General features: G+C 39.2%; 1 pseudogene; it reads left to right on the top strand.

The window, feature by feature from the left end:
• The first annotated feature begins 17,010 nt into the window (after positions 1–17,010).
• LOC148023403 (putative pectinesterase 53) lies at positions 17,011–69,698 on the top strand (annotated as a pseudogene).
• Positions 69,699–72,089: the final 2,391 nt, after the last annotated feature.

Below are 72,089 nucleotides of genomic sequence, written 5' to 3'. Positions count from 1 at the left end.
CGTGTTCCCCAACAAACACATTGTAAGTTATAAGTTGAATAACGTATATAATTCTTTTCCATTTATACAAGTTCTAACAAACGGTTCGTCATTGTAGATAATATCTTTCCGTCAACAAGTATTGAATGGCAACCTGTGGAAAGCCTAAGTGGGACTTTCCATGCCATTCATAAGGTATTGGCAGACATTATTTATGCCAATCAAACTGTGTCTTTTTTTAGTGGATGCAAGGTTTTTATATATTATGCACAGTATGTGGTTCCCTCTAAAGCGGATAGGTATGGGAATATCGAAGATTTGCCATTGCCAAATCTTTCATCTCTAAACTGGGAGATTCCTGAAAAGGTAACGGTGCAGAGTTTCAAATTCAAAATATCTCAGGATATTAAAAAGTCCATGATAGCTGGAAGGATCTCAAGAAGAATACGTTTATCATGGTTTGTACCCCTCCATATCTTCATGGCTTGCTTCAAAACAGTAAATTTACAAAGAACGAAGGTATCCTGGCTAAGTAGAAACTTTTCGGAAGAGGATTTGGACAACACTATAGGGACGCATTGGAAATCTAGAGAGTGCAACCATAAGGGTGATATCTTGATGTGCAGTGCATGCCCTCAATCCTTGGCTTTGGCTTACAGTATCCCTCGCCAAACTCTTGCTTTGGGCTTTGATTATAGGAGATACAAACTAAGATTGGGTATTTGGGTTCCCTTGGATTCCGATACAGATTACACACCATATAAACTTGCGGTGCACGTTTTGCCGCATGAAGAAGTAAAGAAGGTGAATGTTACTTCCAATTCGAGTCTGAAAGATGTAAGGGATACCTTGGAATTGCTAGACAATACATCCCCTAGATATAAGTTCAAAGTGAATGGTGTAACAATTGGTAAAAGAGCCGAGCGCTCTTTCTTTTCTACGAGTTGTTTGTCTCCCACAATTGTGAGTTTTGAGCCTTGAGAATGAAAACTTGGCAGGAATTTATCTTAATAGACTGTCCTTAAGATATTTTTTAATGGGAACTCATAAGCTATCATAAAGCAAGTTGCCTTTCAAATGTGTATAAATAAAATATACATTACATTCAATTTATAAGTGAAAATTTTCATTACACAATGAGGTACAAAAATTTCATATAAATATACAAAGCCAAAATAATAAGGCTCGTGTATGCTTATGTTTGCTATTTTGATTCTTTATCGATTTCTTCTAAGATATTTTTTCTCACAGGGCCTTTCTTTGATTGTTGAAAAAAATTCACCTTTACAGGTAGTCTCTTTTCTTGGGGCTCAAGAGGGGATGGATCAAATTTCAGAGGAGAGAGCATTGGCATTCCTTTTTTCTTAGACTCTACAGCAGTGGTCCCATTGCCTTTGCCCTTGCCCTGCCTTTACCATTGCCATTGTCCTTACCCTTTCCCTTGCCCTTTCCCTTGCTTGTGCCCTTGGCCATTGAAGTTTTGGGAGGAAGAGGGGAGTCAGGATCATATGGTGTGATTGCCTTGTCCAGAATCAGCTCAATGCATCTCTCCCTTATCCACCAAACATATGATTCAGGATAGTCTCTACACTGTAAGAATAAATGTTATAAGTTAGTGAAAAGAAATCATGATAATGATTACACAAACATCAAATGAAATTAACTTACATTCACTCCTTCTATTTGTAACAACTTTGAGTCCACTGCTCTGCAAATGTTTGAGATAACTCTCCATCCACAAGAATGCGCATCGCTTTGCAATGGAACTTCTTGTAGAAGAAAAGTATAAGGCCTTTGAGGATCAGTAAGATCCTCGTATGTTGTATCCAAAAATGTAGAAACGAGTCTACCAACACTGCAAAAGGAAGCTTTGTAAGTTCAAAATATTTTTTATAAATAAAATCAAAGTAAGTAATTTTCTTTCAACATACATTCGTGCTTGACCATGAACACCGCTGAGAGAATTCATAAAGATAATTTCTCTTGAAAGACAATTAATGTAGATGAGACTCCAATGCCCTCTACAAATTCATAAAAGAGGTGAGTAGAAGGGTGCAAGCAAATGAATATAAAATTTCCTCTACAGAAAAAGAAAAATACCTTTCTACATAAGGGAAAAAGATGTGGTAATTTGTCACACTATCGAAGCTATGAAAAAACGGTGAAATATTAGAACTAGATTTTGCAAATAGTTCCACAGAGAGAAGTGGATCAACAATATATATGGTTCTTCGGATATCGAGAGTGAGAGAGGAGACCAATGCCCTGCAGTCAATAGAAAAAGCTATTCAATACAAATTTCATCCAAAATATACTTGAACCTATAAGACTTAACTTACGCAAAAAAAAAAAAGCCTTACCTTATGCAACAAAAAACCACGGAGTCAGATAGTTGGACATCCCTTTTTTCCAACATGGGCTTGTCCTCGGGAGATATACTAAGATATTCCTCCTCAGGTTCCACAGAAACATTAACAAGAATCTGCCCATACACTTTGCACATCCTCTCGCTGTTGACGGGAGCAAGTGATGCGGCTTTCCTCTTGTAAACATCGTCTTCAATTCCAAACATCTCCTGATTTTTTTCACTCAAGAAAGACTCTTGCTGGGTGGCACCCCTTGTAGAGTAAAGGTGAGTAACATCCTCAACATTTAGCTTTTTCTCTTTCTTGGACAATTTTGGGGGAATGTCAAGGATTTCAAGGGCTTTTTGATCGTTGGAAGGCAAGGGCCTCAGCACTTTGTCAAACCTATACCTGACTCTGCTGATGATACTGAAATCTTTATTCATAAGGGTGATTTCATGAGCATGGGCGGCAGCAATGTAAGCATCGTTCATGAAATCAATAACAAAATCTTCTGCAGCCTCTTGTAGGGCAAGAATGGCTGAGAGTTGCCACTTCTTATTTAGACCAGAGATAGCTGCCACTTGAGACAATCTATCAGAGATCTCTTTAACGACCCTTATAAAAGCAGCTTTTGGAATGGCATGCTGTGTAGCTCTCTGGGCTTTCCTGATCTCACTGAAACATCTCTGCATATAAAAGAACCTAGACTTCCTCTTTCTCTTTTGTGGCTTGGGAGGTTTAGTGGCTTCAACAAATGTAGGCTCAGGTGCAATTGTGGGGGATGAATCTTTCACAGGGCAAGCCTCACCCTTTGCTTCCTCAACTTTAGGAGAAGAAACATTCATGGAAGATGTTAGGCCAACACCTGGTGTAGGGGAGATTTCTGTGGTAAAATGCTCTGGGGCCTGTGATGGCCCAGCTTCAGGAAACTTGGAAGAGGGCTCCTCCTCAGATTCATCAAATTTTAACTTTCTTCTACCCCCACTGTCCTTCCCATCCAGATACACTCTTCTTGCAGTTTGCTTTGTCCTTGCCATCCACAAAAGCAAAAACAAATAACTGAAATAGCAAAAAACTATAAACCCAACAGGCTAATTGGCGCGAAAAGGGACCAAATTAGCAATTCTGATACGGCGCGATATGAACAAAACGATGAGAATGGAACAGCGCCCTCACTCCGTATTGGAGATTACAAGAGGAAAGATGCCGAAATGGCGCGATAGGAGGAATGCGTAGACGGAGGAACCACTCCCTCGCTCTGTATTGGAGACGACAATGCTGATACGGTGCGATATGGAGGAAACGAAGACAACGTGTGGACGCCCTCACTCCGTATTGGCAATGACACAAGGGGGAGGTTACGAAACTTGCTCCGTATTGGCAATGACACAAGGGGGAGACCACAATGCTGATACGGCGCGATATGGAGGAAACGAAGACAGCTTATGGACGCCCTCGCTCCGTATTGGCTGATATGACGCGAGGGGGAGGTTACGAAAGCCTGGAACGATCGTATTCGCTCCGTATTGGCACACCTCGTTTTGACCAGCGAAGCAAGGACTCAGCCAAAAGACCACCGATACAACGCGAGAGATTAGAAACGGAGAAGACGCAAGACTTGTATCGCACCGTATCGACAAGCAAGGCGGGAGAGCTCGAGAAATGAAAAGTGTACACGTAGGAAAAATAACCCCTTATATATCCACGTCAATCATGACGCGTGTCGGACATGTGTCCGACGCTAATTGTGCCACATGTCTGCATATATGGTCCGTATGCTACATGTCAACCAACGACCGGTCCATGTGTTTGCCACGTGGTTATCGCCACGTGTTGGCCAACGGCTACTGCCACGTGTCGAAGAAAAATGGATAGTGCCAGGTGGCATAATTCCACACCTACATAAGGGTGTGTCCCTAATCCGTACGACTTTTTTCGGTTTTTTCGGGACCTCTGTCTCTTATCCTAATACGGCGCGAGAGCGACTATTTGCCTTCTTTGCTTTCCTCTCTTCGCATTGTTTTGGAGGTTCTGCAAAGTCTTCTTTCAGCTTTCCTCCCAAGCTCATAGTGCCTAAGGTCGTGTGACCACCGTTGTGGCTCTCTCGCTTCTTGCTGGAATCACCGATACAGCGCGAGGGGGCATATCCATCTGAATCATTTCTCTCTTATCGCGCCGTATCGGCAGAAGCTGTGAACATGTCTGAACCCATAGAATTCCTAGGATCCAAGGTTCCTCCAGGAACTGGTAAAAGGAGAAGGCTTTCAAAAGGCTCAAGGGCATCAACATGTGATGAGCCTGTGCATTCTTTTTCTTCTCCATCGTCTGCCACCAGTGTGAGAATGCCAAGTACATCTCCAAGGAAGTGAACGTCGGTAATGAGAGGTCAAGGAGTATCAGAGCTCACTGATATCACTCCATCAGAGAGGCTACTTGATTTTATCCTTCAGAATGGAATGGATCTCTCATTCTATGGAGTTGTGAAAAATGTGTTTAATCCTAATTGGACCTTGACAAAGTTCTGAAATCTTGTGAAAAATATATTTTGGAGGACTTTTTGGAGTTTGAAAATCTTGCAGGTCCTTCTATTGAAGTTGGCACAATTGAATATGTCCATGTTCCCATTGGGTCAACAGGAAATGAAAAGTCAGTATTTACTAAAAAGTGTGGTGCCCACTCTCTGGAGAGGTTTTATTCAAGAGACATATTTTGCTCCACTCATTCCAAAAACTGCAAGATGATGAGAAAATCTGCTGCTTTTATTGTTTTCACCCTTGTCAAATACCCTGTGAAAGCTGAGGAGCAACAGTTGGAAGGAGCAAAGTCTGCCAGCTTTTGCATGTTAGATGATCTGGTAGATGAAAAGGAAACAGAGGAGGTTGTAGATACATATTTTGAGGCTTCTATTGCTGAGAATTTGGATATTGCTCACTTCAAAGCTGAGACTATCATTGAGGAGAGCCAAGGAGATACAAATCCTCAACCTGATGAGAGTTCTCACCATATTGTTCCTTCTCTACCATCTATACCTTTCAAGGACAAGGAGTACATTTTACTGTCAGATATTCAAAAACTTTTTAATCTCAGGGAAGATTATTGTCTAGCAATTATTGCAGAGGCTTCTGATGCTACAAATGGGATAATTGACATAGAAAATGAATCAAAGGAAGAGATTCTCAAACTTGATAAAGAAACTCTAGACGATAAGTTTATTGATGCTGGTGAGGCCCTCTCTCTTTATTTTGAAAAGGCCAAAGAAGCTGAGAAAGAGTTGAGTATTACTGATGAGGACTTCAATCGCATTCAAAGAAAACTCGGGATTTCCAATTTTGGAAGAGAGGAGTTTGAATATGTTAAAGAATTGACTAACACCAATGAGACAGCATCATCAATTAACTTATGGAATCCATTTAAATTGGAGTACGATGAAAATCAAGTGGTAAGATAATTTTGAATTTGCTTTTACACATTGGTAGGTTTACATTTCATGCTCATTCAGTATGGGTTTTATTTGCAGTTGGAGATTGCTGATACAGATTACTTCTTGGGGTGTGGCAAAGGATCGAGAGCTGCTAGTAACACATTCAAAGACATTGCACTCGGCCACTACTTGGCTAGGATTGACCCTGATTCCTTTTTTGTACTTCATAGTAGCTTCTTAGAGGATGCAGCATGGCCCATACTTTGTATTAAAGCTCTTACAAGGCTTCTAGGTTTCTCAGGATTACAATATAATGCCCACAAAGTAATATTATTGGAAAATACTACAGCAATTAGGATTTTTGGCTACGGTCCAGGTTACTCTGCTTCTAGAGCAGGATACTTTTTGGCATTTTCATCCTACGCCTTAGCTGCAAACCGAAGTGATGTAAAATCTATAGCTGGCTACAAGAGAAAAAAATTTCTACGTTATAGAGGAAAGATTCCTGAGGGGGAAGAGAATGTGAGAGTTTTGGAAAACTAGCTTTGTATATATTCTTTCTTATATATAAAAGTGTGATTGCTCATGTGTCATTGCCGTCTTTTATCTGCATTCTTTGAAGTTGTCGTCGAAAAAACCAGTTGAATAGCTCCTCCAAAGCATTGCTTTTTGTAACTCCTTCCCCATGCCTTGTGCTTCGAAAATAACTTGTGTGTGCTTGATAGTGGGATTTTTCCATGCCTTGGTTACTATAAGTTGCTAAGGGGCCATGCTCCTCCACAAAGAAAGTTCCATGAATATGAAGAATATGCTGCAATACAAAGTAACACTAATTTTATACCAATTGAAAAACCTATCAAAATAATCCCATATTAAATAATTATTACTTTACCAGATAAAAAGTGATATCTTTTTCTCCCCATGCCTCTTTTATCGCCTGAACAAGCTTTGTGATTGATCTTTTGAACTCTTCCGCATATGTATATGTTGTCTTATGTTGCGTGAGGAGTTTCAGAAAAACATCAAGGTGTATCCAGATCTCCATTCTAAGAAACGCAAGCCTCAGCGTGCTTGCAGCATTTGTTGTGATCTCACATAGCTCTCTCCAACACTCTCCCAAGCCACATTTACCTGCCTTCCTGAATGGTTTCCTAAGAATCGTCTAGCTTTTGAGCCTCCCATAGAGACATCGGCCAAGATATCTCTTGTTTTTCCTGAAAGTATTGGATCCTTTCTCAAGTGAACTTGGCCCCCATGAAATCCCATTTTCGATAGCAATGCCTCGCATTTATCAATACACTCATCTGATAAAGATAATGGCTTAATGGAATATGCGTAGTCAAGATGCAACCTGAGAAGCTTATCGATTATTCTAATCTCTGCATGCAAAGTAAAAATATGAACATTCTTAAGAGAGATGGAAAGAATGGGATCCCAGATGTCTTCTATGTTTTTAAATTTACTCAAATCTATAGAGTCTCTATTTGGGGCTCTTCTTACTGGTTGCAAACTACTCCAATCTTTGGATCCAATACTTTCCATGCAATAAATGCAAGGATATTTTGCATTTGCACCATTACATATTCCAAGCATACATTTGATAGTTTTCAAATCAACACTCATATGCCATTCCACATTAAATTTACCAACCCCATCAACTACCAACATTTCGGCTTCACTTTGAGACTTAATGATATTTGGAATACCTGTATGGTTGAACAACCATTTCAACATTTGATGATTTTAAATTGGTACTTGGGCTGCACCAATCCACCAAATCTCCATCTCGGATTGGATCTTATTCAATGGAGCTTGGCCCTCACCATTGCCATGGTCCAATGCCATGTTCATGAGGCAAATGCTAATTCTTTCCATCTTCTGTCCCTTTTGAATCTGTGCTTCATCCAACTTCAAGGCAAACTTTAGAACACCATAACTTTCTTCTACTGTGATTTTATACATGTGAACCATTGCAATTTGCACTTTTTTTAGATCAACCCATATATTGTTAAACTCATTGTAATAAAAAATTGCCTGTTTTTTTTGTTTTTCATAGGACATAGACCTTTCGATGTGAATGTAATCTCCAAAAACATGTGGAATCTTGCGATTCATGGAAATTCTTGCAGTCGAAACTGCAAGGGCTCGAGGCAATCCAAATATAGTTACCCTATTGCGTTTAAGATTTTTAAACCATAATCTAGAGATAGCACGATAACGTTTTCGACTTATACCCACAGTATCACATGTCTCTACGATTTCATTTGCTTTCACTATGTCTTTTAAATCCTTCACTAACTCTCTGAGAGTTGGACCTCTCAAATCCACATTTTCTGGTGACTTAAGAATCCTCAAAATATCTTTCTTATTCATGGTTTCCTTCAAAAGTTTGATTCTTTCCTCGTTCTCTCGGATATTTATGCCTAGTATGTAAGCGACATATTTCTTTGTAAGATTTAGTCTCCTTTTCTTTGCTCTCTCACACAAGCTGGTTATATTTTTTAATGGTCTCTTCCTCTCTCTAAATCCTACTAGAGTTTCTCTCAAGCGTGTTAGCTTATCCTGCAATGACTTGTTAACATTTTTTAAAATATCAATCTGACTTGTCAACTCCAAAATATTTGTTTGTATAGTTTCTAGTGCTTTTTTCATTTCGTGCATTTGAGCTATATATGTGTAAGATGTAGAGTATAACCTCATACAGTAGCCAAGCATTCCATTGTAACCTTCTCCAACATATCATATATAGTCATGGACATTCAAAAAAGGAGGTGGTTTACCTGTAGAAGGATCCCTGGGATAGATATTTCCATCCACCCACAAATCTATATGCTTCATTCCTTGTGTTCGCAACCTGTTGGCTTCAATCTCATCTATCAATACTCGATAATGTATACTTCTCCAAGATGTGTAAGTCGGATCTAGCTGAATAGATAGCTTGTATTTACGTGTGCTTGTGCCTGTGTTATTTGAAGTAGTATTGCTAGACATTCTAGCAAATGAACCGAGCAAGAATCTCATAGTGATAGGAAGTAAGTGCAACAAAAGGAATGTTAAAAGAGAATAGTGTGTAGAAAGAAAACGCGGGAGCAAACAAATGCGAAGTTTGTACGAAAATCTCAAAAATACAAAATCTCTTGAGTTCCAAGACAATAAACGGCCGAAAAGGTGACCCCTGACCTGGATTAAAAGATGAGGGCAATTAATGGCCGACCTCTTCAATGAACCAAATATTCTCTCATTAATCACATCTAGACAACCAAATTTAGAGGTTTTATTCTTCCTAAACCTCAACTAATTAGCAACTTAATCACTTTCTTACAAGTGCCATTTTTGAAGCGTTTTTGGCCCTAATGAGGGATAGAGGTTATAAGTATCTTCCCATTAACAACTCAACTCATGGAGAGAACTTTTTCATAGTGCTTTATGAGGTGAAATGGAAAGAAAAAAATATGATAGCAATCATAAATGATAAACTTTATGCAATTTGTAGTGCAAACATGTCATCGGAAAGCTAACCATTTGTGAATAATGTGAATGTTTTAATAAGTCATGATGCGAATAATATCCACATTTTTAACTCATGATTTTCCTTTCCAAATAGGAAAAAAGAAATTCTATTTTCATGGGTAGTCATGAAGGCAAAAGATCCTTCAATGTCACATATGGCAAACCCTAAGGAATTCCAAGTGTATATATAGGTGTATTGATACCAGCTTCTTGGGGAGTCCTTATTACTTATCGGATCATTACACATGGATGGCATTGTTTTGTTAGATGGGTTTGAGGCATTTTCTAAAATACAAAGGCACCTCCATGCACTAAGACATTCTCACATTTTCTTGTGGACGTAAAGAATGTTGCCGACTCAGAGAATATGACAAAGTTGACATAATCTAGCAAAGCTTTAGTGTACATATAAATCCATTTTTTTGAAAGTTCTAGAGTAAAATCTTTAAATATTTGGTGCATGTTCATTCAATTCAAATAGTTGTTTGATATTGTAGATAATTGAGAGGCCTCTTGATAAATGGAAGTATTGTGGCCCTCCCTCCTCTCTTGGTTGAGTGGCTTGATCTTCATAATAACAATTGTATGTTTTATAAGATGGTGATAGAATGGGGGCTTATACCATCGGTGTATCAAGAGTGCGCATGATGGTTGAAGTACCGATTGAATTATACATCCAAGAAAGAGATTGATCTTTGGGAAAGTGAGTTATTTACCGTATTGAATAGAGGTGTTGTAGTCATGCATTAGCAAACATATTGCTTCTCTAATAAATAATTTAAATCAAAGATAGGTCAACACATTGTGCCTCAAGACACAACGAGGTCAATTGATGTAGTTGAGGCTCCCAATGCACAAAAGGTGCTCATCATGAAAAAGGACCTTTAAAGAGGTGGATGCAAAACCAAGATCAAATGGAGCAAAATGAGCTCCATATTATTGAAAGTAAGTGTGTTTCCTTACAAGTATTCCATATTATTTATATAAGTGCATTGGCCCATAGTGGGTACTTAAATATTACATTGTCTTACAGATGGCTACTAGCAACATTCACCAATGGAGCTAGATTATACGTTGGATATTTTTGCAAGGTGTGGAGGGCTAGGAAAAGCATGCACAAAATTGCATTGCACTGTATGTGTCTAGAAGGACTTTATTGTATGTGTCCAAAGGGGAACTTTAATGCATACAATGAGTGCTTGGTATATGTGGCATGCCAACCATCCTTGGATCATAGCATCGATGTGAGTAGTGCCATGAATAGATAATGACAATCAGAAGACAAGAATAGAATAGGAGCACTATTTGCCATCTTCAATAAGACCCCCCAAGTATAAAACACATTGCGGATCATTGCACATGGCTATTAGAGCTGTCTGCTAATGGGCCTATTCAAAAAGATACAACCATCAATGCACATGACAATTGTGAAAACATTGTGACCCTTTCGAACACACTAGGATCAGTTTTCAAGGTCATGTGAATTGTCCAAAGGTGCAAACTCATCCAGAAGTAGTTGCACTTTCAACGAACTGACTCTTGCTCCTACTCCACTATGTCCGCCCACCCCTAAATAGGAACTAGAACAAGAGCAGGGGACGTATTGGAGTAGGAGCAAGGGCTAATGCACACAACATGACAATTTTATATTGTAAGTAGTGTCAACATGGTTTAACAGTGAAAACTTTTGTGTGGTATCTTTTTGACACACCCATCTAAAAAAGTTTACTAGAGAGAACAATTGCAACTTCCAACCTTGGTAAATAAATACTTAAATCCTCATGTAACCAGATACAAATGTTATGATAGAATAGAATAGACCCCATATACAAGATACATTGCAAATCATTGTGCATTGTGGTTAAAGCTACCCACCAATCACATTAATGTTTTAAAAAAGGTACAACCATCAATGCATATGAGAATTGGGAAAACATTGCAACCCTTTACAACACATTGTGATTAGTCTTCCATCTCACTTGAATCGCCTAGAGCAAGCTCATTTGAAGCAGTTGCACATCAAGGATAAATGTTGCTTGTGTGCACTGACTTCTACTCTTGCTTCACTACACCCTCTTGATTATAAATAGGAGCGAGGGCACATGGTGGAGAAGAAGAACGGGCCAAATTCATCTAGCATTTGTCCCTGATGTGCAAGTGCTCCAAATGAAACATAGAAAGGTAGTACGTGTACCCTTTGGACTGTACCGAAAAATATGTTATGTATGGGCTATGCGGTGAATCCTTTCACGTATGTTTTCTAAGGCTTTTCAAAGTGTGGTGGATCCTCTTCCAAACAAAAGTTTGGAAGTCTAAGGAGCTTGCAAATCCTGATTTAGATTTCTGTCAAGGAAAGCTAGCCACTCGGCGAATCTTAGCCCTGCAAGGTCAGGAGTACCCTCCTCCGAAAATCTGAAAAACATGAACGGGGAAGGGACGTGGACTTTCTGAAATATTGGACGAATGCGTAGGATGATTGATTCGTCATTTCCCTGCTCGAGAGCCTCAATCTCTTAGACATTCGCGGGGCTGCAGTATCCGAACCCTAAAGATGCGTTTCACATTAACATCGTTACAAGAGCACGAAAACATTCAAACCTCTCTCACGTCACGCTAATTCCACCAGCATCACTCGCGTGTACAACCGTACTCAAAGTGTCACACGGCATTCCTTCACTACGGCTCTCATGCAGGATTGGAATTTCTCCCACAAGATGACACTCGCAAGTCGCAATTCAGGTTGAATTCTGTACACACAAGTTGTAATTCAGGATGAACCACATCATCGAGAGAACGTCTTAACTGAGGTTGCCTCCGAAGGGGGCGCTGGCGCTTTTTAGTGTTTTTTGGCCTCTTCCTCTCCATTTTCAAGGAAAGAGCGCGTCACTGCTAATGAAAGTGCAATTAGCTGCTGACCTTTCAAGTTTTAGGCTAGCTCGGTTCAAAGCGGCCAAGGCGCCATGATCCTTATCCACAGCAGCACATTATAATAAACGTTGACTGACTATCGACGTTGTAACTTGTCTCTCTGATCACACGCGCGCGAGAAACACTCTCCAGTATGGAAAGCCGTTTGACTGATGTCCGTAGGCCATCGGAATTAATAAATTAACGCGTGCCCATCCATTACATACAATTGGAGCCAAGGCCGGAAGTCCAACCGACGATCGTCATTGATGAGTGCGACTATGCATTAAAATAATACCATTACATACAATTGGAGCCAAGGCCGGAAGTCCAACCAACGATCGTCATTGATGAGTGCGACTATGCATTAAAATAATACCATTTTGAATATGGCGGTCTCGCTCCTTAGAACTTCCGATACAAACAAAAATGCCAAAATTGACTTGTAGAAACCTCTTGCAAGCTCCCAATATAGAGTTGGCCCACTAAAGCTGGTCACACACCTCCATTGCCCGCCCAATCTCTGCACCCAGTTGTTTGGTGGGCACAGGAAAAGTTGACTTGGGCAGCGGTCCGACCTACCTACATGCTGCGCAGCAGACGTTTTTCATTGTCAACAAGTGTCTGTCCATCTTCCGTCCACAATCGTTTACGCACTGGCCAACACCTACACACCAGACACTTCCCAAATCGCATGTGAATGAAGGGACGCTACGGATGTTGATCATCATTCTCATAATTATTATTATTAGAATACTTGATTAAATACTTGAAAACGACTAATAAAACTTTTTAAAAAGTGACTAGTAAAACTAGAAGCATTATAAAACTTTTTTTTAAAACTGACTAATAAAATTAGTAATGAAAAAGAGAGCAGGGGAGTTGAACCCCTTCACCATGTTGTTGAGGCATGGCTCTACCGAGCTCTCTGTGGAAAGGTAGAAAGAGGGAAAAAGTTTTAGCACACCACCCCTCTTTCCACCTACGCTGCAGATACTACAGATGTTTACTTACCGTTGTCTTCGTCGTCGTCAATCTCCTCCACACAGTCAGAATCACCAAAGACTGTTCTCACATTTGCATTCTCCCTCTCTAAAAAACATGGCTCGAGCAATGTTGTCTCTTCGAGATGCCCCCCCCTCCCCCGGCGGATGCCTCGTCTCCTGTGTTGGCTCTGCTGCTCAAGCTCTTCATATTGCTTGCGTGGTACCTGTGTTAGTTAGCGTGGCAACCTCTGCTAATCCATTCCTCAAACTATTTTGTTGGTCCATCTCTTGACGAGGTGCATTACTTTTTCTCACAAGTTCCGCTGTCGCTTCACATATCCATGTATCATCAAAACTATCTTCGTGCACAATGCATATATTATGTAGAACAAGGCATGCTGCCACCATTTTATAAAAGCATGTTACATCTCTTCAACAATATAGGAAATCACACTTTAAGGATGTCAAATGCCCTTTCAACTGGCATACGAGTACTTGATTGTATGTAATTCCAAAAAATAACGTTCCAGAGATAGCCCATCCTTATTACCCTTGAAAGGAGGAAGCATCCAAAAGCATGCAAGATAAGCACAATCGCCTAGTAGACGGTATTGTCCTGGAGCTTTGTTTGTGCATCCTTTTCCTAGGTTTGAACCTCGGGGAAGTTACTATATGTATATCCTTATCTACATCATGTGCATTCAAGGCCTATTTATAAATATCCTTATCTGTGAATTTCTCTTGAATAAAACATAACCATTTTCTATTCAATTTGTAAATAATCTCTTTATATAAGACCCTTCTATATATAAAAAATGTATAAAAATAGTATTTTAAAAACACCTTATTTTGAATCCACGTGATGCACACATATATTTATGAGTAACTTGCTCGAGGTCAGAACGTTGAAAAACATTCCAATCATACATAGAACCTACCCAGTCAACATCATAGTCCCAAACAACACAATTGGCTGCCACTCTTATTTGTAGAATAATTGAGTGGAAGCTTTTTCTATTAAAATAATCTTCATGGTTTTCTCTTGGGGAAATGATGGGTATATGAGTACCATCCACTATAGCAACAACATACGGTATACCTCAAAGGGCCTGAAATGCATATGTATTTTTTGCATTTGTTGTGATGTTGGCCACTTTATGTGCATACCATGCAATCCAGATGCAGCCAATGCATTGCAAAAGTCCACAACAGCCAACTATGTAAATGAAGTTGAGACTCAATAAAAATCAGCTATAAGTCCCAAATTCGAGCTGCTCGCTAGGCATTGCAGAGCCATATAGGCCCACTTCTCGACATATATTGCTCTTCTATAGCTCGTGTTCTTGCATCGCATTTGTGGTGCTAACTTCGCGACGAGATATATCAAATCTACTCCTGCTAACTCGTACCCTACTTTTAAACATTTAGTTCGAATAACTCCCTAGAAGCCCCTGCTCCATAAAAGTTTATAGTCTTGGATAGGCCTAGCATGACCATCGATTGTGCTTTCGCTGACCTATCCTAGCTCAACGTGCAACGTAACCTCGAGCCATGCACTCCATCAAAGTATGCAATTGCATACTGTTATCATCTGCGTCATCCAAATCCCTTAACAATAGCTGAAACATTGCCATAACAGCAACTACAACATTGATGACACACGTTATCAAAAGACTTTCGTCGTCCATTCACCTATCAAAAGATTTGATGAAACTTTATGAGACAATTGAAGAGAGATGTATAGGTAGACTTAAAAACATTTTTTAAAAAAAAATTCCAAATTCATCTATAGATGAAACCATCATTCCTTTTTAAGACTTTGATTATATCTAACAGACCAGATACAAAGGAGGCAACGAATTGATGCATATTGCATATTGCATTATTGCAAATTGCATATTGGCTCATTTGAAACACAAATTGATGAAACTCCTCCATGTGAGTGCTCTCTTGAGAATCCATCAAGCTTCACCTTACGCATGAAAATCAATCCATCATTTACAATACGTGAATGGACAAACAAGATTATTGTTCTTTACATAATTGATCCATTATTATTATTTATGTAATAATAATTATGACAGCTCAAATAGACAAGTCCCTACAAATAGGCACCACATTCGCATTGGTATTACGCTAATCAAGAGAGCTCAAACATACTAAAATTTGAAGCCATGCATAAACCATTTGTATACGCATGACCCTACTCTATGAGAGTAACTTTTGATCAACTGCAAATTCCGTATATCACCACTACCACATCATCCGAGAGGAGCCTCATCTCATGACTGATATCAGAGGGTCCCGAACAAGTGGACACATGAAGCCCTAAGATAAGCCCATCCGTACCTAGCACCAAAAACGAGCAACTAGTGCATGATGGAGAAAAATCATCAAACCAGTAAGTGCTTCACATTTTGATGGAAAGAGCCCATTTTCCACTATTTGGATGTCTTCTTGGACATATGTGTGTTTGGAGTCGGACGAACGTAAAATTGCACGCTTGCCCTCCTTTTCTTTTCGAAGCAAAGATGCGAGGAAAATTGTGGAGTCCTCAGAACGGAGGTAACGAGAGCCTCATCACACCAGGGCCAACAAGGGGGGGAGGGGGGGGTATGAGGAAGTGTTTTTGCAAACAACATTTCTTTGTGGTCACACCTGCTCCCTGAACACAAGGGTTTTAACAACAATGACAAAATCAACCCCATCAATATGGTGTCAAAGTGTCGTTGTCACAATTGATTGAGGTTCAAAGTCAAAGTGTCGTCACGATTGATTGGATATTGAGCCCCACAGACCCTCCATGGATGAATCACCTGCATTAACCCTCTTTGCAGCGAGATCGTGCTACTTCTTGTCAACCGTGTATGTACTAGGGCCAATTGAGGGGTATGAAGAAAACCCCACTACCCTTGTTCTTTATGGGCGCAATCAAGGAATAGTGGGGGGAATGGGATCTCGCTACCCCTGTTCACCCTAGACACGAATTACAAGCCCTAAGAGAACTCAAAGGTTTGAGCACCTCCATGGACGAATCACTTGCATTAACCCTCTTTGCGGTGAGATCGTGCTACTTCTTGTCAACGGTGTATGTACTAAGGCCAATTGAGGGGTATGAAGAAAACCCCACTACTCCTGTTCTTGATGGTCGCGATCGAGGAATAGTGGGGGGAATGGGGTCTCGCTACCCCTGTTCGCCCTAGACACGAACAAGCTCTAAGAGAACTCAAAGGTTTGAGCACCTTTTTCAATCGATTTACTTGAGCCCCTTGCTGCGCTAGAAATCTTGTCTCATGAGTTGTGGGTGAGGCGAGAAACTCAAGGGATCGAGTTGATTGTGGGCTCCAGCCTCCCCCACAACTCGTTGCATGACTGACTGGGAGCATGAGCCGTCCCCCCAGTCGGCATTTCGGGCTGGCATTGGAGATTCAAACCTACGACTCCAAGTCTGTTGAAGCTATCCATAATTTGTTATGACGTCATGAGTTGAGTGCATTCAAGAGGCTGGCTATCTAGTAGGATGGTCATTGGTGTAGGGAGCCTCGAGAGTCGAGAGCCCAAGTTTGAAAAGGAACTGTGCGAGATCTTATTCCTCTCAGCTCTGGTCAAATTATACGGGCTGATGATTGCTCGAGTCAGAAGTGTGTCGTGTGTACTATAAAAGGGCATGGATATGACAAGTGCCGCATCTGCAAGTACTGAGATTAAGCCCACTACACAGTGTCACAGACACACGCACCCACTCTCTCTCTCTCTCTCTCATATTGTTGTACGTATACTACGCACTACGCACACTCTCTCGAGTTTCTCACTCATATTTCTAAATTCTAATATTATGCGTAATCTCGTGCACAGTATGATGGTCTCCGTCCTCATCATTTTGGCGCTCGGCGCGTACTGTTCTCCACTGGTCCGCGGTATAAGTGGGAGCAGGCGCAGCTTACTTGCAGCCCACCCGCTCGCCAATCAAAACTTGACATTTGGCGAGCGCCAAGCCGAGTTCACCGCCTGGGTTGGTTACGTGGCCTTCAAGCACCGCAGCGCCAGCACTACTACCACTTCTTCTTCTACTACGTCGGTCGATAAGATTCAGGATGCCACGTCATCGTCGGCAGGAGGAGCAGTTCTGACGGTGGGCAAGAGCGGCCAGTACGGCACCGTCCAGGCTGCCGTGGACGCACTGCCCAATCACAACAGCCAGCGTGTCACCATCCGCATCGCAGCGGGCACCTACACGTGAGAGCCCCAACTCTTAACGCTCCCCTTAATCCTTCTGGCAATATTATTCACTACCATTAGGTTGTCGCTTCGCATTTTCACCAGCAGCCTGGATTCGTATGGGCCATCACCCAGCTCGCCATGATAAAAAGATTAGATTTTCATTATCCCCAGGGACGTTGAGCCACACGCATATGGGGGCTACGAAGTTTGGAGACTCTATATTAGCCCAATTATAAGTAATTTGTGCTCCGCGATCATTAGCCGGATAACCTGCAGTACCTTGGCACTCTTGGTGTCATAGTGCTTTACTGTTTTAATCCCAAGGCTATCGATTTACACAAGGAACTTTCAATCGATCCCCATATAGGAAAAAAAAAGAATTCCCCATGGAATTCCCTAGTTGAAAATACATATAAGTGGGGAAAGTAAAAACTAGGGAAAATGAGATATTTCCTAGTGAGAATAAGTAGGGAATCACATAAGACCTTTTCTATGTAGGAAATATTTTCTACATAGGAAATATTTCATACATAGGAAAATATAGAATTTTCTATGTAGGGAATAATTCCTATATAAGAAATATTCCATGTGATTCCCTAGATACTCTCACTAGGAAATCTCTCATTTTTTCTATTTTTTACATTCCCTACTTATATGTACTTTCAACTAGGGAATCCATGGAATTCTCTTTTTTCCTTATCAATTTATCTACTTTGCCCTTACTCTTAGACATGCTAATGTCAAACAAGAAATTACACAATAAATTTTTAACTAGAAATTTATATAGAGAATGTCATCATTTCTAAGTAAGGATCAATAACATACATCTAATGATCAAAATAGATTAAACAAATTAAGACATCAACATCTACTTCTAGCAACCAAATGAAAAATGAAAATACTTTTAAAGGAGCATAGAACTAAAAACTAATTAAGCAACATGTGTTTTGAATGTTTTATCCCTTAAATCTCCAATATGTTCCAAAGTAATAAATGTTTGAGTAATTCCTCAAATCTCCAATATGTTGAAAAGCAATAAATTCTTAACTCAAAGTAGAAGTTATGCTAAAACTTCCACATCATCTAGACTAAGCACATTGCTATTTTTGTTTAATACAACTTTGCCATTTCCTAGTAGCCAATAAACAATCTCCTTAATCATATCGTCACTTGTTGGTTTCTTTGTATCCTTAATCAAGACTCGAAAGCTAGCTTCAATCTTTTTGAGATTCATGTATGTACTCTTTAAAGAAAAGTACATATCATTAATTGTAAGCACACCAAGATACTTCAAAAGTATGGTTTCCATGTTCTCTTTTGTCATATTAACCTGCATTGAATAACAAAAAGAGAATAAGTAACTTATTATACTATGTATAAATAATTAAATGACACGAATTATGATATGAAAAGCTATAAATTTAACTACATGACTATTATATATATATATATATATATAAACTATAAAGCTACCCTTTAAGCATCATTTGAAATGTTAATCTCAAAGCTACAAATTCAACTACATGACTACAATTATATATATCTAATTAAAATATAAATTAACAATAAAGTTACCCTTTGAGTATCATTTGAAATGTTAATCTCAATGCCTTGGTTTGGGAGATCTTTAAATTTCTAATTCAAATAAAATAAAAAGATTAGATTATGCTTTTCATGTATGACATAAATAAAAATATAAACATTTACATCTAGCACCTTTGGTTCTTTTTCGTTGATACTGGTATCTCGTTTCATGTTCCTTTGTTGCAAAATATCCTTCATATTTTCACTTGGCTAGTCAACACGTAAAATAAATAGTTATATAATAAATCATATCTTTAGTTATTCACTAAACTATGACGCTATTGTTCTCTCACAAACATATATCAAATACCTTCCTCTTTCTTTGATTTTTTCGAGATGTTTCATTAATGTCATCATCTGGATTAGCCTACATTCAAAACTAAAATTAGTAATCACATTAAAAACATTTATATAGAAAAAAAAGTTACATACCTTATCATTGCTTGAACTATGGATACTTTGTTCTAGAGTTTCTTGTCGTTTAGTTGAGTACATTATTTTGTCTAAACCATGTGACAATAACTTTGAAAAGCTGGCACAATTTTCCATATCAAGTGTCTCGTCTTCATTTTCAACATCCTACATTTTAAGCATGTAAAGGATAAGATACTGTTAAGAACATGAATCATATGATTAATCTTAAATTTAATATAAAGCAAAGAACCTCATCGGATGTATAACATTGAAATTCTTCAAAGCTCTTTTCTTCCTCCACGAACATATTCATCTATGAAAAATGAAAGTTAATGTATAAGTATCTGTATAAGAGACATTCTCAAAGAAAGTTATTAGATATGAGCTCAAAAGCATTACCTGCAAGGATAAATCTGTTTGCTTGTATTGTTGTCCTTCAAAGGAGCTACTTTTTTCAAGAGGCTACATCAACAAAATAAGATCATGTGTATACATCAAATGTCTCCAAAATATATGGAATCGAGTACAAAAATGATAAACATATAAGATTATAAGATACCTTTTTCAAACCTTGTTCATTCGCAATATCATCCATGCTAGGAATGTATACATCAAGTTGATTAGAATCAATAGTAGCAACATATGGTTCACTTTGCCATCAATAGACACCCCTAAATGAGTATGGGAGAAAAAGAGCCAACCCTACACTTATGATATCAAACTTATAAATCATATCATCTTACCATTGATGATGTTATGTCATTTGATACATTTTGAAGCTTATCTATATCATCCACTCCAAGAGATGTGGATAATTCTCTCTATATGTCATAAGATTAATAGTTCAATAACTAAGAATCTACACCTCAAATATTAGGAAAGCCAATTAAAAAAAGTAACAATCAACTTACCTTCTTTAAAAAATCTTTTTTCTTCAAATACTTTCTTTCATCTTGCTTTGTACCCTTCCACCAGTCATATATGTCATTCTCTCTCCATATGTACTCACATCCAGTAAACTTCAATGGTAAAATCTCATGGTGATTCTCTGATATAATTTTCATGATATAATTTTTATCCGCATTTTTATAGCGTAGATCATCTGGATTTAAGGATTCAAACCACCTACGTACTCGATGATAATTTTCGAGCATGATAGTGTGTTGACTTTTAAAGTATTCAGCCAAGAGCTTTTTTCCATAAAGTCTACCCTCTTCTCTAAATTTCAACATGGGTGGCCGATAGATATCATCATATGATGGTATGAGTATCACTCCTATTGATACTCAAGTGATCAAATATCATTAGTTAGTATAACCATTTCAAAAAATGACTCATTATCAACATAAGAAAGATGATAATACCTGATTCTTGGCTTGAAGAAGTGTTAAGGCAAGCAATCTCAATGTCTTCCTTTCTTACATTGTCTCTTGTGTCATCTTTAGTAACTTGTTTACCTATATATACATAGAGTTAACCAAAGCTCACGATAATACAAGGTTATGAAAATTTTCAATAACACAAAAGAAAGTAATTAGATATTGTGTTACTATTTGGGTCACCAAATTTGTACAAGTTTTTGATCCTTAAAGTTGGTACCTGCATCTTGACTTGAAGAAACATTATCGCAAGTAACCTCCTTATCTCCCTTTCTTACATTACCTCTTTTCCCACCTTTTGTTGTTCTTTCATCTATGTTTATATATATACACACAATTACTCAAAGTTTAAAGATATGAATAACTATGAACATTTTATATTTGGCAAAGAGACTAATTAAAGCTTGTTAATCTCAAAATGAATCACCTAATAAAGCAAGATGCAATATATGTACAAATTTAAATTTTCAAAGTTTAGTAGAAATAAAGACATATACCTGTATCGTGATTTGAAGAGACATTAGGGCCAATGACCTCCTTAGCTTTCATTGTTCCATTATCTCTTGTACCTGCATTTGTAATTTTGTTACCTTTATGTACACATAATAAACCAAAGTTTAGAAACATAAGAGACTTATATTTTTTAAAAAGAAGTACTATATCAAACTAAATCACTTAATTCCTTAGCACTTGGATTGGAACACATAAAATAGTAATAAAATTAGGTATAAATTTAGTTATTAGAATTAGTTACCTTTCACTTCTTCCACAACTCAATCCACAAGCCCAAGCAGTTTGGGATCCTCACTCATCATTTTTTTCAAAAGAGCCATCATCTCTAGATTAGAAGTCGACATGGCAAACCTACATAGGCATGGTGATGCCAGGAGGCATATTCCACGGTGGATTCCGTGAGGTTTTACGGTGGATTCCGTAAACTTAGATGACCGGGGCTCATACACAAAGAGGATTCTTTGTGCGAGAAGTTGATGGGGACGCCTATCCTTTTCGGGCGTTTCATTAATTTAGTGTGTACATGGGTGATTCCATAGCGGGTGATTCCGCAAAATGCATATTAAATTAATAAACGTTTATGAGTTTAGAGTGCGCACTCGTAATAAATTAAGGTTAGGATTTATTTCTAACCAGTTGATTTATTTATGAAGCTGAAGACTGCTAGGTATTCACTTTTGTCGGTTTAATTGTGTTATTTTACTAACGATTGTGAATGCTTCAGTTGATGTGTAGAGATAGCAGCAGTGGCGGAGGAAAGCATTGGAGTCTAGCGGGCTTTCGACCTTTCGACTATATTTTGATAGGCGCCACGCCTATATTTTGATTATGTCTATAGAGACATCGACTATTTATTATTATTTTGTATGCGCTTATGCGCCTGGATATGTTATTTTTATTTGGACATTGAGATTGGGCGTGCCAGACTCTTTGGGCACCGTCCATTAGCTTTATTTTCCTATTTTTGGTAGAAAGCAAACTCAAAAGCTAAAAGCTTGTCATATTTTTGTAATTGGGCTATTTTTGAGCAAAAAGATTGGAAATATATATTAAATACATGCTTTGTGAAGCGCTCACACAAGGCATGGGGGAGATTCAACCCAATTTGTCTCTTGTCTCATGTCGTGCTTGTTTTTACATTGGTTTTTGTGCTAAAAAGTAGAGTGCTTTGTTCTTGGGGACCTTTGGGAATTCACTACGTGAGCTACCTGCGTCCGATCTGCGCACCAGTGGTATCAGAGCGGAGCAGAGATCAAGGGCTTCCAATCGCTACTAATCTCGGGCGAAGGCGGAGCTCCAAGAACAAACGGCCTCTACAGTCAATCTCGTCGCAAACCGTCGATACAGGCAGACTTCTGGCGATCAAGAACCCCTGTTTCCACTCTCAGATCGCGAAGGACCACTCTCTGTCGGCGGAGGACCACTCCCTCAACTCCATGAACAAGTCGTGATGAAACTGTGAGAAAAACTCTTAATCCTATTAATCAAAAGCTTAATCATAAAGCTTAAGGGTATTAGAGAAGCTTGATTAGCTTCAAATCAACAAATCGATGCATCCTGGGAGGTCCGAAAATCACGCGGAAAAAAAAAACGGCCCCCCCCCTCTTCACGAAAAAAAACGGCGGACTGTAGCTTCTTACTTAAGCTTATTAAGCTTTAAGCTTAACTAATTAAGCTTAAATCCTACTATACTCTGCAAGTCAGTGAAGGCCAATAAGTCTGCAAACTCCGGGTCACGCACTCCAGAAGACAAGTTTCGCAAGTCAACACTAATCAAGTACTGCAAGTCCTGCAAATCAGCTAAGTTCAGCAAGTCAACAACCCTGCAAGTCTGTTAAGTCTGCAACTCTGCAAGTCAGACTAAATCAGAACTGACTAACGCTCGAAACTCCTAGAAGACTTGTTTGTTTGCAAAAACTCAGAACTGGAAAGTTGTTCGCAGCAAGCTGTTTTACCTATCTACAAGTTCGTTGAAGTACTTTCAGCAAACGGAGACAGAAATATTTCAGAATTTCTGAAAATTGAAGAAGAAAATACCCAAAATACATAGCCTTGTAACCCCAAATTTGAGCTACGCTCATCCCGCTAACTGATTTTGAGTGAGAAAGGTTTGTTGAGTTTTACAGGATGACTACCCCACTTATGGATGATCCTATGGCTGAAGACGACCTACCCGAGGCTACCATGGAGCAAAAGCTGGATCTTATCATGTTGCAATTGGACGAAGAGCGAAGAGCTAGGCAAGCCTTGCAAGCGCAATTGACAAAGCTACAAGGAGCGTCCACTGATAAAGAAGAACCTCAAGCTGAAGATCTGATTCGCCGTACCATTGATGCCACTCTTGAAGCACAAACCATTCGCAAGAAATCCAAGATAAGTAAACGAAGTTTCAAGTTTCGCACTTTCAATGGCATAAGAGAAGGAAAGACTGTTTTATCATTCATTAGCCAGTTTGATGACTATTTCCATGAGGAAACTTATCCTGAGAAAGATAAAATCAAGTGTGTTACTAATCATCTGATAGATAGAGCATCACTTTGGTGGACTGTAGTCCGCAAGAGTATAGAATGTCCTGCTACATGGGAAGATTTCAAGAAGAAGTTCATGCAAAATTTCCTTCCACCGCAATTTCATGAGAAGGCTATCAAGCAATGGGATTTACTTCAACAACGCGATCGTGAGCCTATTCCACAGTATACAGAGCGTTTTTGGAATGCACTCCTACAGCTACGCATGCTTGAAGACGTACCAGAGACGACACATAAGCGGAAGTACATGTCTGGACTTCTTGGACATTACTACGCTGAGGTGAATATGTTCAAGCCTGCTACCCTTGAAGACGCCATCTCCTTAGCTCACGACACTGAAGATAAGTTACGTGGAAGAGATCGACGACCACAGCCATTCCAAGCAAACGGTAATTATGGATCTAAACAATTCAATTCAAATTTCAGAAGGTTTAATCCAGGTCGTTTTTCATCACCATCTTTCCGCAAGAATTGGCCTAAACCACCTGCATTACCATCCACTGTCAATCCAAATCCTAAGCCTATCCAACAAGCAAATCCAAATATACCCAGACTCCCAGCCATTGCAAATAATGTGACCAAAGCCAAGCCTATCGTATGCTATAAGTGTCACCAGCCAGGCCATCTCGCAGCAAATTGTCATTCAAAGAAGCCATCAGCACATATCAACTACCTTGGAGCTATGGACGAAGACGAGCATGAGGATATGCCGGATTTCACTGAAGAAGAAGATGATCCTACTACTACTTCCGACACTTTACCAGGTATGCCTACTTTACATTCATTGTTGACTATGAAATGTATGGTGCATGGAAAAGAAAGAATTATATTGCATGATGACGGTAGTACGCATGACTTTATTTCAGCAAAATTGGTAAAGGAATTGAAATTGCATACTGTACCTACGCACTATCGCATAAAAGCTGCATTTTTAGGTACTAGGTACAATGGCACACAAGAAGTTCAAGATTTAGAAATTCAAATTGGTCCATATATTGAAAGAAGAAACTTCTTAGTTGTCCCATTACAATCTAGTGACATTATTCTAGGAATGCCATGGAGACACCAACATAATCCCAATATAGATTATTCCACACACACAATGAATATAAATTTTCAAGGAAAATCTATTACATTATTTGGTATGCATGCATCTCATATGTTTCCACTGCTTTCGCATACTCAAGCAAAACGTGCACTACGCAAGAATACTAAATCATATCTCATTTGGGTGAATGAATTGCACGCAAAAGAAACTCATATGCACCCTAGGCATAAGGAATTTCTTGCATATTTTAAGGATTGTTTTGCAGAAGACCTACCACCAGGTTTACCTCCATCACGACCAGAAGACCATAAGATTGACCTAATACCTGGCACACAACCACCTTGCAAAGCCCCATATAGGCACAATCAAATAGAGCAAAAAGAAATCCAGACTCAAGTAGAAGAATTACTAAATAGAGGTTTAATTCGACCTAGCAGTTCTCCATTCGGTGCACCTGTGCTCTTAGTCAAGAAAAAGAATAATACTTATCGGATGTGTATTGACTACCGAGCATTAAACAAGATCACTGTAAAGAATAGGTATCCTATACCTAGAGTTGATGACCTTATGGACAAACTGCAAGGATATTCTATATTTAGTAAAATTGACCTTAAATCTGGATATCATCAGGTGAGGTTAGATAGATCTGACATATTTAAGACTGCATTCAGGACACAGTTTGGCCATTACGAATTCTTAGTTATGCCATTCGGATTAACTAATGCACCTGCCACTTTCAGTAGAATGATGAACCGTATTTTTCTAAAATATCAGTATTGTGTGATTGTTTTCTTTGATGATATTTTAGTGTTCAGTCAAAGTGAAAAAGAGCATTATGAGCATTTATCATTAGTTTTTCAATTACTGAAAGAAAATCAATTGTTTGCAAATCCTGACAAGAGTGAATTCTTTAAGACAGAAATAGAATATCTAGGTCATATTGTATCAGAAGAAGGAATAAAAGTTGATCCTAAGAAAATTGATGCAATATTGCATTGGTCTATTCCTAAAAATGTACATGAATTACGCTCATTCCTTGGTCTTGCTAGTTTCTATAGGAAGTTTGTACGTAATTTCTCATTACTTGCTTTACCACTGACCAAACTTCTTAAGAAAGGCATTGTTTATCAATGGACTGAAAACCAGCAGAAATCCTTTGATTTACTTAAACGTGCATTGACCAATGCCCCTGTCCTACAATTGCCTGACTTTAACAGACCATTCTTTTTAGTTGTGACTGATGCTAGCGGATCAGGAATAGGAGCCGTGTTAATGCAAGATAACCATCCAATAGCATATTCTAGTTCTAAGCTGAAACCCTCTGAGCTTAAATATTCCACCTATGACAAGGAACTCTTAGCAGTTGTTCAAGCATTGAAACAATGGAAGCATTATTTAATGGGTTCAGAATTCATGATAAAGACTGACCAGCAAAGCATTAGACATCTACTTAGCCAACCCCAAATTTCTGACCGCCATATCAAATGGGCTTCATTCATTCAAAGTTTCCATCCTATCATTCAATACCAACCTGGAAAAGAAAATGTAGTTGCCGATGCATTAAGTAGAAGACCTGCAATTCATAACATTTCTATCATATCTTTTGATTCTTTGATTGCTATGAAAGACACATATCACCAGGATATTACTTTTCATTCTGATTGGCAAAAATTAGTTCAAAATAATTTCATTCCTGTTGATTCATTGTCATATAATGATGGATTCATGTTCTTTGAAAAGAGACTATGTGTTACTATTCCATTCCGATCTTTTGTTTTAAATGAAATTCATTGTCCCCCATATCAAGGTCATAGAGGTATCATTTCTACATTACGCATGTTAACTGAAGATTTTTATTGGCCGCATATGGATGCAGATGTGTCTAATTTTGTTTCTGAATGTCTGATTTGTCAAAGAATAAAGAGACATCATGGTAAACAGTATGGGTTATTAATGCCTTTATCTATTCCATCTAAACCTTGGGAACATATATCTATGGATTTCATTACTGGATTACCAAATACTAAATCTAATCATGACATGATTTGGACAATTGTAGATAGATTTAGTAAGCAAGCATATTTCATTGCATGTAAGAAAACTTTAACAACATCACAAGCAGCACAATTATTTTTGAAAACTGTTTTTACTAACCATGGATTGCCGAAAGTGATTATTTCAGATAGAGATTCTAGATTTTGTAATAATTTCTGGATTACACTGTTTTCAAATCTAGGCACAAAGATTGATTTCTCATCTGCATTTCATCCAGAAACAAATGGACAAACAGAAGCCACAAATAGCACTATTTTAGATCTTTTACGTGCATACACTATCTCTAAACCTCAGACATGGGATACTCATTTACATTTATTACAATTTGCATATAATAATACACCTCACACATCTACAAAGAAAGCACCTTTTGAAGTTATTTATGGACATAGATTATCTACACCTGTTGCATCTTTGTCTAATAGAATACAAAGTGCCGATGATATTGCTGTTATGCATAACACTATTTTTGATGAGGTAAAGGATATGATTGCTAAAGCCCAACAATCATATACCAAACAAGCCAACAAGAAAAGACAAGCCATGAATTTCAAAGTTGATGATTATGTTTGGCTTAGAATAGAAAAGCGTAGACTGCAAAGTGTAGATAGACATCCAGTTGTCAAATTAGCCCCTAGATTCTACGGACCATTTAGAATCATTCATAAAATTAATGACAATGCATTCAAGTTAGAACTGCCATCACATTGGAAAATTCATAATACATTTCATATTAGTTTATTGAGACCATTTAGAGGACAATTACCTATCCACCCTGTCTATGAAAACCCACCTTTATTAGAAGAAGAGACTGAAATCCTTGAACTAGAAGCCATTATAGACACTGATTACATGACCACTAGAACTGGCCGAAGGTACTCTAGATATCTCGTGAAATTTAAGAATCATCCTGTAGAAGAAGCACAATGGATGCACGCTAGAGACCTAAATGCTTTCCCCACTCTGTTAGCTCCACATTGAGCTAATAGCAATTGAGGTCAATTGCTATCCCACCCCGGGGGTATGATGCCAGGAGGCATATTCCACGGTGGATGCCGTGAGGTTTTACGGTGGACTCCGTAAACTTAGATGACCGGGGCTCATACACAAAGAGGATTCTTTGTGCGAGAAGTTGATGGGGACGCCTATCCTTTTCGGGCGTTTCATTAATTTAGTGTGTACATGGGTGATTCCATAGCGGGTGATTCCGCAAAATGCATATTAAATTAATAAACGTTTATGAGTTTAGAGTGCGCACTCGTAATAAATTAAGGTTAGGATTTATTTCTAACCAGTTGATTTATTTATGAAGCTGAAGACTGCTAGGTATTCACTTTTGTCGGTTTAATTGTGTTATTTTACTAATGATTGTGAATGCTTCAGTTGATGTGTAGAGATAGCAGCAGTGGCGGAGGAAAGCATTGGAGTCTAGCGGGTTTTTGACCTTTCGATTATATTTTGATAGGCGCCACGCCTATATTTTGATTATGTCTATAGAGACATCGACTATTTATTATTATTTTGTATGCGCTTATGCGCCTGGATATGTTATTTTTATTTGGACATTGAGATTGGGCGTGCCAGACTCTTTGGGCACCGTCCATTAGCTTTATTTTCCTATTTTTGGTAGAAAGCAAACTCAAAAGCTAAAAGCTTGTCATATTTTTGTAATTGGGCTATTTTTGAGCAAAAAGATTGGAAATATATATTAAATACATGCTTTGTGAAGCGCTCACACAAGGCATGGGGGAGATTCAACCCAATTTGTCTCTTGTCTCATGTCGTGCTTGTTTTTACATTGGTTTTTGTGCTAAAAAGTAGAGTGCTTTGTTCTTGGGGACCTTTGGGAATTCACTACGTGAGCTACCTGCGTCCGATCTGCGCACCACATGGTAACAATAAGAAAGTTTTTGCAATGTATGTTTGAAAATATATATCACATTAAGCAATACAAAACAAAAGACTTCAATAAACATACTGTCATAATGTTTGAAAATGTAAATTACATTAAGCAATACAAAACAAAAGACTTCAATAAACATACCGTCATAACATTGTTGCCTCATGCTCATGTGAACGCCACATAGTAGGTACAATCTTTCTTTTGTTGTCAATTGCAATTGCTTTTGTTTTGAGTACTTGCCATTGCTTTTTCGTGGATACACATAGCCACCAATCCTTCCAATCTTGATCCTCTGACAACACCTAAATATATGCCATTTATTGCACCAATTTTTTGGCAAAACTGTATACAATTTACACCTTATTACTAAATTTTTACATGAATTTAATGCAGATGCGGTGTTCGTTGTTGTTGTTTTTGGAAGCCGTGTCCTTGCAGTCTGACCAGGGAATGTAGGTACAAAATTTAATCTTTTGGCCTATCTACAATCACAGGAAACTCTTATATCTCATTTGCGAGGCATAGGCTTTGGAGACCTAGAATTAGAGACTGTAGGACTTTGCAAAATGGAATCCTTTGAGTTTATGCAATCCACATCCTTAGAGCCACTAGAAATCATGTCATTCATGGAAGATTATGCAGTTCTCTTTGAGCTTAATGAGCCTAGGTTACAACAAAGGAGAATTGTGTTAAAGTCCTCAATAGAAACTTGAGATGGCACTAACGGTACAATAGCATTACAGAAAGATGATCCATCATTGTGGATTTCCACTCATAAGATGTCTGACCATCCCCTTAGCTTGCAAGGTATGAATAACGGCAAGAGAACCTAGAAGAACTAGAGAAAACTCACTAAAACTCAAAGTGTGCCAACTGTATGAAGCATAGTAGTAGCACTAGCTAGCAATATCGACCAAGCCACTTAGTATTTACAAAGGGCCTTTTTGGAATGGATATATCCAGAGACGTAGCTGCAGTTGCACATGAAGTACACTGGGCAGCAAGGTCATAGGATTCAAACATTGATTTGCAGAGGCCATTTGGTTCTTTAGGCAACATGAGTTTACATCCCATGGCAAAGGGGATCAAGTCAATAAATTTCTTCCAAAGCTTCAAACTCAGGCCATTGTATTTGTAAGCCATGCATGAGGGATTACCAAATGGCGTGGAAAGCAATTGCACAACCACAACTATCATGTACCACAACCTTTTGCAAGTTAAAATGCACAAAGGAGATCTCATTTTACTTGAAGAGTTAAATGCATTGGACTATTCATATGGGTGTGGTAGTTATGCGTGGGAAAGGGGGGATGCGAACTACCGTGAGGAGGGAAGAGGTGCCATCATCTGCATGAGAGAGAGATGGGAAAACGGAAGCATGGCCTGTTGGTGGAGGCAAGCGATACGAAGGTAGGGGGATGTGCCATTTTGGAGAGAGCTGTGCTTGATCGACTAACTCACTGACTGAATGAATGACTCTGATTCAGTGTGCGCAAGGCGAACTCAGAGTTCGCCGTATTCTCTGTTGCAACTAATGACAACTTGCTTTGCCTTTGGCACGAGAGAGAGAGACAGACAGACAGAGAGAGAGAGAGAGAGAGAGAACGAAGGGTGCCATCGCCATTTTCTGTCAACTGTTGCCACGCCGTGCTGTTGTAGTCTGGACTCCCGTGCACCGCCACCTACCTTCTGTTTCTCGCCATAACCATCGCCTTCATCATCCGATCTTGAATGTGGTCATCTCTTATCAGTATAATGCCACCCAGATTGTTCTGAGCAATCAGTATTTCAGCCAAGAATCCCATTTTTTCCTCCGCCTAATCAAAGCGCCAAGAAGAGGATGAGGAACTACGAATCATAGACCCAAGGAGAGAGATAAGAGGGCATGTGAATCTCTAGGAGAGACAGAGAAGATCGACGTCATATCATTGGTCTCATACAATCATCCTTTCATCAATGCCATGCTTCGAAATTGACCTGCAGTACAAATGGATTCCTGCTGGGTCACATCTATGCAAGAATCCATGGATATCTCCCCTTGTATAAAGGGGCCATCATCTTGGAGTAAGATGACATCAACCCGAGCATTCCGATGGCCTTCCCATTAGTTAATCATCACATGTAGATCATAGAAATCTTCTTTTAAACCTGACTCAAGAGGGTGTGAGTGAGACAAGAAGGAATTACAAAGAAAGAGGCTCCGTGAAGATTTGGTAGATCAAATTCCTTGTTGGACTATAAAGGACACGGTCTCCAAGGATGTGACGATGACTCGCGGTTTTACACATAAGTGTCTTAATTAGTTTATTTAAAGTAAATGATATGGCATGATAATTTCTTTAGTTTAATATTTTTAAAATATGTCTTTAAACCTCTTTTCTCATGCTACATGGTTTTTTGCATTTATCTAAATTTGTTTTTATTTATTAAAAATAAAAAAATAATAAAAAACACTAAAAAATGACTTAAAATTGTCATAAATAAATTTTCATAAAATGTCTGATTGAAAATTTATAAGTCCTGATATTTTTTTTTCTATAAAGCTTATAAGTCAGATAACTTACTGAATTTTTATCAGAATTTTTAAAGCTAGTTTGCTATATTTAAAATTTCAAAAAGAGTTATATTTAGAGAAAAAGCATAGTTTTCTTTTTTTTTAAAATGTGTTATTTACTGATATAAATTATAGATTCCTAGTGAAAGATTGGAAAGATAATCTTTGATTTATTAGTGCATTTTTGTTGTAAGGGTTAAAGAAAAGAAATAATAATTTAATAATATTTTACTTAAGAAATGCTCGTATAAAGATATGGTGTTTTGGTTTTGAAAGGAGAGATTATACGCGGTGTGAACATTTAGGAAGCATGGGAAGTTACAAATAAAAAGTTTGACAACACTTTTTAATAATTAATAATGTTAGGTTGCAGTTATAAAATTTAGTTTAAATTAAAACAAATAAAATCAAACAATTTGATGATCGGATGGCATGAGGGAAAAAGCCTCAGCATCTATATTAAATTTTTACATGTTATTCATTTTACAACCAATTTCTTAAATACACGGAGTGGAGGGCTACTAGGACTCATTGATAAATTAAAGGGTGCTATGGGAATTTAAAATAAATTATGAATGTGGACATGTGAGAGTATGGAAGAACTTGTTTTATTCTGGTTGATGTTTAATAATAGAAAAGAAGGAAAGGATGTTATATTCGCAAAATGAATTAAAACTTAAATGGAGATATTTAAAGAGATTCAAAGGGATCTGTTACATGAAACAAACTTCTTAAAGTCAAATATCAAAACTTCCTGGATAAACCGCCACTAGTTGGCAGGAGAAATTTATGAGAAGCTGATCCTAAAAGATGGAGGGAAACCGTAGTTATCTTAGGTTTAGCAATCTAGTGCCTAATACAATTTACTGAAGTGTAGAATACTTGAAGTTGGACTACTGCAAATAAAATGTCATACAATTAATGGAAGACTAAATCAAATTAGCATTGTTAGTAGTACCAATCACCTGTTAGTGCAACAACTCTTAGGAATTGGCTTGTTGACCTGGATAAAAGTGGCTTGGTCTTTGGCCAGTCATTTTTTGGTGCGTCTGCCGGGGGCCAAGTGCACTCTAGCGGGTGATCAATTTTCCTAGGGTATTCAAACCCTAGGTGTTACTTATGAGTGAATACGCAGTCTCTTTTCTAAGGGACTATTTTCCTAATTTGCCCCAAGAGTGCCAAAGAAAAGTGCTAGATAGGGCGAGGGATACAGAGTTAGTAGAGGGAGGCACATATTTTGGGCCACAATTAACTGTGGACGTTGAACAATTATCTTCTTGGAGCTGGGGTTATAATGACTGTGCGCAAACCATAGTTCTACTAGCGACACACTTTGGGTTAATAGACGCGGTAGAGATAAATACAATTAGTGTATCTTACCACTTTGATTGGTATCACTGCACAGCTTATCGGACGTTTAGAAGAGTAGTGTGGGATGATGTGTTGCCTTGGATACGTGTATCTAGAGGTTTAAAAATTGCTTTCGACACGAAAGACATTAGAGAGGTTGCTGAAATTCTAGGCTTAATCCCCGAGCAAGAAGAAAAGTTATCTTTTGGGGAGATAGACCCAGAGTTGCCGACTATTTTGAACCTTCTAAGTGCGCATATAAGCGACAACCTAATTTTATAGCTTCCAATAAAACGAGCGTAATTTTGGAGTATGACGGTAAAAGCTAGTTTAGTACTCGTGGATGAATTCAGAAGAGAGACGGAAGCAGCAAAACGAAGCTAGGGATCAGCAAGTTAGAGAACGAGCAGTGCGACAAGAGGCTTGGCTATTAGAAAGGCTAGAGAGGGTCAACGCATTGCTGAATTTGGGAGTAGACGCTGTGTCTAACTCAACGGTAGAACCTCTTCAGCCTAGCTTATCAACTGATAGAACACCATCGAAAGAAAGTGAAGCAGCTTCATATCAATGGGATCAAGTTGTCTCTAGTACTAGCAGTGTCACTGGGGAAAGAGGTAGGCAAAATAGTGAAAATAGGGAGAGTGAAGCTAATGCTACAGTCGGGAGTATTGAACTGCTCTTTGACTGGGATTTAGAGTCAAATTTCGGATTGCGTCAATTATTTAAGAAGCCTCAGGAACCTCCGTGGTTTGATACTATCAACGATTTAGGGTTAGGGCTACTATTTAGAGAAACAATGGCTCGCAACCCAGTCAGATTAGCTGATTTCACGCAATTCGGGGGGCTATGGGACGAAGATCCCGATGCCCATTCGCAAAGATTTGAGGTGACTTGCGTCGCCAATGAGATAATAGATGACGACCAAAAGCTTCATATCTTCCCTGCAACATTAAAAGATGAAGTAGCGAAATGGTATGGGAATTTAGATGCTCAACATAAAGGAATCTATGATGCCTTATCAAGAGCTTTTCTAGAAAAATTTAGACGACAAGGTTTTCAAGATAGATTGGCTCTTCAACTGGATTATCTATCCCAAGGAGCAACTGAAAGTGTTGAACATTATATTGAGCGCATGGATACAATCATTCGTAAGATGAATCCTGCTCCTGACGATCCCACGCAAAAACGTAAGTTTATTGATGGACTTAATCCTGAAGTTCATCAGCATGTTAGTTTACAACGACCAGCTACGTTGGCAGATGCTAAAACACATGCTAGATGGTGGGAAGAAGTGCAGCTTAGTCAACAACGACGGAGAGATCTATTGAAAGAATCTCGGACAGAATATCCAAGCACTTCAGGTGGGGTACCTAAGAACGTGTCTTATGTGACCGTTCCTTTAAATCCCTCGGTAACCGCAAGCTCAAACATGTCGAGTGTACCTCTAAATCCGTACACTTCAATTCCAGCCTATATGATGCAGACAGGAATGCCTTCTATGCCGCAATCTCAATCTCCTCTGGATGAAGCAAAAGTAGCAGATATTATTGCGAAATCTCTAGGAAAATTAAAGGAGCAAATTATGACTGCAGTACAAGCGCCTTTGAAGGAAATTTATTCGATAACGACACAAGGATCTAGTGCTCAACAATCGTCGGGAAATTCTACTTTAAACCATATCTGGTGTGGTAAGTGTCATGGTTACGGCCATGTGGCTACAGAGTGTCCGACGCCTTCAAGGTTAATGCCCGATCATCCACTGTTTTGCTCTTTTTGCCACAAGACTGGTCATTTAGATACAAATTGTTGGCATAAATTAGGTCAAGAGCAACAACAAGCTCGTTCAATGCAAACGAATTACAATTACATGGATCGTAATAATAGGACTTATGAGATTGGACCACCCAATCAACCTTTTAGGCCACGAGGATTGCCCACCCAGGGTAGATCCCCAGTGCCTCGAAACAATTACAACAGTGATGGCAATCGAGGGAGAAATTCTCCTTTTAGAAGAAATAATGGAAATTTTCGTAATCCAATGGGACAAGGTGGTCAACAAAGACCTAGGGGACCAGTAATTTGTTATTGATGCCAACAAGAAGGTCACATAGCCACATATTGTCCAAATGCGCGTAAAAATCAAGACTATACTCCTCTTTGCAGGAGGTGCAGTGGTGAAGGACACTATGAAGAGAATTGTCCTAAGCGAGAGGATAATAAAATGTCTGACAAAGGGAAACAAACCTCTAACGAACCTTCAACGTCTGCTGCAAATTTAGTTGAAGTAGAAACAATAAGGAAAGATATTGGAGTTAAGTCAAAATGTATACCTCGCAAGGTGACTTTTAGAGCTGACCTGATGATTGGTGTCATTACGAGGGCACAAAAGCAACAACAGAAGGAGCAAGGTTTAGAGGAAGAGAGTCCACAATTAAACGGAGTAGTGAAGGATAAGTCTAAGGACATAGATCCTAATATAGAACTACCTAAATCGGATTCTCCGCAGCATTCCTCTCACCATCCATTATTACCTGTGCCCTTAGTAAATCCTAAGATTCAAGTGGGAGTAGCTCCTTTTCCCGAAAGATTGGTTCCTCCTAAGGAAAGGAGTAAAGATTATGCAGAATCCGTAAATAAGACCTATGATCTTTGGGCTGCATTAGAAGAGATATCATTGACTATTAACCTTCGGCAATTGCTAGAAATAGCGCCCGTTTGTCGGAAACAACTTTACCATAAATTAGTTCGGCGTCGAAGGAAGAGGATTGAGATAAACACTTCTAAAGTTAGTGAAATTTCTTCCAAAGGAAAAACAACTAAGGATGTAAAAATAGTAGATTTATTTGTGGACCCAGGAGCTCCAGTTATCGATACTACTATTAATGGCCACTTGCTACATGAAGTGCAGTTAGATGGTGGCTCAGTAGTTATTTTGATGACAGAACAGGCAATGCAAGAATTAGGGTTGAAAGCTCTAGAACCTACTCATATTGTTTTACGGGTGGCTGATCAAAGGAAAGTAACTCCTTTGGGGTTACTGCGGAATGTGAAATCTGTAGTAGCTGGATTAGAATTTCATGTGAACTATTTGATCGTTCGTTCGCAAACAAATATTTCATCATATTCTGTGCTACTGGGAAGACCTTGGTTATACCAAGCAAGATGCATTCAAGACTAGTATAAAGGTTCAATTGTGATTGGTCCTCGAAATGATAGGGTTAAAATACAAGTTATTTCAAAAGGATTTTTGAAAGATTCAGGAGATGAAGCAGTTAGTGAAATGGATGAGAAATCCAACAGTGAGTTTTATGATTCGGGTATGGAGGGGACTGATCATGAAGGGCCTTATGCCTGGTTATTTAAAACACCACATGCAGCAACAGCAGAAAAAGTAGAGGTCAATATAGTACATCAGCCTCACAAGGTAGAACAGATGGGTATTGGTGAGTATGCTGTAGCGTTTTCATCTGACAATGATTCGGATGGGGATATTACTCAGTGGTTATCCACATCCGAAGATACAACCCTCGACTTCTTAATGCTTTCAGCAGAGGAAGCAGAATATCTTGATGATTCGCTTGAAACATGTTTTCAAATATCTACGGATCAAGAAGGAAATAATCAAGAAGATGTATTTTCTGCTTACAACAGGTCGGAAGCGGTTTCTTTGGATGAATTAGGGGAGGAAGAAATGCCTGAGCTAATGATATCTGATGTGGCTGACATTTCAATAACCTCTTCAGAAAGTATGGGAGAAGATGATGTTACTAATAATCATAATAGTATGCTTGAGAGTAGGATTTTAGAAGCTCTTCCTTATGGGGAAAATGCTTTACCCTTTGGATTTGGACAACTGCCAGATAGAGCTAAAAGGATTTATTACTACCAGCTAGAAAGGAAAGAAAGAAAAAGGAGAAGTAGGCATAGGTGCAAACCCTTGCAAAGACCACTATCTCGTGAGGATGAGGATGATTCAGCTTCGGCTTTTAACAGGTTTTCACAGACTTCTCGTGAACATCATGGTAATTATGCTAGGATTATTAGAGAATTGAACGAGGCATTGGAAGTAGAGCGTGAGGCAGCGTTGACTGCTGTAAATGAAGTAATGAAGAAGATTACTGAGTTGCAAAAGGAAAAGGCAGAGTTTCAATTTAGAGAAAGGCGATATCTAGATGAAATCTCGCTTTTAGAATTTTATTTAGAAGAAGAGAAATCTAAATCCAGTAGGGGTGAGTTACAGATGGACCAAGCGTTATCTATGGATACAAATTATTGGGAAGAACATGAAGATACTGATAGGTTTTTGGAAAAAAATAAATCTAAGAATACTTTTGAGCCAGAGACTCAAGAGAAAAACCCTACAAATGTTCCCTGGTTGTGTCATTCTTTTAGGCGTTCGACCGGAATTGCACAGAAGATTTATCGCTGTTCTAGGGGATCGATAATTGGTTATCAACGAGTCCAATCTGAACCTACTAAGGTTAAATTGCACAATATGCAAGCGGTGGTGTTGCCTCATCCAAAAGAAAGAGTAATGGATTTTACTATTTATGGGGATGGGCAAGAGCCACAACTTAGATGGTTTGAACCTGCAGCACCTAGGAATTTTGTGGAACTGAAACAAGTTATACATTATTTGGGCTGTCGAATTCAGGGCGAGGAGGATGAGAATCTACATTCATTAATTCTCAAGCTTAAAGATAATCAAAGGTTTTGGAGTTTAGATGATCAGGAATGTCTAGAAAAGAATAACAAAATTTTACGTCGATATCGCTGTAGGTTACATGCTCAATATCCATGTAGTTCAGAGCAGATACCTAGCGTAATTGACTTTGTAAGAACCTCATTTACCATGAAATCTCATAAAAATGTAAATGTCAATAATGGCGGTTTAGATAAATATGGGAAAGGATATACTGAAAAATCCTTTCCTGAGTTAGTAAATGTTTATGGAGTAGAAGTTGATGGTGCTACGCAAGATAACCTGGCTATTATTCCTTATAGGGCTTTACCCTTAGTAAATTCTGTGAATGTGGGAGAAGAAGCACTGGAATCAAGTACTAAGAATAACCTGCTTGAAAATGTATTGATGCAGATATCCGAAGATGTGCCCACAATTAAGCCACGAAGAATAGACTCTCTATTTATTGAAGAGACTGAAGTTGAAGTAGTTAAGCTTAAAATGGCAGAAGGAAAATATTTAAATTTAGGAGACCAATTGGAATCGCCACATCGTGAAAGATTCGAAGAAGTCTTACGAGTGCATGTTGACGCTTTTGCTTGGTCATATAGGGACCTTAAGGGTATTAAAGCTGAATTATGTCAGCATTTTATTGATCTAGAACCAGGCACAAAACCTGTATGTCAACGTCAACAACGAACAAACCCTGTGTATGCAGAGTTAGTGAAAGCTGAAATTACTAAGCTTTTAGATGCTGGATTCATTTATCCTGTTGCATACAGTGAATGGGTATCTCCTATTGTGGTAGTACCCAAGAAGAATAGTAAGAAGATTCGCATTTGTGTCGATTATAGAAAGCTGAATAGCAAAACACGTAAAGATCATTTTCCTTTGCCATTTACTGATCAGGTACTTGATAAGGTTGCTGGTCATGAGCTGTATTCTTTCATGGATGGATTTAGCGGTTACAACCAAGTACTAATTCATCCTAAAGATCAATCCAAAACTACATTTACTACTGAATGGGGTACATTTGCTTATAGAGTAATGCCTTTTGGTTTGTGCAATGCACTCGCAACATTCCAGAGAGTTATGATTTCAGCTTATCAAGATTTTCTACGTCAATGGATGGAAGTTTTCTTAGATGACTTTTGTGTCTATGGTACGGCAAAAGAAATGCCTGAGCTACTAACGCAAGTATTTGAACGTAGTGATGAAGTAGGTATATCCTTGAATCCTGATAAATGTGTTTTTGGAGTACCAAAAGGAACCTTATTGGGGCATATCGTTTCTAAAGAAGATATTGCCATGGATCCAGCTAAAATTATTAAGATTTCTGCACTTCCACCTCCAACAAATCTTAAGCAATTGCGTGGATTTTTAGGACATCTAAATTATTATCGGAGATTTATTTCCGATTTTGCAAAGGTGGCATCACCTTTGACAAATCTACTACGAAAGGATACTCCTTTTATTTGGGATAATGTTTGCCAGAAAGCATTTGAATTTCTTAAACGTAAGTTAATTGAAGGACCAATATTAGCACCCCCAGATTGGACAAAAGAATTCCATATTCATGCTGATGCATCTATGTATGCTGTAGGAGCTGTTTTGTGCCAAGCAGATGATAATAAGGTGGATCATCCAATTTATTATGCGAGTCGAAATTTAAGTGATGCAGAAAGGAATTATACCACCACTGAGAAAGAATGCCTATCAATGGTATTTGCGGTGGAGAAATTTCGTCATTATTTATTAGGGAATAAGTTTACCATATATGTTGATCATGAGGCGTTAAAGTACTTGCTTAATAAAGCAGAACTTTCAGGACGTGTGATTCGTTGGATGTTGTTATTTCAAGAGTTTGATTTTCAAATAGTTACTCGTCCTGGTAGAGCTCATGTGCTAGCAGATCATCTATCACGATTATTAACATCAGACAAGGAGGAAGGTGTGGAAGATGATTTGCCGGATGCATCACTTTTTACTGTGGAGACACAAGTTCCATGGTATGCTGATATTGCAAATTTTCTTAGTACTGCTCGATATCCACCTGGTGCTGATAAGCGCATGAAACGTCAGATATTAATGCAATCACGCTCCTACGGATTATTAGGGGGTTACCTTTATAAAAAATTTCCACGCGAAGGTATCTATCGACGCTGTGTAAGGGAAGATGAAGTACCAGTGGTTCTTAAGGCATTGCATGATGAGCCGTGTGGTGGCCATTTTGCCGGTGAATTGACTGCAAGAAAAGTTCTATTAGCTGGTTATTGGTGGCCTACCCTATTTAAAGATGCTTATTATTATTGTCGCAAATGCGATGTATGTCAAAGGACTGGTCGTCCTTCTAAGAGTTTTGCTATGCCTTTGACACCTATATTAGCATTAGCACCTTTTGAGAAATGGGGAATTGATTTTGTAGGCCCAATTGATCTGCCTACTAGATATCGATCGAATCGTTATATCTTAGTCTGTACTGACTATATTACAAAGTGGGTGGAAGCGAAAGCGCTTAAAACGGATAAAGCCATTGATGTGGCTAAGTTTATGTATGAGGATATTATTACACGTTTTGGTTGCCCACTAGAATTAGTAAGTGACCGAGGTTCCCATTTCTTGAATGGTCTTATCAGCGAGTTAATGGAAATCTATAAAATTAAACATCGCAAATCAACACCTTATTATCCCAGAGCTAACGGTCAGGTTGAAGTAACCAATCGCATTATCTGTGGGATTTTAACTAAAACGGTTGCTTCCCACAGGCGAGATTGGGATGAACGTTTATATGAAGCGTTATGGGCCTATAGAACTACTTATAAGGTGACAGTGCAAAATACACCCTTCAATTTAGTTTATGGTACTAATGCTATATTCCCTATTGAGCAAGAGTTGCCTACTTTACAAGTAGCTCTATCATTACGACTAGGTGAGGTTGAATCTTTGAAACAACGGATTTTACAATTGGTAAAGTTGGATGAGGAAAGATTATTAGCTCTACAAAGTCTAGAAGCAATGCAAAAACGTCGTAAAGCATGGCATGACCAGAATATTAAAGTACGGGAGTTTAAAGAAGGCGATTTAGTTTTACTTTATGATAGTCGTTATTATAAATTTCCTGGGAAGCTTAAAATTCGTTGGTTGGGACCTTTTAAGGTGATTAATGTTTATGATAATGGTTCTCTTGATGTGCAGGATATTAATGCTGAAAATGAGATATTTAGGGTCAATGGCTTGCGCCTTAAACATTTTGTGACTTAGGCTAGCTAGGTATAGTTAGGTTAGTAGTTAAAGTAATATTTTGACTAATCCACCCTTGGATGTCTTTTCTTTCTTTGGGGGTTTTTAAATGGGATGCAGGTATGGCCTTTTTGTGGATGGATGCGCTTTACCCTCGTATTGATGCTGATAGTGCTAATCCTGTTCATGCTGGACCTTACGATATTCCGCATTTTCAGACGCATGACAGGTTTTTATATGCACCGAGAGGGGAGGCCTGTTGTGGTTCTTCTTTTGTGATTATTTTTTGTTTACAGTATCATCCACCTTTTGGTTGTAGGTCCTGTCAGCGGCATTTATTTGTGCGTGCTCAGCTCTTGTGTTGGCAGTGTCACACATATTTTCGACGCTATGGTACCACTGCCATGCAGGAAATGATTGGTTATACCTACCAGCGTCATGATTATAATAGTGTTTTTTCTCCTGAGCGCGGCGCTGGTCAGTTTCGGGTAGGTAGAGAGCAGGCAGAATTTGCGAGATATCGTTCCACTGTCTACCGCCTTACTCCATCTTACCATGATTTGCAGACTAGTGTTCCCTGCCCATGTTGGGATTATATTTTTTGGTATATGGATGCGACCGAGGGGCATTCCTTAGATGCTTTACTAGTGGCCCCTATGCCCTACTATGATGATGCAGCTTCGGCTTCGCTCCATGATGTGATGGAGGTTCTTAGCAATGCACTTGATAGCGGATCTGTGACTTCTGATATGTCTACGCTAGAGGCTATTCTTGAGCATCCTATAGATGATAGTTTAGTTAATAGGTTTGACTTGGATGGAGTTGATGATTTCAGATTAGGATTATTGTTTTCACTAGAAGATCTCAGAGACTTTGAAGATTTTAGTCTAGATATTTTGTTTTCTTAGTCTTTTATGTTTTTCTTTTATTCTACATTTTGAAAAACAAACAAAAAAATATATATCGTTAAATATATATATATATATATATATACAATGCTTTGAGTTATTGATATCCTGTAAGTTTTCATGCACTTTCGTTTTATTTTTTTTTCACGTAGTTAGGTAGTTAGTTGCACGCACGGTCAGGGTATTCCTTTCAGTGCTGGAGTTTGGGATATTTAAGTTAGTAAGATGGACAGTTCTATATGCAAGAATGGTTATCAAGTGGAGCAATATACTGCTTCTTAAACAACCAAGCAGTGGAAGCGTTACGATAGTCTAGTTGATCGCGATTGTGACATGAGTATTTGACAATTCTTTTGTACAGGGAAAAGTTTTATTATTTATCTAACCCTTTAACATTATACTGGCTAGTGTATGTTTCATGTGCAGATTTGACTATGATTTTGCGTTACACACTGTTGTATGTTTCTGTTGATTCTTGGAGTTGCAATATCCACGAACATACAAGGTTGTTTCATATCTAAACTTTTTATTTCATATTCATTTTGGAAAAAATACATGAATAAAAAAATTGATGGAATGAAATTAGAGATGTCGAAGAAGGAAAAAAGAAAAAAAAAACACTTAAGTAAATTACATAGGAATTATAAATAAATATTTTAAACAAATATGAATGATATATATATACAATTCTCTCTATATGAAGTCCACTCACAAGGGATGGGACTTAGCATTAGGGAGTGATTAAAAAGGGGGTGACGTGTGTGCATAACATAGTGAATTTCATTGTATGGGTGTCCGATTAGGAATCCTATAGAGTTTTCCCCTATCTTTTGGTCGCTTTTCTAGCGATATGTGGGATAGTTGAATAACAAGGTTCTCTCCACAAAATTTTGACTAGGAGTAGCGTGGAAGAAAGATGCTGAGCTGGTGAGTATTCTTTGGTTATCATTTGCCTAGGCAGAGTGACTAGTATTATGCGTTAGATTAGATTCCTCGAGCAAAGTTGTTGAGCTGAAATGTTTGACCGTTCAATTAAGTAATGTATTCTTAGCTTTCTAGCTGATCCTTTAAAATAAAAAAATTACTTAAAATCCAATCCGACTACTAAAAGTTCGGAAGAGTCTATATATTTATTCTTTTAAAAAAAGAAAGAAAGAAGAAAAACAAACAAGAAAAAAACACCCTGAGACTGCACGGTTTGAAAAAAAAACAACCAAAAGAAGATAACCATCGCCTCTGAGGTCCTGGTAGGCTGTAGGGATTTCCCTGACAGGTGCCCTGCGTCCGATGCCTTGTATCTCTTTGGGGTGGGACCTTTTGGGAAAGAGAATCAATGTATATACTCTTTTGACATTTTTTTTTAAAAAAAAGCCATTAAAACATAAACTTAAAAGAAAAGCCTTGGACAATTAGCAGTTACGAACCATTGGCTGGTTGTTCTAGTAGAATGTGGAGGGTTAGCAGCTAAACCCTAGGAGTCCTATTTAGTGTTGTAGTATTAGTTTGCCTTGTTTGGGTTCTTTGTTAAGTAACGACCTTATCAGTGATGCTATTTCAGAAGCAATATTTTTAGTAGGATAGTAGTGTGGCAATTTATTGCCTAGAGGGATTATTGTTGTTTAGCGGCTCTAGACAGCTTCCTAGTTGGTATATTCTATGCAATGGATGAAGCTCTGTTATGCATTTCAGTGGGGAGAGTGAGTAAGGGGGAATGTTAGTTTGAATAAGTTTTTATACAATTTACTTGGAATGTTTGTATGGTTTGTGTTCTAATAGGACACCAACAAGTATTTTTCCTATCTTTTTAGTGTCTACTAGTTGTCCATGTGCGGTTTTGCAGGTCATGTAGCTGTGCTCGCGAGGACGCTTCGCAATTAAGTGGAGGAGAGTATACTTTTTCTTTCAAAGTTGCGTAGCAGTGCTCATGGTAGCAGTGTTCGTGATGCTGAATGTTCGTGATGTAGCTGTGCTCGCGAGGACGCTTCACAATTAAGTGGGGGAGAATGACAACACCTAAATATATGCCATTTATTGCACCAATTTTTTGGCAAAACTGTATACAATTGACACCTTATTACTAAATTTTTACATGAATTTAATGCAGATGCGGTGTTCGTTGTTGTTGTTTTTGGAAGCCGTGTCCTTGCAGTCTAGCCAGGGAATGTAGGTACAAAATTTAATCTTTTGGCCTATCTACAATCACAGGAAACTCTTATATCTCATTTGCGAGGCATAGGCTTTGGAGACCTAGAATTAGAGACTGTAGGACTTTGCAAAATGGAATCCTTTGAGTTTATGCAATCCACATCCTTAGAGCCACTAGAAATCATGTCATTCATGGAAGATTATGCAGTTCTCTTTGAGCTTAATGAGCCTAGGTTACAACAAAGGAGAATTGTGTTAAAGTCCTCAATAGAAACTTGAGATGGCACTAAAGGTACAATAGCATTACAGAAAGATGATCCATCATTGTGGATTCCCACTCATAAGTTGTCTGACCATCCCCTTAGCTTGCAAGGTATGAATAACGGCAAGAGAACCTAGAAGAACTAGAGAGAACTCACTAAAACTCAAAGTGTGCCAACTGTATGAAGCATAGTAGTAGCACTAGCTAGCAATATCGACCAAGCCACTTAGTATTTACAAAGGGCCTTTTTGGAATGGATATATCCAGAGACGTAGCTGCAGTTGCACATGAAGTACACTGGGCAGCAAGGTCATAGGATTCAAACATTGATTTGCAGAGGCCATTTGGTTCTTTAGGCAACATGAGTTTACATCCCATGGCAAAGGGGATCAAGTCAATAAATTTCTTCCAAAGCTTCAAACTCAGGCCATTGTATTTGTAAGCCATGCATGAGGGATTACCAAATGGCGTGGAAAGCAATTGCACAACCACAACTATCATGTACCACAACCTTTTGCAAGTTAAAATGCACAAAGGAGATCTCATTTTACTTGAAGAGTTAAATGCATTGGACTATTCATATGGGTGTGGTAGTTATGCGTGGGAAAGGGGGGATGCGAACTACCGTGAGGAGGGAAGAGGTGCCATCATCTGCATGAGAGAGAGATGGGAAAACGGAAGCATGGCCTGTTGGTGGAGGCAAGCGATACGAAGGTAGGGGGATGTGCCATTTTGGAGAGAGCCGTGCTTGATCGACTAACTCACTGACTGAATGAATGACTCTGATTCAGTGTGCGCAAGGCGAACTCAGAGTTCGCCGTATTCTCTGTTGCAACTAATGACAACTTGCTTTGCCTTTGGCACGAGAGAGAGAGAGAGACAGACAGAGAGACAGAGAGAAAGAGAGAACGAAGGGTGCCATCGCCATTTTCTGTCAACTGTTGCCACGCCGTGCTGTTGTAGTCTGGACTCCCGTGCACCGCCACCTACCTTCTGTTTCTCGCCATAACCATCGCCTTCATCATCCGATCTTGAATGTGGTCATCTCTTATCAGTATAATGCCACCCAGATTGTTCTGAGCAATCAGTATTTCAGCCAAGAATCCCATTTTTTCCTCTGCCTAATCGAAGCGCCAAGAAGAGGATGAGGAACTACGAATCATAGACCCAAGGAGAGAGATAAGAGGGCATGTGAATCTCTAGGAGAGACAGAGAAGATCGACGTCGTATCATTGGTCTCATACAATCATCCTTTCATCAATGCCATGCTTCGAAATTGACCTGCAGTACAAATGGATCCCTGCTGGGTCACATCTATGCAAGAATCCATGGATATCTCCCCTTGTATAAAGGGGCCATCATCTTGGAGTAAGATGACATCAACCCGAGCATTCCGATGGCCTTCCCATTAGTTAATCATCACATGTAGATCATAGAAATCTTCTTTTAAACCTGACTCAAGAGGGTGTGAGTGAGACAAGAAGGAATTACAGAGAAAGAGGCTCCGTGAAGATTTGGTAGATCAAATTCCTTGTTGGACTATAAAGGACACGGTCTCCAAGGATGTGACGACGACCCGCGGTTTTACACGTAAGTGTCTTAATTCGTTTATCTAAAGTAAATGATATGGCATGATAATTTCTTTAGTTTAATATTTTTAAAATATGTCTTTAAACCTCTTTTCTCATGCTACATGGTTGTTTGTATTTATCTGAATTTGTTTTTATTTATTAAAAATAAAAAAATAATCGAAAACGCTAAAAAATGACTTAAAATTGTCATAAATAAATTTTCATAAAATGTCTGATTGAAAATTTATAAGTCCTGATATTTTTTTTTCTATAAAGCTTATAAGTCAGATAACTTACTGAATTTTTATCAGAATTTTTAAAGCTAGTTTGCTATATTTAAAAATTCAAAAAGAGTTATATTTAGAGAAAAAGCATAGTTTTCTTTTTTAAAAAAATGTGTTTTTTACTGATATAAATTATAGATTCCTAGTGAAAGATTGGAAAGATAATCTTTGATTTATTAGTGCATTTTTGTTGTAAGGGTTAAAGAAAAGAAATAATAATTTAATAATATTTTACTTAAGAAATGCTCGTATAAAGATATGGTGTTTTGGTTTTGAAAGGAGAGATTATACGCGGTGTGAACATTTAGGAAGCATGGGAAGTTACAAATAAAAAGTTTGACAACACTTTTTAATAATTAATAATGTTAGGTTGCAGTTATAAAATTTAGTTTAAATTAAAACAAATAAAATCAAACAATTTGATGATCGGATGGCATGGGGGAAAAAGCCTCAGCATCTATATTAAATTTTTACATGTTATTCATTTTACAACCAATTTCTTAAATACACGGAGTGGAGGGCTACTAGGACTCATTGATAAATTAAAGGGTGCTATGGGAATTTAAAATAAATTATGAATGTGGACATGTGAGAGTATGGAAGAACTTGTTTTATTCTGGTTGATGTTTAATAATAGAAAAGAAGGAAAGGATGTTATATTCGCAAAATGAATTAAAACTTAAATGGAGATATTTAAAGAGATTCAAAGGGATTTGTTACATGAAACAAACTTCCTAAAGTCAAATATCAAAACTTCCTGGATAAACCGCCACTAGTTGGCAGGAGAAATTTATGAGAAGCTGCTCCTGAAAGATGGAGGGAAACCGTAGTTATCTTAGGTTTAGCAATCTAGTGCCTAATACAATTTACTGAAGTGTAGAATACTTGAAGTTGGACTACTGCAAATAAAATGTCATACAATTAATGGAAGACTAAATCAAAATAGCATTGTTAGTAGTACCAATCACCTGTTAGTGCAAAAACTCTTAGGATTTGGCTTGTTGACCTGGGTAAAAGTGGCTTGGTCTTTGGCCAGTCATCCTCTATTCTCACATTCCAAATATTTTCTTGCAAGTGTACATTAGTTAGCCATCCCACTTTTACTTGCTTCATTTCATAGTGTACTGCTCTTATAACCGCATATTTGAGCTCATTTGGCTCACATAAAGCATCTAGATGAGACTTCATATAGACAACATCATTTTCCTCTAGCCAAGGAGGAATGCAATCGATGCAACCTATCTTAATCAAACGTGACCTTGGTCTCAAATCTTGTCTCATATGCGATGATATTGTTTCCATGTTGAAGTGGAATAAATTTGTGTAACAATGATTGTATTGGTCTAATACAATCCCATGAAAATGGAACAAAACCATTTTGCAAGACACTCATACCTGTAGTGGTATCCACAACTAGACTTTCATGGCCACTTTCAACCACAATACATTGTCTGTAGTAATAAGCTCCAAAAAATAGTTTCACTTCACCATTGCATTCAAACGAAAAAAATGATGATATGCATGCTTTCCAATGGCCAACATCTATGTCCACTCTAGAGTCTTCATCGCATCTTACCACCACTTTATCTCCCACTTTATAAACTTCTCCCTTTAGAAAAACCTTTTTATATTCTATCACTGTTTCCACCTCTATGTTGAAGCTATGATGAACATATCTCTTTTCTTCATTAGTTGCATCTCTGCGTCTTAACTTCTTTGCTCCTATGGTTATTCCCTTTGTTAGAGCTACTCTTTTGCATGCACAATCATTAGCCTTTTCTAAAAAACTCCATATTTCTTTTGCTTTCTCCACACATGATACATGCATGAGACCTGATGCATGCCATTGTGGACATTCATCGTACCTATTAGAATCCACTAAGTATCCATCAGGTGGTAGTAAAGCTTTGTGGAGTTCTCTTGTCATCCTTTGATACGGCATAAGTCTGTCACGTTGGTCTTTTGTAATTTGCATAAATATCCATGTAAATAATCTTCGTCTTTGGTAGTTTGCATAAGAAATCTCATTATCTTTGTTATTTGTTTTGATATTGACATATACTGAGACCATACGCTCATAAATATAACACCAGAAAGCATCATAACTACCATGTCGAATAATGTCATCCAAGATTTCTCCAAAACCTACTTTTAGTAAGGCAAGAAAATATATACGATTAAAGTGAAATATAATTGCTATATAAATGAAAAAACTAAGAAAATAAAAAATATTTATACCTGCAACATGTTCCAAAGGAGCTGAGTTTGATCCTAAGAGCTCCTCAGAGCTTACTCTCCATGAACCAAGCAATTCTCTCAAAGTGTCTATATTTTCTCTAGACCAACCATTGTCGCGAGTGTAGTTGTAAAAAGCATGAGCAATGTCTATCAAAATCAATCCTAGGTCATAGAATACCTTCGAAATACCTTCAATCTCACATAGTACATAAGGCAAACACCATTGAATCCACTTTTGATTTTCCTCAGCCTTGTAGCTCTCACAATACTTACTAGGATATCTTGGCCAACGACCATAACGAATAGAGTATGGTGTTACTTTAGTGACACGATGTGTTGTCTCATCAATTTTTACTTTCATCCTGTTATCCACAGTCCTTACTAGAGCACATATATATTTTGAGAACAAATTTAGAGCCAAAATATGCATCCAATCATATACAAGGTCCAGGGATAAATCAAAGCCATAGAGTTCATATAGTCTCCACAAGCATGATCTACCAGAAAGTCCCGCATCTTTCAAAATCTCTTCTCTTTCTGCTTGGGTGAGGGCTTGCTCTGCCATAGTCAAAGAACTAAGCATTTCATTAGTTGATCTTTTAATTGGTCTATATCTCAATTGGAATCTATTTTGATCATAAAAGTAACATCGTGAGCCCTCACCCTCCAAAGTGGCTATTGCTTTGTCTCTACGACAAAACGATTGACCACCATCTTTGAAAGATCCAATCTTGCACTGAGCTAGATGGTCTCCAGTTACCATCATTAGCATAGCACGTGCAATGAATCTTCGACTAAGAGAATTTTCATGCTCAACAATCTGTGTGACTGGATAATTGAAGTCTACTTCAAATCCATCAACAAATAGACTTTCTAATTCATCTATTAATGGCTGCATGAATATGTGAAAGAGTTTACTAGAGCTTCCAACAACTTTTTTGCAACTAAATGGAATAAATAAAACCGGTATAACTCCAATAAAGGAGCTCTTTCCAACATTGAGAATTTTGATTTCAACAACTCCACAATTCTTATGGGTTGTCTTTGAGGCTTGGAATCCATCCCAATGTAATAACAAGGCAAAATTGCGTGGATCACCCTATTTATCACAAAACACACCATATTTTAGTAACCTGTATCAAATTTCATTTATATTAATTAAAAAGATGAGCATGATAATAAAGTGTACCTTACAAATCCTTTTGTATCCATGTATATGAGTTCGACATGATTTGTAGATAAACTTGTAGGCACTCTCAATATCATCCCATGAATGATCAAGCAATGGCGACCTTTGGGTAGAAGGCCAAGCTGTATAGACTTGTTTGCAATGCATGTTATTACATATCAATGGAAGCTCAAAGTACGATTCAGGATTCCAAAAATCATTTACACTTTTGCATTTTGTACCATCCCAAAACTCATTTATTGTAGAATCACAAAGTGTATTCTCCTGTATTAACCATTTGTTTTTATTTCTCCACATTTCCAACAATTCATGGCATAGAGTTCTACTTCCAGTTAGTAGACGCAATTGTTCTCTAATGGAGACATAGTCAAAAGAGAGCATATATTTTCTCGGTAGAGAACACTTGGAACACTTTTCACAACATTGTGAACAATCACGCTTTAACTTCTTCCTTCCTCCTTTTCTGGTGTTACACAAGCATTCAATTGTGTCTCTAATGTAGTTATCCTCCTTGCTTGGCTAATAAAGCAATGGTGCATGAATAGAGCTCTCACTTCCTTGGCATACCCTGTAATGTTGGGAGTTAACCATACCTAGCCATGTGAACATGATACCAAGTTTCTCCCAACAAGTAGGAATATTTATACCATTCAAGTCTCCATCCCATGTGTTAGGCATTTGCACTAGTAGTTTGGCCAAGCTTGGCATATATATATTGTCCATATGTGCTTGGGGGGGATTAGAACTGACCATATCACCAAAAAGAATTTTAAGCATTTTATCTTGAAACTCAATTGAAGCTTTATGCTCATCCCAAAGTGCTTGCAATTGAATTATTCTTTGAACGATTTTGTCAAATAAAGATGGTTCAACATCATCCATATCGAACGCTTCATGTTGTGGTTCCACCTCATTATCCTCCCTTTCGTCTAAATTGTCAATCTCATCTGATGGGTCATTATGGACCTCATCTCCCATGTCATTATGCTCTAGTAGAATGTCATCTTGTGGTAGTCCTTGAGAGTCACGTAAACCAAGATTAGTAGTGAGACTCTTAAATCTTTCCTCAATTTTCATGTGTCTTGCATATGTTGAGTGAGGAACCATACGTCCACCTCCACAATATGTTCTGCATGTACACCACAAACGCTTGCGTCTAGGCAAAGAGTGAGATGATGGTTGATCCATAGGAGGGTTATCTTCACTCATAGGAATATCATTGGTAGAGGCATTTTGACCTTCTTGATGAGCTAGAACTGATGAATGTATTATCCCATTCATATCGTTGCGACTGTGTGCATAGTAAGTTTGTCTAGTAACATTCTGATAACCAAGGGTTGAATGCCTACACTTATAATTGCATTGACATCTCCTTAAATTATTCATTATGGCTTCCTGAAACATAGACATAAATAAAAAATAATCAATCTATATATTAAAGTTACATATCAAAGGTGGAAGATTGATATGCTAAAACATATAGAAAAGTTGATTTATACTTTAGAAAAGATAAATACTTCTCAATAAGTGTATGAACTTAAAGCACATAAGTGTACAAACTAATTCATATATGAAGCTACTTAGTAGTCTGTCACAACAGTTATCCCTTCTGTGTGTGGTTTTACAATCTTCCTTATCCACACTTATGAAATGACATATTCATATTGGACTAGACTAGGAAAACTAGAGATATGGTCAGATACACAAAGATCAGTCCATATGGGGGCCAATTTTACTTAGCACTAGGAAATGTAAAATGCTGACAAGCATTGAATTTGAGGACAAGTCAACATTATTTTATGTAATAACTAACCATGAAGACCATGACCATCGTGTAAAGCACAACTATACTAAACATACAAGTAGGTTGATACATCTCAAAGAGAGTGTATCTCATATTATTAGATGCAAGAAAAGTGGAATTTTTTAGGAAACTCCACCAAATAGAAAACTTGATGAGGAAAACTTGACCTACGATATAGATAAGTAAGGAATGTGAAGAGTTAGTAACCCAGGAGTAGACACCATATGAACAAAAGAAGAGTATCCCATGAAAGATTTACATAAAATCAAGCAAGACACAAAGTGGATTGGTGAAGGATGCATAAAATTAGGTCTCTAACAAGATGGATATACAAGAAGCTACTAAAATCTCAAGTCTACAATGAAGGAAACCACCAAAAGCCAAATGTAAAGACCCCTATTGAAAAAGAACTTGTGGAAAGAACCACACTAACAATGATACTAGGATTTTTTACAACCCTAGAAAGAGTAAATCTAGTTACTCAAGGCAATCTCAAGCATAACTTTATATATGTGACATCATGTTTTATTGGTTCACAATAACTCTTATGCTATTAGGAGCTTCATGATATGATAGATCCCTCACCCAACACTAAATGACTTGTAAGTGAGATGTGCCTTGTGCCACAGTACTTAAGATAGCTAGGTAGATAGATAGGAAATACATAAATAGAGAAAGAGGCACATGAAGATAGAGAAAATATACATGCATGTGTGAAAGAGACCTCGTGCTTGTACTAGCTTGATCAGGAAAAAGGACAATAATTTCCTTGCAAAGCATCCCACCAAAAGTTTCATACATTTAAGAGCTTAGAAACTACAATTAGGTTTATAAATCCAAGTGAAATTTACACAATATTCTTAGTGAAAATGATATTGACCCCTATCTAGGTTATAGTTGTTTCCTATATTTAATTGGTATGTTTGGTATAGTTGTGCTTTACTTGTAGATGATGACCATGACCATGAAAGTACTCCTAGCAACCTACTACAAATCAAAACATATCGCAAGACTTATTTACAAGTATTCATTCTAGTATGAATTAAGGGAGGGGAGGGAGGGGGGTCAGGTGAAGGGGGAGAGAGAGAGAGAGAGAGAGAGAGAGAGAGAGAGAGAGAGAGAGAGAGAGAGAGAGAGAGAGAGATGAAAAGATAGCCATGCATGAGAGGTCAATATATCTTTAGATTAAATTAGATGTTCATGGGTCCTTTCAGGCCTAGCAACACAAGTTAAGAACATTGGTCAATGTTTACATTGAGTTTACACTTACATCTATATGCTTAATAATCTTAGGAGCCCACTACACTTGTTTAACATGGCATTGCACTCTACATGTGATTAATCAACTTCTGTAACACCAAGGTAACACGTATAGAATATGTGGATCCATGCATATATATGTGCATGTCTTTGAAGAGGGAGTGAGTGAGAGTACTTTAAGAACAAGGTTTCATAAATGCACGAAAGCTAAACCTTAGATCAATTAACTAAGTTTCACTCACATTAATATTTACTCATTGACTAAGACAAATAGAAAGAAGATGCTCAAACAAAAAGTTGTAACGACTATTGACTAGTATTGAGAATAAGAAAGAGAAAGAAGTAATGAGTATAGACACATGCGGGTGGCTTCTTATTAAGAAAGAGAAAGAACTAACCTTAACTCAGTGACTGGGAAGGTGCGCCCTGCGCCGACGGAAAGCTGTGCGACTGGGTGGATCAGAGGGGCCCCCTGCTGGCCGCATCTTGTTCACCCTACTAGCCTATCGAAGGGAATTCAAGCCTTTTGTTGTGGATGAGCACCCAACCGTCTCATCTGCATCAGTGCCATCATCAAAAATATTGCCAAGAAGGTCAGTGACATCATCGTCATCACTAGTCCAAACTTTCAAAGCTCATGCTAAATCTGGCCAGAATAACAAAGGATTAGCTGGAGGACGACGCCATATTGCTCATCAATACAAAAATTATAACCACAGAGCCTTAACGGCAGGGTTATAATGGACCCAATACGTTAAGGCTGCAGAGCCTTAACGGCAGAGCCTTAACGGCAGGGTTATAATTGACCAATGTAAATGCCATATTGAAGATCATGCGCCGAGACGTACCGTAGATGAAGCTGCAGCACCATTCCGTGTTGATTATAATGGACCCAATACCCATCCACCCACGAACAACATACTAATTAACTGTCTGGATAGGTCCCTCCAAAGTCGATGTTGTCGTTGGAACTCGATCAACTTTTTGATCAAATGATCTGTACTGCCCAGTCCTCCTTCCCCTCCTGGGTCTCTCCACAAGCCAGGACGCTTATCGACAACAAGCTGCTTACTGTGGACCCTCGGAAGCGCATAACCATCCATGATCAGATTCGACGGGACCCATGGTTCTCAACTAATAACTCGTTATATGTTTCCCTGGCTGATATTGCCGCACTGATCCATGACGCCGAATATTGTGGCCGAGTATGCCGTCCATGACAGTCTGTGGCTCTAGCCGACAACAAGTCCAAGTTTTCCCTCTCGGTCTTCGATCTCGCTAACCCGGCTATGCAATCGCTAGTGCATTTTCCTCCAACTTCTACTCCTGCTGTGATACAGAGCAAAATGTTGGTCCAAGAAACCTCTCTCTCTCTCTCTCTCTCTCTCTCTCAATATTGGTTGAGTTATAACAGGTCTCCCTCAAAATGGCGGCAAAATGAACGTTGCTACCAACCCTACGCATGCATACTAAAAGCACATTAAACCCCTTAATAATTTAATGAAATACATAATGTCTCCCCCTTTTTCATTCTATTATTAGACCTTAATAAAGGATGCATCATCTTGCATATGTACATATGCAGTTATGCCACCAAGTCCATTTGACATTGGAATATGTCTTTGTCGGGTTGAAATAAAATCCACCATAATCTCATAGCCGCTAATCTCTTAGCCATGCAAAAGCACGTGACGTATTTAGTCCTTCCCCCCAGTTCGCAAACATTTGTGTAGCTGTCCCCTTGGATCAAATATAAAAGTAATATTACTCTCATCAAGCTCACCAATAATGAAAATTAGATTTTGGTGTTTCTTGGTAAAAGATTACATTTATATAATGGATCAATGTTTGATACCTACATGCTTACACAATGTAATTCTATATTGGATTTTGATGTTTCTTCTTTTACATTGCACATGCTAAAAAGAAGAGTCTTCACCCTTTGGAGATTCTAAAAATAGGCAAGTAGCTTGTAATCAGAGTCATCATCATCAATGTCATGAAATTCCAACTATAAAATGCAAGTGGCTCCTCACAATCTCATGAATCATGTCATTAATTTTGGTGAACATATGCTTAGTGTTTTTTGTAACAAAGTAACGATCTCAAGTCCTCTCTTAGATTTGAGGAGCTTTGAGAAAGACAACACAGAAGTTTTTATAGAGGAGATTGGTATGTACATTATAAAGTTGACTTATACTTAGAAGACAAAGTTCATTGCTAGATGTCATCATTAAAGTAGAAACAGATGAGTGGTTGCAAAAGAGGAGGCATTTTGAAAATAAAATTAACTTTGGATACTTTTCAATGTTTTTAGCCTCCTCTTTGCACTATATAGAACTCCACTAGATCCTCTAAAACTTGTGGATGAACTCAATTGTACTAATAATAAATTTAAAACTAATACATATGACTTTCCCTATTGTGTATTATGGAGATGTCATATGTGTTGGGTGAAACGATGATGACGAGGCTACTTACCTAAGTGCCAAATAAGTTATTTGTGCAATAGAAGCCATAACATCTCAAGAAAGTGCAATTCTTCCATTAGTAGTGCCCAAACTAGTAATATAAGGTAGCCTATTTTGGTTTAAATTTTCTTTCCAATCAAAAGCACCCTCAATCCAGGATTCCTCTTGAATAGTGGTTTTCTCTTTTGTGAAGATCCATAGCTTGCCATGTGACTTTAGATGCATTGGCACCAACCTATTTTCCCCAGAACAACCCTCTTCTACTTGCGAATTAATCATTCAGACCGGCCCTAGTTTCGATGGCTACAACCCTACTTGCTTTTTGTATGAAATTACTACCGCAACACTTTATAAACCAAATGGAATCAATTTCTATCTTCAAACCTTATGGAGGTGATTGAGAGCAATCATGGTGGTGTAGGTTCAAGCTCCCGGGTGAGTGAGTCTTTGCCTAGATGCCCTCTAGACCTCTATTATAGGGTTCTTACAAGGATTTGAGGTCCAGCAAGTCAAGGGGGACTAATTACAATCTTGAGGGACAAACATAATGATATATTTTATCTTTCATGCGATGATCAATGAATGTGATGCAAGTTTGAATCATGTCACATCTCACATCTAGAAAGCCATCAACTCGGGAAAATAGTATGATGAAATTAAAACCATTCATGATATGAAAATCCTATAAAGAGGTTTTTCTCTCAAGGATCAGGTTTTTCGATTTTTGTTGGAATTATTTTGCAACTTTCACCAACATCTAACACAACCTTACATCTTCCAATTGGCACACCACAACTCAAGTGTGAGTAATTGTTGGGAAATTTCTAAGGCAATTATCTTGATTCCATTGTAACTCAAGAGACTCCTCAACATTCAGAATTCTTTGTATTTTGATTTCTTTCCCAATTGTTGGGCCATTGCTAAGGCACACTACAAGGGAATGGGGCAATAGCGACGCCGATTAACAACGGCGGATATCGGCGTCGCTATATGCGTCGCTATTTGCGTCGCAAATATCGGCGTCGCTATATGCGTCGCTATTTGCGTCGTATTTACGACGCAAATAGCGACGCATATAGCGACGCCGCAGGGAAAAAAAGCGCGGCCGAAACCAGAGCGCCGTTTTCATTTTGTTTTCTTCGCCTTTTGAGAGCGAGAGCGAGAGCGAGGGAGAGAGCGAGGGAGAGAGCCAAGGCTTTGTGGGAGAAGAGGAGGAAGAGACTTACCGCCGCCGCCGCCGCCGCCGCCACCGTCGTTGTTCGTGAAGGAGAGGAGGAGCACTCGTTGCAAAGAGAAGCCGCCCACGCTCGCCATATCTCATTGGTGAGTCTCCCTCTCTCTTTCTTTTACTTGTTGAAGGTTTAAATCGTTCTCTTTTGTTTGTTTAGGAGAGGAAATGAAAGAGAAGGACAGGGAGAGGGAGAGAGAGTGAGAGAAAGAGAGGGAGAGGGAGAGGGAGAGAAAGAGAGGGAGAGTGCATTCTCTCTCTCTCCCTTTTGCTTGTTTAATGTTTAAATTACTTTCTTCTTTGCTTGTTTAGGAGAGGAAACGAGAGAGTAAGAGAGAGGGAGAGGGAGAGGGAAAGAAAGAGAAAGATAAATAGAGGAAGAGGGAGAGGGAGGGGGAGGAAATAGGAGAGGGAGAGAAAGAGAAAGAGAGGGAGAAGGAGGGAGAATGCATTCTCTCTCTCCCTCCCTCTCCCTTTTGCTTGTTTAATGTTTGAATCACCTTATTTTTTACTTGTTTAGGAGAGGAAATGAGAGAGAAAGAGAGTGAGAGGGAGAGGAAGGGAAAGGAAATGAGAGAGGGATAGAAAGAGAAAGAGAGGGAGAGTGCATTGTATCTCTCCCTCTCCCTTTTGCTTGGAGGATGTTTAAATCACTTTATTTTTTGCTTGTTTAGGAAATGAGAGAGAAAGAGAGATAGAGAGGGAGAGGGAAAAAAAGAGAAAGAGAGGGAGAGGGAGAGGAAGAGGGAGAGGGAGGGGGAGGGGAAGGAAATGAGGGAGAGAGAGGGAGAGGGAGAGGGAGAGGGAGAAAGAGGGAGGGAGAGGGAGAGAGAGGGGGAGGGAGGAAATGAGAGAGGGAGAGAAAGAGAACGAGAGGGAGAGGGTGAGGGTGAGGGTGAGAGAAAGAGAGGAAGAGAGGGAGAGGGAGAGAAAGAGAATATTTTTTGCTTGTTTAGGAAATGAGAGAGAAAGAGAGATAGAGAGGGAGAGGGAAAAAAAGAGAAAGAGAGGGAGAGGAAGAGGAAGAGGGAGAGGGAGGGGGAGGGGAAGGAAATGAGGGAGAGAGAGGGAGAGGGAGAGGGAGAGGGAGAAAGAGGGAGGGAGAGGGAGAGGGAGGGGGAGGGAGGAAATGAGAGCGGGAGAGAAAGAGAACGAGAGGGAGAGGGAGAGGGTGAGGGTGAGAGAAAGAGAGGAAGAGAGGGAGAGGAAGAGAAAGAGAATATTTTTTGCTTGTTTAGGAAATGAGAGAGAAAGAGAGATAGAGAGGGAGAGGGAAAAAAAGAGAAAGAGAGGGAGAGGGAGAGGAAGAGGGAGAGGGAGGGGGAGGGGAAGGAAATGAGGGAGAGAGAGGGAGAGGGAGAGGGAGAGGGAGAAAGAGGGAGGGAGAGGGAGAGGGAGGGGGAGGGACGAAATGAGAGCGGGAGAGAAAGAGAACGAGAGGGAGAGGGAGAGGGTGAGGAAGAGAAAGAGAGAGGGAGAGGGAGAAAGAGGGAGGGAGAGGGAGAGGGAGGGGGAGGGAGGAAATGAGAGAGGGAGAGAAAGAGAATGAGAGGGAGAGGGAGAGGGTGAGGGTGAGAGAAAGAGAGGAAGAGAGAAAGAGAGGGAGAGGGAAATGAGAGAGGGAGAGGGAGAGGGAGAGGGAGAGGGAGAGGGAGAGAAAGAGAAGAGAGGGAGAGGGAGAGGGAGAGGGAGAGGAAGAGAGGGTGAGAGAAAGAGAGGGAGAGGGAAATGAGAGAGGGAGAGGGAGAGGGAGAGGGAGAGGGAGAGGGAGAGAAGAGAGAAAGAGAGGGAGAGGGAGAGGGAGAGGGAGAGGGAGAGAAGAGAGAAAGAGAGGGAGAGGGAGAGGGAGAGAAAGAGAGGGAGAGGGAAGGGAAGAAAATTTAAGATAATATACGTATTGATAATGGTATGCAATGTGCTTTGCATACGGCCGCGTACTTCATCAAAATGAACCCAAAATTATTGTTATAGAAAAAGAAACCCTTAAATTGAGTATAGGATAATTTCTCTCAGGTCTTATGACTATGAGTAGAATTGATTGAAATAAATTTTATTACTATAGTTATAAAATTTCATAGATGGCGCGCATTAATTTTAAAATGGATTACTTATACTCAAAGCCGAGATATAACAAAAAATTATCTACCGGGATAAACAAATCGTTGAGCATGATACAAGGCCGAGATATAACATTGGATAATCTCTCGACTACTATATACAATGCAAGGTTTATGGTCAACTTGCAACTTGACGTACATCTCCATAAAGCTATCCATTTAAGCCTTGTTTGCTGTAATGTAGATAAGATGGCAAACGAAGAAGGTCCTATTGTTCAAGACCGCGAGTCGTATCTTAATCAGCGTGTCCCATGTCCTTGCTCTCAATGCAAGTTGGCAATTAGACGAAAACGCCGATTGTCTATAGAACACGTACGACGATTTGGCGAGTTTCAATCTGAGATCATTGATCAGGCGATTGCAGACTTTCAGCAAACGGTACGGTAATTTGAAGTTAGCATTTTTCATGCATTGTACTCTCAAGCTAATTGAAAACCATACACAATAAGATTGGGTCTTGTTGGTAAATTTTGTATCCAGGGGGGTGATGTCTCGACCCAAGGGGGAGTGCACCCTTTGCGGCCAATTAGAAGAGTTCGTGGACGTGCGATGGATGGATTGCAGGAGCCAATCGACCACTCGCAAGGCCCATCTATACCGTCAATGCCAGAGGAGACAGACAACCTTCCCGACTTGCCTACAATCTTGGAGCCTGAGATGGAGGCAATGATCGATGCATTGATTCCCATGGATGTTGAGACATCTGACCCGCTCAAAGAGGAAGCATCCATACCATTATATGATGGGTGCCGAGTATCTCGGTTGAAGACATTGCTTGCACTCTTAAGTGTGCAAGCAAAATACGGTTGGAGCGATACGAGTGTGACTGAGTTATTCAGGTACCTTGCACACAGACTTCATTGTTTTTTTTTTTAAACATTATTATTGCAAACGTGGATAGATTTTTCAAGGTGTTTTATGATTTTTTCAAGTTATTGAAATATCATATATTGCCACCTGCAAACACCATGCCTGAGTCTCGTGATGATGCGCGACATGTTTTACGGAAGCTTGGCATGGACTACAATAACATCCATGCATGTATCAACGACTGCATATTGTTTCGAGATGAATACGAGAGTATGGAGACATGCCCAAAGTGTGGTGCTCACAGGTATCGACAGGACTTGCAAGGGCAAACCATCCCTCGAAAAGTCCTCAGACACTTTCCGCTCATCCCCCGCATAAACCACATGTTTCGCACGTCTGCCATGGCAAGCTTGACAACGTGGCATGTGCAGAATAGGTCCACGGATGGAGTTCAACGAATATCAGTAGATTCGCGCGCATGGAGCCACATTGACTCTACCTTCCCAGGCTTTGCGCGAGAGCCAAGGAATCTTCGGCTCGGTCTCGCCATGGATGGTGTGAACCCATTCGGTCTGCGCTCGACTTCTTACAGTGTGTGGCCTATAGTGCTTGTCAACTACAACATTCCTCCATGGCTTTCTACGAAGAAAGGACATCTCATCCTTAGCTTGCTCGTCCCGGGCCGCTACAAAGTAAAAAATATGGACGTGTATCTTCGTCCATTAGTCAATGAGCTTAAGATTTTGTGGGAGGAGGGGGTCACGGTGCAAGATATGAGCAGGCGCGATGGTCGGCGGTCAGCCAACATTCGAGCCATTCTCATGTGGACGATGCATGACTTTCCGGGATTGGGAGAGTGCTCAGGTGAGCAGACCTTTGTTCTCGCCGGTAATATCTATATTTTATTTCATTCAATCAAGTATTCACTAGGTCGTGGATCGCCTTGCAGGTCTCGTTACCTCAGGTTATCATGCATGTCCATTGTGTGGACCACAATTAGACTCCCGAAGGTCACGAACCATGAAGAAGATGGTATACCAAGGACACGCCGCTTTCTTGCCGGAGGATCATGAACTCAGGGAAGGTTTTCTTGGACGACCTCCAGCACGTATGAACGCTGCAAGCTGGTATGAGCTGAAAATGGTAAACCCGGATTCACATCCAAATGGAATGTGGCGGTTCTCAGTTTTCTACGAGTTGGCATATTGGACCCACTTACAGGTCAACCACTTGTTGGATCCCATGCATATTTTCAAAAATGTGGGCAGCTTGCTATGGGACCACATCACAGGAAAGAGAGACACTATAGGGGCACGAATGGATTTAAAGGAGGTAGGTAAGATGGAGGCGCTTTGGCCGCAGTCGAGTGCTGAAGGGGGAGTGCAGCTTCCTCGCGCTCCCTGGGTTTTGTCTACCAAAGAAGAGCGCATTGTGAAGCAAGTAATCAAGTCTATCCGCACTCCGACGGGTATGATGCGTTCTCTCAGGTCCGCATTTTCTAAAGATGACCAGATTTCTGGGCTAAAATCCCATGATTGGCATAAGATATGTCAGGTTTGTGAACAGAATGGATTTTAATTAGCGTGGACATTTTGAAATTTGAAAAGTGACCATTATTCTTAATGCTTTCTCATTTTTGGTAGTTTGTCCTACCGATCGCGATCGCGGGATGCCTAACTCCAGAAATTCGCAGGGCCATTTACAAGCTGTCGACTTTGGTGCAATGGATCTCACAGAAAGAGATTAAGACGTCCTCTATTGAATCCGCAAGGCGGGGAGCAGTCGAGACGGCCTGTCTCTTTGAGAAATACCTGCCCACTAGCATGCTCACGATACAAGTTCACCTTCTTGTGCATCTTGTGGATGAAGTGGAGATTGCTGGACCTGTCCATACGCGATGGATGTTCTTCCTGGAGCGCTTCATGAAAACCCTGAAAGGCTTTGTGCGACAACGAGCTCGTCCGAAAGGTAGCATGGCGGAAGGTTGGTTGGTGTCAGAGGCGTTAGTGCATATCTCACAATGGCTACCAACGGTGGAACCAGACAATGAAATGCTATGGACGCTGAAGGACGATGACAGGCTGACTGGAGATGTGGTGGTTGGAAATGGGGTAGAAAAAAGAATGGATGCCTCAATGGAAGAGAAGGTGAATGGCTTTTGTATGTTGCACCATGCCTCCGTGGAGACGTGGCTCGCCAAGTACCAGATTGCAAGGCAAGATCGAGAGGAAGCACGAGCCGAATTCTGACGCAGTACGCGTCACCGACCGATTCGATATCCCGAAGGCATGGAGGAGATGCCGCGGTTTATGTCAACACGATGGTTGCATGGAGCCTTGACCGCAGCATCCAGCGAAGGGAGAGAGGTCTCAATGGAGGAGTGGGAGTTCTCGAGGGGATGTAGTCCAAAGGTAATGAGGGGTTTAGAATGTGTCGTATCTAAATTTGCTTGCTACATCTAACTTGAGTGTTTCAATGTGCAGTACAAAATATATAGTGCAGCGTGGTCGCGCGGACGGCATTTTCGGGTGGAGCGTATTGACAAAATGCGCTCCACAATGGACTGTGGTGTCATGGCAAGGTTTGAGCAAGAGAGCCGGCGACGAGCAACGGATCCGAACACGGTTGTGGATGAGATGGAGTATTTTGGGAATTTGCAAAGTATTATTACGGTGGATTACCGTAGCTTCTCCATGATAATATTCGACGTGCAGTGGTTCAAAGTGGTACTTGGAGGAGCTGGCGCAACAGTTCGACGAGGTCCATCTGGATTTCTCGAAATAGATTCCGAAAAAAAATGGATGGATTTACGCGACACCTTTGTGTTGCCGGCCCATTGTGAACAGGTGCAACTAGGCATTTGCTTGCTAATTGTAATACGACATGGTTTATGTCACAATGGTTTGAAGACGGTTTGTAAGTGTTTGTGAACAGGTAATCTTCTATCCAAATCCCCGACAACCTCGATGGTGGTATGTTATACCTTCAACTTCATTCTTGGAGAATTGTATTACTCAATTCGTTGTTTAGATCTTCCATAAAGGTAAATAAGATATGCATTTTAAGAGGGATTTTTCAAAAATGATTTTATTAATGTGCTTTGTATAGTTTAAATTGATTATTCTAACATTATTTTTTTATCTATGCAGGTATCGACATTTTCAGGATGAGTCGAGGGATGAGCGATGAGGAGTTTCAGGAGATGATGGCACGTATGTCTCCAGATCAGCTCGTGAGATTCAGAGAGATAGCAGATCAGGAGCTGTCTCGTTCTTCGTCAGGACGCTCTGCTAGATCAGCTTCGGGGCGATCAGATGCTTCAGTTTCGAGTAGACGATCTCGACGCTCGCGACTTGGGCCAGAGGGAGGGACTGCGACTGCAGGAGGATCAGGGAGGTGCTGCTGTGGAGACACGGACGCAGTGTCTCCGTCTCATCGTTCAGCTGGAGCTCGGTCACCGCCAGGATTTGTCACACCTGTGGGGACGTCCACTCCAGTTACTCCGGCTTTTGCGCAGCCGTCGGCAGATGTCACGCCTTTTGGTGGCACTCCTTTTGGTGGCACCCCCTCTGGTGGCACTCCTTTTGGTGGCACACCCTCTGGCGGCACCCCTTTGTGTGGCACTCCGGGAGAGGGTACCCCCGTCGGTACACCGGATGTTCAGGGATCTCCTGGATATGCCCAGGAGCGTGGATGGAGATGGGAAAGGGCCCATACACGGCACACTCCTAGGGATTATGGATACTTAGTGGATGGCAGGTCAGGAGCCATCATCATGAATGATGAGGGGAGGAGGGTGATGGCTCGCATGAGGGAGTTGTGCCAACAAGTTTTTCGGCACAACGTCCTGGATCATTGGAGGAACATACCGGAGGGGAGCAAGGAGTACATAGTAGCATCCTTGCACGAGGAGTTCCCGGTGCCAGCCGCAGTGGATAGATTCTCTACGGGCTGGATGATGGATTGCATGCGTGCATACATGTCATATAGATGATCCGATGCACGCAAGGCAATCAAGAGTGGGGCTCCAAAGCCCGAGTGGTTAGATGCAGACGACTGGCACCGACTGAGGGAGGAGGCTACAAATTCGCCAGGATGTTGGAGTCAGCAGCGGGAGGCGGCGAGGGCACAAATCGAGGCCGGATCGGTACATCATCTTGGGAGTGGCGGCCACAGGACATATTTGGAGGACTTTGTAAGATTCTCTTTTGTTTTGCTTATTTGTTTTTTTGAGATATTCTTTGTACTGACAATCATGTTTCTAACAGTTAGCATTTTGTTTTCTTTGCAGCACTCCATTACAAATCGCGATCCGCAAGGCCTTGAGACTCGATATGCGGAGAAGCACGGTCTCAGATCATTGATCGACCGATTGTATAGACGCGGCGGCCCAGTAAGTCACTCATCTTTCTTGTCCGTAGTTACCATGAGATATTTGAATGCATTATTGTATGGTGGATTGATATGTTGTTTCTTTTTCTGCAGAATCCGTTTGATGCTCCTTTGCGGCGGGACGAGCTTTCGGGGGACGAGGATTTGTAGCTCGCCCTTGGATCCTTAGAGCTCACATACCTTTAGTTTTTAGTCGCCCGATCTATGTAGACATTTTCTATGTATTAGTGATATTGTTTTATGATTGTACCAATCGTATTTTATGCGATATCATGTATTTATTTCATCCATCAGTTTAATGATTTCAGTATACATTCTTTTTGTTTGCAAACGCTTTGTGTGAAGCAGTGCAGAAACTATTTTGTATGGCTCTCATACAGCACACTGTGCTATATGTGGCAGGGCAGCTTGCTGCCCTACCACAAATTTTTTTTTTCTCTGTTACCGTCGCTATTTTGCGTCGCAAAATCACTGCACGCGTCGCTATTGCCGTCGCTATCAGCGTCGCAAATTCTCTGTAACCGTCGCTATGTGCGATGCATATAGTATAGCGACGCATATAGCGACGCACATAGTGACGCATATAGCGACGATTCTATGGCGTCGTCAATAACGATGCTTTTTGCGACGACGGGGGCAAATTTTGTTGTTTGTATTTTCGTCGCTTTAAACGTCGCTATAAGGTCTATATCTTGTAGTGGCAATAATCTTGACTATAATAGCTTTAGCTATTAGGATATCCCAAGATGTTGGGCCTATCCACCACAAATCTACTAAAGTATGGTAGGTTGCCACCCAATTCTTTATAATGATAGCCCATAGTTGTTGTGCATCCAACCTGTTAAGTAGTTGAAACACCAAGAAATATGTTCCCTCTTTTGTTTTCATTAATCCAAGTCCTTTTGACCTCTCAACTATTAAAAACTCCCATGCTACAACATGCTATCAATATTTGTTTCCTTCATGTTCGAGTTAGTCTCCATATTAAAAGCCATCCTCGCTGACCTACATATTTGAATTTTAAGTTGTCCATACTTGCATTGTCACCCCTCATGCCAATCTCAAGAGCTAGGTACCTCATTTCTTGAAAAAGTTTTGAACCTCCACATTATGTGCCTCAAAAGAGCATCCCTCTTCTTATATTCCCACATTACAAATGCATAGTTGTTGTGCATTGAACCTCTTAAGTAGTTGAAACACCAAGGAAACAATGATAGCCCATAGTTGTTGTGCACCCAACCTCTTAAGAATTTGAAACACCAAGGAATATGTTCCCTCTTTTGGTTTCATTAATCCAAGTCCTTCTTTTGACCTCTCAACACTTAAAAACTCCCATGCTACAACATTCCATCGATATTTGTTTCCTTCATGTTTGAGTTAGTCTCCATTTTCAAAGCCATCCTAGTAGACCTTTATTTGAATTTTAATTTATCCATACAAATGGCAAGAGGTTGACAAATTGCTGAAGGTTCAAATAAGAAATATACGCCTCAGCTATCTATATCAGTAAAAACATGCAAAAAATTGATTGTTGAATATATTATATGCAAATCAAGAGTAGCTATACTAACAAAATTGCCCACTTCTCATGTCCTTTCTTCCTAGAAAATTAAATTGGATCCGAGAGCACATAATCTACCTTCAATAACCACCAATACCTTTCATGGCTTCATTAGCACATGAAACCCGATGGGATCCATTTTCATCTCCTAACGCTATAATATTGAAGCAATTGAGGCACGCTTCAGAAACCACATAGGCACAAGTCGTACAAAAGCTCACATGCCATAACCAGAATCAAACTCTATTCCTATTTCACACACATCCATTTTCTCTCTCTATGATGTATTTTGATTGGTGTAATTCAATTTTATCTGTGGTATCTTTGATAACTATATTGCATGAGATGTATTCTCATCACCATATTGGGATTGTACTACTTTTGATCATTGTATGTTGGATTTAAAGATTTTAGTCCCCCACAAGACAAAAAGTGTGATTTATGAATAGACTTGGAATAGTGTTTTGTCTAATCTTGGATAGATGTACTAGGTTATGAATAGACTTGGAATGGCACTCTGATGGCTAGACATACTAGGTTATGGATGTAAAGAGCCAAAGCTGACTTGTGGACCTCATCACCTTGAGGAACACTGTTGGCATAGGAAGGTTTCATAAATGCCCAAATGAACAAACACCTTAGAATGCATAAACCGAAAGAAATGAAAGGCGGATCAAACATGATTTGGGTGCTCCTAATTTCAAATTTGTTTGGATGCTTGCATCATGCATTTGATCGGTGGTAATGGCTAGCCACTCCTTTTTGTGTACTATAGAAAACTATCCACTCACCTCCTGCTTGTCAAATTTAGCAACACTATGATAGTTCTATCTCCCATTGAATAATTGCAACCTCAATTAACAGCTTTGTTGCACACATTTGTCCCTGAATGAATATGAAATGACCCTTAGTTATTCTAGAGTATTGATCCAAATGGCAAACACTTTTGTCTTAATTTGTATGGTTAGGTCCCTTACGAATTACATGGACATAGCTCAAAATGGATGTTTTCTAACATCGTCACTCTAGAATGAGTTGTGATAAAGAAGTAAAAGTGGAGTTCTTGTCTATGACTAGGGCCCCACCCAAGCTTATAATGCTACCCTTAAATTCATTTGGAGAATTTTTCTATAACAATTACTTAAGAGTGTAACTCCTCCTCTCTAGGGACCTCTAAAAGTTGGTCCATAAGGGGCCTTACTAGGAGATCCCAAGGTCTTTGAATTATCTAGAGTATACAACATATGTGTCCTGCTATTTTAAGAACTACTAAAGGAAGATTAAGACTCTTGGACACATGTTATCACTATGGCACTCAAAGGCAAGTGTCATCTTGCTCATTTAAAGAAGTTATACAAATACAAACATTTTCTCCTAACAAGAGTAATAGGATATCTAAAAAAAATTGGATCATTTCAACCATCTAGTCATTAGTGGATACACTATAACTATTCAAAATCTTGATGGTTTCTCATCCAAGGCTCATAGGGTGCTAAACCAAGATTATGTTTACATTGGCATGTCCAAGCTTGCAAGGGTGAGTATTTTACTATTGTTCTTAAATTAACCATGATCTGTAGACCAATTCGTGCAAGGAGTGCATGAAAACCTATAAGGCTTTTAATCCAAACATTGCCATGTGTGCCATTATACAATATCCTATGTCTACAAGAAATATTAAAACATGTGCATTAAATGGTTACGTCATCCAAAAAAGTTAGAGAAAAGAGAGTAATATTGCACAAAATAAGTATGTAACTACTTGGTTTGAGGCCTCCTTTTTTTTGCAACATGGTGGTCATTTCCAACATTTAGTGCTACGATAAACAAGCCCACAACTATATTTAGATATGGCCTTTTGACTAAAAGTGAAGAGGCTTGCATGTGTGTGTATCTATGTGCATGTGTATGCATGTGCACACATGTTCATGTGTGTATGTGTGCACGCATACATGCAAACAGGTGCATGCAACATGTTCATGTGTGTGTGTGTGGGGGGGGGGGTAGAAAATCTAGGTTCACCTCCATATGGTTACTTTCAATTTTATTAATTTTTATATTGTGTTTACGAGCTAGATTAAAGCTTGAATTTCTTATAATTTCCTATACATTGAATTTTGAGAGAAGGTAGAAAATTCTCTATGTACTTAAAGTTCCCTACTATTACAATTAGGAAGTGTCATTCTTATATAATTCTTTTATATAGGGAATTTTGAGAGAACATAGGAAATCTTCGTAGTGACCTATGTTTCCCTACAAGGAGAAGTAGGGAATTACGTTCATGTATACTCTTATATAGGAAATTTTAAAAGAAGGTAGGAAATAGTCTATATTGACCTTTAATTCCCTACTATTAGATGTGGGGAATCTCATTCCCTAGTTTTATATAGGGAATACATGCATACACACACAGGAAAAATTGCAACATTTCCTACATTTCACAAGATTTCCTATATAGGGATTGATTAAAAGTCCCTTGTGTTAGTATAAGCTAGGGGTACTTCTTATCACAAGCGTTCTTCCGGTTTTAATCCGATTAGCCCTCACTACCATATTCTTTCTTCATCTCATCACTGTTTCACAAGCTGTTCAAATGAAACTAGCACTATTACATTACAGGGTCATGAACCAATTAGCTGATGATGTCCGCCTCCGGTGGGGTTTCTGTTCCTGATGATCTTGCAGGGAGAAGGTGGTCATCCCAAGTACGAAACCGTATATCACGTTCATTGGTTCCGGCAGAGACGTCACGACTATTACTTGGGGTGACACTGCCTAGAGCAGCGGGAGCACATTCAAAAGTTCTAGCGTGGCCATCAACGCCGACAATTTTATTGCACGTGATATTTCTTTCAGGGTAAGATGCATCTTAACAAAAAAATGTTGCATGGAAGATATCCTATGGATAATCATGCTTGCGGCAGCATGCTTGCTCGCTAACACATGCATCCTGATTTTTGAGTTGCACCACAGAACTCTGCTCTTGCTCCCACTCTATGGGCGATAGGCAAACAAGCAGTTGCCTTGCGTATATTGGGAGACAACGCGTCGTTCTACAATTGTGGCTTCTACGGAGCACAAGACACTTTGTATGACCATGCTGGCAAACACTATTTCCAAGGTTGCTTCATTCAAGGATCCATTGACTTCATATTCAAAGATGGTCTATCTTACTATGAGGTAATCTCTAGTGCTAATAAGCATGACCTATTGGATCAAAGCCAACACTAGGCTTTAAGAATACCTCCATTCAAGCATCAATTGATTAGAATACTCTTTACAACGTCCCAATGTCATAAGGCTACCATCATGGGTAATTAGCATATAAACCCACGACATTCTCATGGATTAATCCTTGAATAACTTTGAATAAATGGTGCATTCATGGGTAAAGTATGACACTTGGATTCTACAATATCCTCAGATTAAACATGTATTGCTTTAAAATTTACAAGGTTGTGAGTTGCATTCCATAGCTACCAGTTCAGGCTCCGTGACAGCACAAAACCGACAAAAGCCAGGAGAAAACACTGGCTTCTCATTTGTGAATTGCAAGATTACAGGGTCCGGCATGATCTACCTTGGAAGGGCATGGGGGCCTTATTCTCGAGTGGTCTTTCTCTACTCTTACATTGACAACATCATCATGCCTGCTGGATGGAATGATTTCAGAGATTCAAGCAATCAAAAGTGAGTCCCAGTGTGCACATATACACATACACACATGTAGGCATATGCACCCATGCACATGTGTACACACACACACATACAAATTTGTATGCAGACACACACAAGCACAAACACACACACACACACACGTGTGCGTGCCTATGTGTGTAAAAAAAACTTCCCTACCCACAACACACATACCCCCACATAAATGAATCTTCTTGATAACTATCCTATTAGCACATGCATTCATATGTATGTAGAGACACATACACATGCATGTTCATACACACACACTCACACATCAACATAATATGAGAATCTATGTAGTACTTAAACATTTAGTTTTCCAAATCGATTGAAATGAGATTATGACTAGATTTCATGTCAAAATCATAAAGTCACCTAGTTCTATCCCCAAGTGTTCAAGAATTTAGAATGTCAATTATTAAAATTCTGTGACCTACATATGTGGGTTGAAACTCAATTTTCACACCTCACCTACATACATGGAAAAAGAAATCGCAACAATGTAGTATGTAAGAAACCCTACAGAAATTGCTTTATTTTGTGCTACAAGAATATTATCGAACCTTCCTAGGTGTTGCCCACTTCAAAAGGTCAAAATTGCAAAATCTAACATTTGTCCTATGACAAGAAAGTTAAGGCCAAACCCAATATAAAATATTTTTGCTACTGTTAGCTTTCATGATCACCATCCAAGTGCAAAGCTGAGGTTTGTTATTGACATTTCATGCAAGTGCTTGAATACTTATCACACTAGTCATAATATTGGGTTGGAACTATATTTATGCCCTCTTTATGCCATTTGTGCTTGTGCTACTAGTTCAATAAACTAATCTTAATTAGTTTTTTCATGATATAGGACAGCCTTCTATGGAGAATATCAATGCTCTGGACCTGGGGCCAACACGAAGAATAGGGTTGCATGGTCTTACCAATTAACTGCTACACAAGCAGCTGCCTTTGCATCCCTAAGTTTTGTGGATGGACAATTGTGGGTCCAATCATAGAACTATAGCAATCACCTACAAGATTCAATTACAAAGTGTAGCATTATTTTAGGGGAATTCCAATTTGCCACCCTATTCAATCATACATTTTCCTTTTTGGACATATAGTATTGCTCCCCATATGTATCATGCCATAGATCATGTTTATACAAATTAAACAAGTATGATAGTGAGAAATTTTTAGAGACATGCTCAACAAGATTCTCAACATCATTCTATCTATGAAACTTAAAAGTAGTTGTAGTGATCCAACAATGGGGTATATTATCTTGTCCATGTCAACCTAAGAAAAAAGTTCATTGATCATATCTATTTCTAAGTATCTAAGCATTTAAGGTTCCATTTTGTGCAAACTTATCATAGAATGGTGTGACAATACCACAAGTTAATTTAAATTAAGAACAAAAAACATAAATAAGCACTGTAATTTTGAGAAACTATAACAATAGTATCTATGCATTAGTTCAAGTATTTGATTAGTATTATACAACTATTTACTTTTGTTGTTGGTAGAACAAATGTGTAATGGATACATCTTTTGAGCCATCAAGATAAAATCATTGAGATTGTGGCTTAATTTTTAAAAGTAATGGGCTTTGTCTACTCCATACTCAAAAGCCTATTCTAAAACCATTTACACAACCTTGTACTAGAGTTCAAGCTAACAATTGAAGGAAAAACAATGATCCAAATTGAGTCCAAACATGAGCTACTTCCCTTTGCAATGGTACATCTCGATGCCACCTATGCACCATCATCAGCACATCAAACTCAATCATTCATAAAAGGCTTGTTTACAAGGCTATGAGCTTGCCACCATGAGAAAGTTAGAGGTTTCATGCTTTGCCTTTTTTATCTTACAAGTATCTTTAGATGAACCCTTGTATGGACCAAATAAGATGTGCAAATTAAATATGCTTAGTGCTCACATTACATATTAAAGAGTAAGAAGATACTCCAAGGGTTGACACCATTTTCTTTTAGCAATAACCATTCTTGTGGCCACAAGAATAAATCACACGTTAATTCAAAAGTTAAAACATATGTGCTAATTTGCACTGTACCTAAAATTTCATTGAATAATATACTGACACATGCTTTAACTTGAAATTTCCTAGTTTTAAAAATAATAATATTGCAAATTCATTCATGGCCCAAGCTTAGGAGTGTAATGTATTAAATATGTTGAAGATAACACTGCCATTATTCTAAGTAATACAAGCCCATCTATTTTCTTTGGCACATTGTGGGCACTTAGATTCCCATGACTAGTGAACACATCAATTATATTATCATCCTCATTCATACATGTGGAAAAGAACCAAGTGCAAATTCAAAGACCATGGTAAGCACATAAAATGTTCAACAAAACATAAAAGCGTTTGAAATCACACTTGTAGGTAGACTTCATAGCACACTTGTAGGGTAGATGTCATACCCAACCCCCCTCCCTCCCTCCTCCCCCCCCTCCTCCCGACCGCATGCCATGTGCCCAAGGGAAAATAAAATCTTCAAAGGATACCCCTATCGTGTGTGTTTAAGCACCTCTAAAGTGGCCCCTTGTATACATATATGAGGTGATTTTGGTATCCCCTTTTAATTGACTACTCTCTATGTGTAACTTTTTTATCACACCCTCTAATGTAGAAGATTATGCATACATGCATCCACTCAGTAGGTTAGAAACAAAATATATTCATTGATTAAATTGTGTGCTCAAGGTATATTTTAGCCCCAGTGCAAAGAAAGCAAAAAGAAAATGTAAAAAATAGGGCAAAGCAAAAAAAGATGGCTTGACTAAAGAAATCAGAGGAGAAAAGGCCAAAAGTGCAAGCATAACCTTAAAAGTTCAATGCAAGTGCAAAAGAATTAAGGCACATTTTAAATGCAAAGGTACACCCTAAATTTTTGTAAGAGTCTTGTGCAATTTGTAAATGTAGACGGGCATGGGCAAAGGTACAATGTATATAGGAAGGAAATAGAAAAAGAGGATCTAGGCTAAAATGACCAATCACGTAAAAAAAGGGATGGGTGTCCAAAGGGGATTAGGGCTTGTACAAAAGGCAAAAAGTGAATGAAAAAGCACATTCTTATGTGTAGCAAAAACTAGCTCTCCTCTTCTTCTTTTCCTTCTTGTTCTTGCTTGCTTGTGCTTGTGCATGAGAGAGGGAGTGTGAGGGAGTGAGGAAGTGAGTGTGAGAGTGAGAGACCATGGTGGAGAAGCTCTTCATCTTCTCCTCTCTTCTTTTCCTCTTCTCTTGTCCTATTCGATAATGGAGCATGGAGCTTGGAGCTTGAGGATCAAGCTTGCACCTTGGATTGTGGAGCTACCGGAATGCTTAAGGGAGGAGGCAACTCAATCGCGAGCTTGAAGGTAAGCTCACTAAATTGTAGGTGTGAGATTGTGCACGGCTATGTGAGAGGTAGCCATTGCACTTGGCTTGAAATACTCGAAACAATAAGTGGTTAGTGGATCTTGGAAATTGAGGGTAAGCTCCGACATTTTTGTTCCATTTCCGGGACCA

This window comes from Lygodium microphyllum, chromosome 16, assembly GCF_053477565.2.
Source record: "Lygodium microphyllum isolate KBCC chromosome 16, Lygodium_microphyllum_v1.1.10, whole genome shotgun sequence".
In the NCBI taxonomy this organism is placed as follows: Eukaryota; Viridiplantae; Streptophyta; class Polypodiopsida; order Schizaeales; family Lygodiaceae; genus Lygodium; species Lygodium microphyllum.
The sequence above is the reverse complement of the archived record's forward strand: the minus strand, read 5'-3'. Positions and strand labels throughout refer to the sequence as shown.